Consider the following 72,089-nt stretch of genomic DNA (forward strand, 5'->3'; position numbering starts at 1 on the left):
CTGAGAGGTAAAAAGCATGCACATTATGCTTCGTGAATATGTCTAGTTTGTGTCTTTTAGGCTCTGGACGGTAAATTAATAAGTTCATGTCTCAAACGGTACAATATTATTATTCAAAAACAGTGTCTTCTTTGAAGAAGACTGTTCAGCCTATGTTCCGAAAATTTTTAACAAACAGCTAGAAATCGGTAATTGCAAAGATTCGGGCGATTTTATCACAGTCTCAGAAAATATGTGCAAGTCTTGAGCTTAAAGTTTGCATTTATACAATACAAGGCCTCCTTCCTTTATCTTACTTCAACGACAGGAAAGCTTTTGTCATAAACGATGAACAAAAAATGTCAGAATTCTATGGATGATGTATTAATTGACTTATAGTCCAATCAATTTAGGGTTTAACCTAGGACTAATTGCAACAGAAATTATTTTTTCACCATGGCCTTTAGAAAGGTCTCACTAATGACATTTTAAAGTATAGGAAAATCTAAGGGATGCAGCTTGGGTAAATTTGCATATATTCAAATTAGCTATATATCGCCTTTAAAATTACTGCTATACTCACATTTTGGCATGTAAACTGACTTTCAAGTGACATTTGTCATTGCAACACAATTTAGTAAGGTTCAACAAGTCATTTTCTTAAGGTCTTGAACAATAATATCATGCAAATTAACTGAATGTTTAAGCTCATATATAAACGAATTCTTTCTCTATGAAATTGTTAAGGTTTTGCAAGACTTATCAATTCCATAGCAAAAAAAATATGGGGGTTGACCTAATTTGCATGCAATTTTTTAATATAAATGCCTAATTTGCATAATTAGACACAAACGGTCTTCTGAATACAATGAGACTACAATAGCTTTCATGGACATTTTCTGGTTAGTCAGAAATGCAATGATAAAGAGAAGAGTTTCAGAGCATTACTGTTTAAATAAAGGAATCAGAATACTGTCTTTGGATATTCTTCGTTCTTTAACGACGTTAAGGTTGTTCATGAAAAATCATTGGACGTGTTCAGGTTTTTGACATCCAACGTCAATATTCGGTCATTTTCTGCTACATTCGATTGCAGTAAATTTTTTAAGGATTTTTTTATGCTTTTCGTCACTATTTTCAATGACGATGTAAATATTCAGTTACTTATAAATGGTTCACAACACTTACCAGCTGTGCCTGTGAATCATTTTTATCATCATTGAACTATCATTAGTATAAATACTAACATCTCAAGAATCACCATGATGGTGGTGGTGATGACAATAGTTATGATGATCATTATGATATCATAAATTTCTTCCTATTCCTCCTGTACATATTTTCCTCTAGGTGGTTCATTTGTTTACAGCCAGAATCCTTTCGTTAACAACAGAAAGTATAGATTTTGCTTTCTGTCGGGGTTATTCATGCTGCTGCAGTTCATTGTAGAACCCATAAGAATGGGAAAGTCAATCAATGAAAAGATGTGAAGCGAGGGATGATATAATTGTACCGCGTATCATATCAGATCTTAGATGTGCAAGTATCACTCATGGGGCTGTTTATGTAATGGACTTTCCATTTGCAGATAATTAGACTTTTGTATCACTACCAATAAGATCGATCATTCAAGGAATTAACAGTCTGGCCAATATGAGATGAGACTTCCATAAGGTTCAAAATACAGGATGACCCATTATATGATAATATAATGTCAAAATTTCAAATCTTAATTGATAAACTCGTTAACGGTAGCTTCTGTGATGCAAATCCCTTCACATTTTGGTTTTCGTGTTTCACAGTAATAAAAAATTAGAAAGAGCAGCTAGACCATGTAACATTATGTAAACTATCTAGATTTGCTTTTACCAGTGATGTAGATTATCATGATTCAGTCAACAGATTTTTTTTCAGTTTTTCCTAAATGCTATGGCTGTGTACTGTAAGATTAAACAGGAAATCTCTCTCTTCTGTCCATTATATGACTTAATATTAATTTCCAATCGTTGTCTTCAAGAAATTTCAAAATTTTAAGAAATGCAGTGTCCTTTGATTATCGTAATGTCTTTCAGCTGTTAAGGTACAGCTTTGCTTATCACATATTTTATGATAATTGGCAGTTTAGTATAATAATTGTACCTCTATATCATCATGATCATTATAATTATTATATTCTATACCGTTGTTATCATAAATCTCTGTACGTGACATTAACAGGCAAGTTGCACACAGTCAAAAGTATATCTGATTTACCAGTGACCACATCTGGTCTTTAATTACATTTTACCAACACTTAATCTATATTAGTAATACCGGTAAGGATGAAATTAGAAGAAACCATTAGAGCTGAAACACAAATTTACTTCAGCCTCCCTGAATACAAAGCGTTGGTTATTTGGCCAATCATTTTGGTATGCATTAAGATAATCCAAATCCGCCAGTAAGTACCAAATATTATTGACATTATGTAAATTATCTGGATAATTGAAATTAACCATACGAATCAACCATTGTTTATTTTACAGGGCTTTTCATTCTGTGCGGTCAATTAGTATATAATCATTACAATGAGTCAAAAGACACAGAAAATAAATAATCATGTCAATTACTTTGTACTGTACATCTTTCGATAGGAAGTACTTAAAGTAATAAATAATTAAAACAAGTAGTGTCTCTCAATGTAACTGCTCTTTTTACTGATAATATCATTAATTAAAATAAATTGACGTCAATTTGAAAATTAAAGAAAATTATTAAATGATCATCATATAGGATTTATACACATGAGGAAAATTAGGTAAATTTATTTAGCAATGTTAGTAAAAAATTCCAACCTCTCTTTAAGATATTGTATAACATTTGAAGTTTCAAGTATTCAATTTTATAGCATTTGCTATAAAAGTTTTTACAATTAGCCCTGTTGCACGATGTAGATTGTATTAGACTTTGAATATACCTTTTCTTGGACCTTTTAAGTATTTAAGGTGAAGAAATAATTCATGTTCCAATTAGAAAAAAGGAAGTGACATGGTTGACTTATTGGACTAATGCAAATAAGAACTTTTTTATTGCTGTAAGATATATTTGAAAACATTGCCTAAACTAAAAACAAAAAATGATGTTAAATAGTCAATACAATGTCAGCGTATCTCTTAAATCACTTTCGTAAATAGATTATCAGCACCAGGTTTGTATAGCATCTATGACCCATTTAGCATTTGGGTAAATTAGCTGGCTTATGCACAAATTCATTAAAGGCACTTTTCACGATCCCTGGGATCGCCTTTGTTCTGGTCTATGCAAGGATTATGGAGGTGTGATAGCCTTTTGTTTTCCATTGAAATTGTAATCTGGTGGGTAAATTTTCTGATGAGACAATCTGGTGCCAACAAAGGCCTTTAAACTTGGGTATGTAGTTCCCATGACCCTACTAAAATTTACAATGAAGAAATAGTTCTAATGATCTCTGTTGTTGTTGTTTAACATTATATATAGTCATTTATAGGTCAAAAAAGGGAAAAGTAAAGTGGTAGGAGGGGCACATTGCAGTTATGTAAAATGAGGAATCTTAAATGATTTTATGCATTGCCTACAAACACAAAAAATACATTAAATGATCAAATTGATTGAATAAAATGTCAATTTGCTCAATATATTTTTAAGAAATCTATTAACAGCAACGATTTTTTCCCATTACTAGTTTTTATATTTATTCAAATTATGCACTGTCTCACCTCTTCCTCTTAGAGTTTACTTGTCATATTGTTTGTCATTCTATACATTCAATACAACTACTTGTTGTATAGATAAAATATAATTTTTAAGTGAAATGCAGTGAAAAGTGAAACACAGTGGCAGCCATACTTTATTTACGCACATTAGGAATATTTCTCGGTGATAAAATGTATTCAAAAATGTTGCCTGGACAAAAAATAAGATAAATTCATACATTACTTGAACATAATGTCGCATTTTTCTCAATTCAAACTGCATATTTCTTTTATCAGTGAATGTATTGCCCCATTATCCGTTTTTATCTATACAAATTAGGTAACGGTATACCTCTTAGATTGTATTGGACTTTAAGTATGTCATTCTAGGACCTCTCTAAAATACACAAAGAAAAAATAAGTCTATTGCTGTCAGAAGTAACTTAAAATAGTTATTAATTGGGGATTTACAAAAAAAGCGAAGTGTTGTGGCATATTTCTATGACGACGAAATATTTCCATTGACATTACCTAAACCAAAAACAAGCCAAATAAGCCAAAACCTGCACAACATATCATGTTTCGCCAATTATTTTTAGCAGAAACATTCTATCAGTACTAAGTTTGTAGCCATAATCGTTTTACAATTATGCAAATTAGGCACTGTTTACAATTCTAGATTGTACTAGGCTTAAAGTATGTTATTCTAGGACTTCTCTAAAATAAAATGTGAAAAAAATTATTCTATTGCTGTCAGTAGTAGCTTGAAATAGTTATCAATTAGAGAAAAACAATGAAAAGTGAAGTGTTGTGGCGGCCATATTGAATTTATGCAAATGAGGAATATTTCTTTTACATCAAATATTTCCATCAACATTGCCTAGACCAAAAACGATGGCAAATAAGCCAAAAAACCTGTATCAAAATCATGTTTAGCCACATATTTTGAGCAGAAACCATCTATCAGCCACAATTTTATACCCATGAGCCCCTTTACATTTATGCAAATTAGGCACTGTTGCACCCCTTATATTTTATTTTACTTTTAGTATGTTATTTCTAGGACCTTTCCAAAATGCATGGTGAAGAAATAATTTGTGTTGCAATTAGTCGTAGGTTGACCCCTTTTTTTGCTTAGATTGACTGGACTATTAGTTGATCTTGTTGTGGGTAAATTTCAGAGAACATGGAATGCCATTGAATTTTTTTACTTTTGTATAAACCTTATTTTCTTCAAAAGCAGCTTTCTAAAGATTTCCAAATTTTAAATTTAAGTTCCTTGGGAAAACTGGGTTTGGATGTGTTTAGTGTACTTAATGTAATTTGCGTCAGGTATCTTGTTTTTGGTAGGGACAACATCTTGTAAAATACTTCCATCTAGTAGCTCTAATCTGGTCTCATGTCCTGAAGACGTCCTGATTCAGTTTATACATACGATGAATAAAGTTTAATCTATAATTTTAATTTGCATCAAATAACTATATGAGTTAAGAATTTGACAGATTATCAGCATCTTGAATTCAGTAAATTGTTTTCGAAATAAAGTCTAAACAATTCTATTAAAAAACTCATTCGATAAAACATAAGTCTGTGCAGGTTCTTTAAGATTGTTGCATTTCGGCTCGCTCAGTGTATGACAACAAATAGTATATGTCGTAAACTTAAATACACTGACATAAAACGCATCGATATATGAAATCAATGGTCATACACATCCATGATCGTCTATCAAAGGACAAATAAAACAAACATAGCAACAACACACAGATCAAATTAGCTGTCCACGCAGTAAGTATCAAAAGCAAACGAAGGGATGGAACATCGTAAATCAAGTTCTTACATATGTAAATGATTGTAATGTATTATAGTCCGTGGGCTAGAGGGGGTCTACGTGCACCCCCCACAGGATAACAAACCTGTATTTTTCAGAAGCCTTGTGATCTCTAGAATACGAAATGGAATTTTAACAGAAAAATATAGGGATGCAATAGCTGTTATGGGCATGTTTTGAATGGTACCGCAAAATCACGATTTTGCAATCCAATTGCATTTTCGTCAAATCTGTCTTCTTGTAAGTCATCTGCTGAGCCTATTTTTTCACATAACCTAACTTGTTTGGTATCATTAGAAAGATAATTAATTTATCTTCAAGATGGCATATTGTATTATGCAATATCGTCTACAATTGTGTGAAATATGACCAAAACTTACCCAATACCCCAAAAATTAAACATTGCAAATTAAAGTAAATCTCAAATTCTGCCAATACTTTAGCTAGGCATAATAAAAAATGAAATGCCTTGTATGAAATCTATTTTATTTGGTACAGAAACATGTCAGAAAAAATATTAGGACTGTGAAGCTGTAAGTCATAGTTTGAAGGGTAACGCAATATCACAGCGTTGCAGATTTGCATGCATTTTTGTTAAAACTGTCTTCCTATAAGTTATCTGCTGAGCTTGTTTTTGAATATAACCTGGCTTGTTAGGTATCATTAGAAAGGTATTCACTCTCCGTTAAGATGACATATTGTAACATGCAATATCTTGTATAATTTTCATGAAATATGACCAAAACCTACCCCATACCCAAAGTTTACATTGAAAATTTCAGTCATAGCTAAAACCAAATTCTACAATTTTTTAGCTAGACACAAAAATCTGGCCGTTTTTGCTATTAAATCTGTTTTATTTGGTACAGGACATGTCAGAAATATGAAATAGACTTTTAACAGCAAATATATTGGGACTCTACAGCTGAAACCGTCATATTTTGAAGGGTACCGCAATATTACAGTGTTACAGACTTGCAGGCATTTTTGTTAAACCTGTCTTCCTATAATTCATCTGTTAAGCTTGGTTTTGAAGATAACCTAACTTGTTGAAAAGATAATTTACTAGTCTTTAGAATGACATATTGTAACATGCAATATCTTGTACAGTTTTCATGAAATATGACCAAAACTTACCCCATCCCCCAAAGTTTACACTGAAAATTGTAGTCATAAAAATGCCTAACAAGCCAGGTTGTCTTCAATTACAAGCTCAGCAGATGACTTGTAAGAAGACACATTTAACAAAACCGCATGCGAGTCAGGAATACTGAGATACTGTGGTACACCTCAGATTACCACTATTACAGCTATACAATCCCAATGTTGTTTCTGTAAAAAAGTCCATTTAATATTTCTGATATGGCCCAGTACAAAATGAAACAGATTTAATAAAAAAAAATTGCTCAATGTTTTTATATGTCTACGTAAAAAAATTGGTAGAATTTGACATTGGCTTTAACAGTAGTTTTCGATGTAAACTTTAGGGTATGGCTTAAGTTTGGATCATATTTCATGAAAACTATACAAGATGTTGCATTATACAATATGTCATTTTAAAGACAAGTTAATTATCTTCTTAATGATACCTCACAACTTACATTATATTCAATAAAAAGCTCAGCAGATGACTTATAAGAAGACAGATTCAACAAAAATGCATGCGAGTCAGGAATACTGAGATTTTGGCGTACCCTTCAAAATCTGACTGTTACAACTACAGAATTCCAATATTTTTTCTGTTAAAAGTCCATTTTATATTTGTGACATGACCCGTTACTGAATGATAAAGCTTTCATACAAACATTGCCTGATTTAACATGTCCATGTAAAAAATTGGTAGAATTTGATTTTAGCTATGACTGCAATTTTTAATGTAAACTATGAGGGTTGGGGTAAGTTTTGGTCATACTTCATGAAAATTACACAGGATATTGCCTGTTACAATATGTCATTTTAAATACTAGTAAATTATCTTTCTAATGATACCTAACAAGTTACGAGTTACGTTATATTCAAAAACAAGCTCAGCAGATGACATATAGGAAGAGAGGTTTAACAAAAATGCATGCAAGTTGGCAACACCGTGATTTTGCGGTTCCCTTCAAAATATGACTGTTACAGCTGTAGAGTCCCAATATTTTTGCTGTTGAAAGTCTACTTTATATTTCTGACATGTCCCTGTACGAAATAAAACAAATTTCATACAAAGCATTGCATTTTTTATTATGTCTGTCTAAAAAATAGGTAGGATTTGAGATTTACTGTAATTTGCGATGTTAAACTTTGGGGTATGGGGTAAGTTTTTGTCATATTTCACAAAAACTGTTGATGATATTGCATAATACAATATGTGATCTTCAAAAAGACTAAATTGTCTTTCTAATGATACCAAACAAGTTAGGTTATGTTAAGAAAATAAGCTCAGCAGATGACTTACAAGAAGACAGACTTGACGAAAATGCAGTTGGGTCGCAAAATCATGATTTTGCGGTACCCTTCAAAACATGACCGTAACAGCTATTGCATTCCTATATTTTTTCTGTTAAAATTCCATTTCGCATTCTAGGGATCAAAAGGCTTCTGAAAAATACAGGTTTGTTATCCTGTGAGGCTGCACGTAGACCTCCTCTAGCCCACGGACTATTAGTATTTTTTGTTTGATTCGATCTTAACGATGTTGTTAGATGACAATCACTCATATTTGTATGGGACTCACCCAGTTCTACCATATTTAGCTGCCAAGTGCAGAGGTGTCTGCCCCTCATCATTTCTTTGCTTGATGTTTGCCCCATATTCCAGCAAAGCCTGCAAGGAGACATATGAAAAAATGACAACGAAGTTTATCAGATTCTGTTGGTATTCGATAATAGACAGAACAACACATGTTATTGATTCTACGTTGTGTAACTCTATGAGAAAGATTACCGCCAAGAAATGACTGGTCTGCCAGGCAGTTTATGAATTCTCATAAATTAATTTAATGGCAAGTTAGCCTATGACGTCGCACTATCAAGTACGGCTTCCCTAAGTTGCAGGGAGATGTTTATAGAGGTGCTAGCTGTTCGTTAATTGAGATTAGCTGATAAACAAAGCCTGGTCCCAGATCGATTACGCTCTTTTGTACACTCGCCAGTTCTTTTCCATGGTTGGGAGACTGGGACACTACTCAGAGATTGGATGTAGCGATTTTGTCTGGTAGTAATGCCTGTTTCAACTAACGACCTCGGTACTTGTTTAAATGTTTTGCCTTTTTTAGATTAGCCAGGGTACATAGCTCTCCTACACTGCAAATTCTTCTGGCTTGAAATATAACCGCTTGGTTTGTAGGTGGCTTGCGGGTGAACCAGTGTGTATGTGTTTGTAATATTTCGGTTTGCCCAAAATCCACTAAGGATTTTTTGGTTTGAAGTCACGCCACCACACAGAGTATGAATGGTGTGTATTCATACCAATACATAGGTGGCTTATTATCAAGCCCGTCATGGCATAAATTTAAGCCGAATGGCTTCTTTTTAAGCCCCTCACAATATAATTTATTGGTTTAAATGTGAGCCACTGGCATCGTTGGTTTGTTTATATACCGACAAATTCATTGGCTCATCTTTAAGCCAACCACAAGTGGCAACTTTGTGGTAATGGTTTAAGTTTAAACCATTCAAGCACTTGAAATTTATCGGCCTGTTTTCAAGCCATTGTCATGAGAGTCACTGGTTAATATCTAAACCAGAATTGTACATCACGTCACTACATTAACAGCAAGGACAGTGCGCATCCATGCCTGTGCATTCAGTGCGACAGATTGATTAGCTTTAATTTTGTAGTAGGATACAATTTTTCTTTCATTAACATGCAAAAATAAATGTAGGGCCTATTCGTCGGATTGTCCGCATTTTCCGAGAGAACAACAAAACTAAAAACCACAATAATTTATGGCTCAGACTGAAAGCTGCCACAAGAGTCAGGCATGCATGGCAACAACAAACTTTGGCCGAATTTCAGGCTGCGATGTCGCTCGCATGCAGCTATAACAAACCTGAAATCGCGATCAACGCTATTATAGGCATACCCTGAATTTTTTCCAGGCCACAGCCTTGATCCTGGGACAATTCCGATGTATTTTATTAATGACATTTTTGAAATGGATGTTCCATGCCCCTGAAGTGTGCTGATGATATTGTGAGACAGAGCGTGTGTCAATAAAGGTCATCAACGGTCGTTCAAAACAGCGTAACCTTTGACCCACGGTTCACCCTTTGTAACATTACGCTTTAAAATAGTTCAATTTTACACAATGATTCGCAGAGCCGATGGTAACTTCGTTATAGATATTATATCTCCCTGACAAATGTAAGAATTATAGTACTTGCTGATTGATCGTACTTTTGAAGGGACCGCTGGCTAGTGGAATCCCCACCACCCCTTCGCTTGGGAGTTGCGTAGTAATTCCTATGTGGCACTGAGTGCGCGCCAAAGTTCCGTGATGACATGATACGGGCCTCGCCTCGCAGCGCACCCAAGATGGTACTAGTATTCCGATTCGGCAGTCCGTCAATTTAGCTGTACAATATTTCCCGCACAAGAGTAGACAGTAATGGCTTCCATCACCGATGAAGGATCATGACTTCGGAAGAACTGGTTTTGTATCTCAACGATAACTGTTTGCGTTCATACGTTCAACCGACGTCTGTGGTTTGAAATTGAAGGTAAAGTACAAGCTTACGTATCCGTGTTATATTCCGTGTAAGATGTATATAAAGGAAGATGAGGGCAACTTCAGACTCTACAAAGTTTGTTTAATATTACTATACGGTGAATAAAAGGACCATTGCAGTTATTTTGCGTGGAATACATGGCGAGACACCGGTGAATCTATTGTGCTTTGAGTTGACCCTGGTCATGTGATCTGCCCCCCCCCCCCGGTAAACCGGTTTGTTGATTGAGTGATTCGTTTTAACGGTCTTTCGGAAACAAAATGTTTTGTATCCCCCCTACCAACATTGCAGCTAATGTGCCTTATGTAATTTGTACTGAATTAAACTTACAAATTCTTTTGACAAGAAATACGTCACAACTGTAACAATTTTGTTCAATCTTTATTGTTGTGTGTATAAAACGCAGTTTCGATAGCTACTACTAACAGCATCTTGAATACCAACATTCTGCTTGACAACATACTGTGTTACATGTTTAACAACCACTGATATTGTTGACAAATGAATTCTATTCCAGACTGAAATTCCAATTTTCAACAATAACAATGCTAAATAATATGAACTGGGTTTATGACCTAAATGCTGGATATTCATAATGCCTTAAGAAGTAGAACAAGAAACTGCAATACATACACAAAACAAAACTTATAGGAAACTGCCAATAGTTACAGCTAATGGAGCTTTAAATATGCCGGAACTGTCAGACTCAGTACAATTACTTCTGTATACCTTCTGAGGGCTGGTTCAGGGATGTGCACATAGCTGTACCAGCCCTGAGGAACTACAGAGACTACCAGCTATTACAAAGATCTCCCCAGTACAGCATAGTCAGAAAAATAAATATTACAGCTGCATTTCACATCCATGTACCTAGTGTGTCAACAGTCCAGTACAATAGTTTTGCAAATAGTACATGCAACATGGGTTTGAAAAACTGTGCTTGACCATCTGCAATGTATACAGTTCTGTATTGGGGAAATTCCAACATAGCTGGTACGTGAATGTTTGCATAGCCACAACGGCACTGTGTATTTACAATAAGACTAGTACAGGGAGGTAAGTATCTATGTGACTAGGGTGAAAAAAGGGCTGAAAATTTCAACAGGGCTGGTATGCGGATGCGTTCATCACTGTGCCACAAATGCTAAACACATGTCCTGGTATAGGGAGGTGAAAAGCACTTCTTGTACATGTATATAGTGCTAGGCACATTACATGCCTACAGCACACATCCCCATACTAGAGCTCTGTACAAATTATGGCTGCTACAGTTTTGTCAAGTACATAGCTGGTACAGGGATTTGCTCCTCAAAGCTGTGCTAGGATGTTGGCACAGCCCTGTGCTAAGATGTGAAATGTTCCCTGTGCACCTTCAGGGTGCGTGATAGATAGGTTCATACTCGTATTTTATTTTTTTGAATAGTCATTTCAGGTTATTTGTGCAGCAGAAAAGAATTAAGGCCTTATGACCGTCGCAAAAATACTCTGGCAATTCGACCAGCCGGGTTTCCATAATTTTCTTTTTATTCTTAGGCTATTTTTATTCTTTTTATTCGCGTCGAACTTATGGAGTGAGTACAGTATTGATATTTCCTTAACCCTTTGAGTGCTGCAATTTTTCCCACCAATTCAGTACTAACTGGCTTGCTGGCCAGCTGAAGTGATCTAGGCTTGGCGTGTATATATGCCACATCAAAAATAAACTGGCATGCACAGAAACCAGACTTGGCATGCCAGAAATCCAAATGTAAGCCAAAATTCACAACTCGAACAATCCGTTTACTGAGAAACAAGCCGGTTTATTTTGGCTTGAATTTAGCTGGCCGGCAAACCAGAAAAATTTGCAGTGTACTGATTCTGACAGTTAATATGCGTGTTCTCTCAAATGGGTTTTAGCGTATCAGGCCGATATTGTTTTTATTTTTGCCGTTATCTGATCAATTAACCCGACACACGGCTGTTATAAAGCCCGTATACCGGAATTCTAGTTGGAGTACAGTAATAACAAACGAGAGATCTCGCTGAACTCGATAATAACTTCATGATTTCACGCGCGCGGCAGTCGGGCATGTTTGAAAGCGGTCATACATCATAATAATGAAGCATTTTCCAAAAATAAGATTATATTTGACAATTTCAGCCAGTGTGTTTGACAAAGGAGGGATGTTTGCAATTATCTAGGTAGGATTTTTCATTGAAATATCGATGACGTTTTGCCGACGTCTCACATAGTGCGTATATCGCCGATACCTCTCGATATGTTGGCTTTGCTCAGCCGTTCGGATTTTTATCATGATTTGTATCTTTCACAGACTCCAGTGTAAATAAATCAATTTTTACGTGTACAAAACAAATTTCCTGAGCTTCAGTGATATATATTATGTCTTCTGAAAGTGGTGTGAGGTCTTCGGAATTTTATATCTCTTGTCGGAATTTAGGTATCGGTAGCCCGTCGATCATGCTCTTTGGCAATTGTGCATAGGAACCCATGTTATTGTGCCACCGTACACGCCTAGTTTACCGTTCGTATACAGCGTAGTCCCTGCCCGGCCAGTACTGATGAACACCGTGTACGATGTACATGAATTTAAGCTGATATCATTTTCTGTGAAGGCTTTATCTCTTTGAAATGCTACGAACAGTTGCTTGTTAGTACAGTTACGTGTGAATAGAGAATCCGAAATCGTGAATAGGTTTGTTGTCTACGATTGATCCAGGGTTGCTCGGCTCGGTTTGAATCTGAAATCTAAGGGTTTTAGTCTCTTACACTTTTAGGAGATTGTCTGCAGATACTGAATATAACGTGACACTATCGTTCTTGAATTATTCTTACTGATGTAGGCCAAAGAATACATCAGAATTTGGCAGCAAAACATTTTGGAGGTAGTATTTATCAAGTTTTGTTTTATTTTGCTTTTAATTCAGACAAAAACGGGTTGTGAATTTGTCCAGGTCCCTAATATAAAACAATTTTAATTAATACGTGATCAAATGAGATACTGTTTACTTGAATAGGGTTTTTCAGCGAAGTCAGGTTATTATGGCTCTGTCCTTTATTTCCTATTCAATCTTCAGTTGTTCAAATTATACCATTGTGTGTGTGTGTGTGTGTGTGTGTGCATCTGTGTGAATAAACTTGTCCTTACACCCATGCACATACATACGTACATCCATCCATCAATACATATATGCATACACAATATACACACATACACATATATAGACACACACATATATGTATATATATATATATATATATATATATATATATATATATATATATATATATATATATATATATATATATATATATATATATATATATATATATATATATATATATATATATATATGAATAAACACATTTATATACATATATACATGAATACACATACATACATACATATACTTATGCTTTCACAGAGAACATTTCCTGCAATCTGAACCAGAGTTACTTGAAAAGAACCATGTTTAAAAGCAATGAGACAATGAAAACAAGAAAGGAGATTTAAAACAATTAACTAAACTACAACTCACACAAAATAAGAAAATAATTCACAAATCAATGTGTAAAATCAAGTCTGGAGTATTTGACATTTCTGCTATGCTTTACTATGGGGAGGGCCTTGAAAGGCGCCCTCTAGTGGCAGCAACAGGAAAAGTTTTGAATGTTTGTTGTGTTTGTTTACTCCAACTAGAATTCAGGGCCATAACTGCTGTGGACAACCTATCTGATATCCTATAAAAAAGAAACTCCAATTACTCAAGTTTTTCACGTCCGTCCTTGTTTCTTTGTACGTACATCAGTGTCTTTTTTACTTAAACAATATAATGTCGCATTGAGTGCAGTAAGTGTTCGTTCTTTCGAAGCTTGCTCTATTTGAGCGATTCACACTGTTACAATGTCATTTCCAAAATTCGAATGAGAAACGACTAAGAAAAAGCCACTTTGCAATGTACTGACAACGCTGTACGTTGCGTCAGGCATATGATAAGCTGACCACCAGTAAAGTTGACCGATATGGCTACCTGCCAAATTTGACCGCAGTTTTTTAAGAACTGTTTCACCTTTTGTGAATTGTGATTTCTTCCGAAGTGCAATGTCGCCAGCGACTGGCAGCGTTAACAAGCGACGACGTAACTGAGCAACCACAATCCCTGTCTATCTTTCCCAACGTATGTCTGAGCATAAATAATACCTTGCACCCATAGGTAACCTACAATGGGCATTGCCGAAAAATGCCGAAGATCAACCAAGTGACGTTTCCGGTACGGCTAGGCTGCGTGATCACGGAAAACAAAACCTAGTGTTGGAAAACGTTATTTTCGTGCTGAGTTGTCGTAATATATCAGTTTGGTAGGCAAGTCATACAGTTTTGAGCACAAGAATTTCACGTTATCTCATTCTTTGAGTCATTATTTGAGCTGTTGCAAATTTTCAACAACATACTGTCGTCGCTCACCTAACAATCACGTCGTCACACGTGCCCTCGAACAAGCAGGAATTGGTAAATCGAAAGAAACAAACACGATTGGAACTCATTTGGGATAATTAGAACTTCATATTTTTCAAATTTCTCAAAATGTTAGATGCCCTATAGCTAAATGTTGCGATATTAAAAATTACTCATAACAACAAGTGTGTTACTTAAAAAATGTAGATGAGGATACATTTGTAGATTAAATCGACATTACTTCACCATCCAACTATCCAAAATTAGTTCCAATCGTGTTAAGAGGTTCGAGGTTCCAATCGTGTTTACAGGTTCGCACATGTTCTTACTTATCTCATTGATTTCCCACTCATAACGTCAACCCAAACTTTGATAAATAGTTGAATATCAAATGGGAAGAATTATAATATCCTTAAGTCCACTTCTTCTTTTTACAAAAGACTGAACATACATTTTATAATGCGTTGTGAAGTACGGAATAAAATTGAAAATTTTACAGTTTTGCAAATTTAAAGGAATGAATGGCTTCGGTTAAGTGGTGTATCGTTCTTATCTCGTTTGTTGTGTAATGAATATTTTTTTTTTGTGGACAGAATTAATAAGGAGAGAAATTTTACGTCAGTTTGGGCTGTGTGATTTGGTATTGCGGATCAGTCGACCAGCTGATCCATATTGCATATTACATTGTTTTAGCATTTTAAATCAGATCCGTGGTGTACTCGTCAGACAGTTGCGTGCATGTCGGCACATGTGTGCTAGGGATAATCACAAAATGACAAGTTGCAAATAAAAAGATCAGTCAACCTTCCGCCGATCTAGCTGATGGGGCTGCAGGTGTGAACAACGAACTATAATGCCATATATTGTTTCACTTGACGCTTGTCACTAATATTTGTCTTCTTTTATCATCAAACTAAATAGCCATCCAATTTGCAGCAAAGCTCAACTACATTATCGCAAATCCATAAAAAGACAACAATCAATACGATTTAGCGTCAAGCGTTTATGTCAAATTCAACTGATGTAGGTCTAGTACATGTAATATGATGTATCATGCAGCGCCTGATAGCAGCATACGAAATTACAGACCTTTCAAAGATTAAAATGAAACAATGGCAGCAATATTAGTTGTAGTCACACTTAAATTTGTCGAATATAAAAAAAAAAATCTTCAGGTGGATCGTGCTGTGAGAGATGAATTTTCTTGTGCCAAGAGAGTAAATAAACTTCTGTCACGGCGCCGAGATAGTAGACTGGGATGGCTAGCCAGCTATGGCGGATAAGAGATTAGAAGGATTCTTCTATTAGGGAAGAGGGACCGAGGATTAAAAATATCGCACAGAAGTTTGGCTTTACTTGCAGTTCCGTCACTTGAGCTTCCGCTCTGCATTATCTTGTTCCCTTTCATTACTATTTTTCATCAATAAAGTAATGTTATCACACGTAATGAGTTTGTAAACCTTCCTCAAATTTGCTCACCCCTTTCAAGAAATAATCTCGTCATCATGGCCCTCCATGCTTGCAAATCGTATGCAAGTTACACCACGGGCATTCTATTGTAAATGATGGTGTAGGGTAAGCGTTTAAACATCATAGTTTCTGTTGCCGCTGGAGAACTTACATCGTGATTTAAAAAAATAATAGCCTCGACAGAAATGATGTATCATTAATACAAAGGGAATAGAAACAGTCGCATTCTGCTGGTTCACCCAACCTAACCTGCCCGGAAAGCGCCCGGCTGCTATTTTCACTGTCCGGAAACTGCCCGTTTTGATGTTGACTTAGATTTTTCAGTAAATACATGCGTCCGGTAACTACCCGTTTTCGTCCGGAAAGTGCCCAGTTTTACTGACTTACTTTTTTTCACTACAATTTACTGTCCTGTTTTTGCCCGGTTTACTCATGAAATAGAATTTCTCACACTGGTGAAGCTGACTTAGTATCTTTATAATTTTGGGTGTCCGGAAAGCACCTGTTTTAGATTGGACTTAATTTCTGCTCTAACAAGGGTGTCCGGAAAGTGCCCGTTGAATATAGGACTTTAATCATACCACATTAAAGTGTCCGGAAAGCACCCGGTGAATATGGGACTTTAACTCTGCCGCATTAAAAGTGTCCGGAAAGCGCCCGTTGAATATGGGACTTTAACTCTGCTGCATTAAAAGTGTCCGGAAAGCGCCCGTTGAATATGGGACTTTAACTCTGCTGCATTAAAAGTGTCCAGAAAGGGCCCGGTGAAAAAGGGACTTTAACTCTCCTGCATTCAAAGTGTCCGAAAGCGCCCGGTGTATACAAGAATTAAATCTGACTATATTCAAAGTGTCTGCAAAGCGCCTAGTGAATATGGGACTTTACTCTATTAAGGGTGTCTGGTAAGTGCATCCAGTGAATACTACTTTATCATATGTACCTCCATTAGTATAATGTCATGCACAGTAAGAGACAGTGGAGGAATATGACAGCTAGAACCCCATGGCGAGAGTGCAAGTGCGCCGTACCAGGGGTATTTGCTCGAGTGTTTATGGAATCTGGGGGACCTGTTCAAGAAGTGGCAGTGATTGATTGGACAGCAGGATACAAAGCAAACATGAGTGAAAATACCCCTGGTACAGTGAGCTTGCTCACTCGCAATTAAGTCCCGTTATTATTGCATGTGTTTCGTCCTGTTTATTTTGTCTAGAAAACAAAAGAACTAAAACACAAATAACTTGTGCGACACTCATTGAACGACTCATTTGCATACAGGTATGGAATAATGTTTTTGGTACTTTGCACTACTATGCAAATACCTATGGTACGTGCGCACACTCTGTATATATGTAAAAATCAACTTTATTTTCTGGTCTGTACCAGATAAGTGATAAGTAAAGCATCATGGGAAAATCAATTCAGACAACTTTATTCCAAGTCGTTTTTCTGGGTAAAAATCAGAATTTCTCAAACACTTCACTCTGGCAGAAATCAGTGAAGCATAACAGACTAAGGAAAAATGCGTGAATTGATTTTTACCACAACCAACTGGCATTTCTTTCCTTTGCAGCATGTCTTTTTATAACAGCCATTTCATACCTTGCAATAAAGAGGGAAGGGAGGGGGAGCTAACTTTTGAAAAATAGTAAATTGTTATCCTGTGGATTCCATGTATGAAACTAAAGTACAATGCTACACAAATTATCGCATGAAAAGTCCTTTGACTCAAAACTACGTTAACCATGGCACATGGCACATAATATTTTTTCATGTCATTTCTTTCTACTAAAGGTATTTTCAAATTGTGACATTGTATTTTTTTTTTTTCATTTGGAAGCTATACCTTTCTGTATAATTACATGATGAATTGAGAAACTATCATATTTGCCAATTTAAATAGATGCTTACACAACCTAAATTTACCTTACCGAAGATTATTTCTACTGAAGATTATTTCTACGCAGATTATCATAAGTTTGCTGCAAATATGCAGCAAGCTTATACCTTGCAGGAAGAGTTGCAAAAGTTTGCAGCTAGTTTTGACCCTCCTGCAAACCGTTAAATCAGTTTGCAGCAAATTTGCGGTGAACGACTTGGTTGCTGCAATTTGCTGCAAACAAGGTTATTGCTGCAAACATGCAGCAACACATGATTGACATATTGCCAACTATTTCAGTACCAGGGAGTACACACTGTGTACCACTGCACTTCGTGACGTTCATATATTAGCAACACAAAATTGATCCTTCATGTATATTTAATATTCATTTATTTTTATAACAGACAATCGACTTTTAAAATATAATAACTGGTAGATAATGGACAGCTTCAGTTAAGCTGGTGAAAGTGAAGTAACTCAGCAACATTGCATCTATTGAGTGCATCCATAGTATACCGTAGTGACATTATTATGTAGTAAGAGTACCCTTTCCAATCTGTTTGGGTAAATCACCGTGGGTAAATTATGGTTGGATCGACAGCTGAATTGTTTGGAAAAACAAATTTTTAAAACAAGGACTTCTCTGTCTTGCAAGTTAAACCCTGTATTTTCTACGAATGATACAAAAATGCAAGCAGTTTCGAACGAAATTTGCGTCTGATGGTCTATAAGGACACGTCGTAGACTTTTCTTTACTGCAAATCTGTTCCTTAAAAATATCGACTGATGAGAACTTTTCATTGTAGAAACAGACAAGTAAGTGTCAATGCATTGAATGTTTGGTATAAGCAAGGACCGGCTACTATATACTACCTCAAAACAGAGTAGTGGTACAGGTGCTCCAAGCTATGTATCTCATCATAGTATACGGTACGTACAATGCACTGTAAGCTTACAGTCTGTGTCCCGGCGATATCACTAACATAATCTCGCCTTCTGATGACATAATTTGTGGTAAAGTCTTTTGTCTATGTTTTCAGCGTAAGAGTTATATTGCCGAGCACAAATTTGAGGTTTAGGATTACCTTCCGTCCCGAGCCGCTGTACGAAAATCCAATACGTTACTTCGCCAGCGTCTAATGCATCCTGCATGAGCAGTCGACATGTTTATCCTCTCAGGTCACGGTTCATAAGTTCAGTTCGCGCATTGATATTAATTCTTCGTGCTGAAAGAATTTTAGTCTCTTTTTAGTCTTTCTATGATAACAATAACCATTTTCATAAAACTAATAAATTAAATGCTATATTAAGTATGAAATACAACGGATTGGTGCAGATGAAGTGTCAATTCAAGCGTTTAAAAACGGGACTACATTATCAATCGCGTATGATTTATATAGATGGCACTTCCGTTAATGTCATGAGGCTTGATCGGCGCGAAGTTAGATTTTAGTACCATCGGCTGCGTACTTGTGATCAGATCAGGGAGTTATCTACTGGACAATTTTGTGATCTTTCTTTGGAATCGCCATTCAAATGGTATCACAGTGTTGCAAAAACGTGTATACAGTACCAGGGACAGACGCAGTTCTAAATTGTGAATGCGAAAAGCAGTGAAGATGCTGACTATATTTTCTAAGTTTGTGCACACAGCAGGGAGAGACCTGCAACCGGGAATCGTCAAGCGTCTGCGAGCCGTTCACAAATGTAAGTCAATGTACCGTTCGTCTGTACATCGCTATATGTTCTGTATTCGTTGTATTGCTATTTTTACCTACAGTTAGATTTTCTTTGAGTACTGATTCATTCTGAATTCAGACACTGTATGAAATCGGGCGTTTACGATTTTATAAGCTAACGTAAACGCGCCTTATCCACTTCCTGTCCCGTCGATTAAGCCGGCTTAAATTCCCTAGGGGTGTGACCGGCAGAAACTTACACATCCTAAATCTCACACTTAAGCTGTTACAGGCCGTGTACGTCGAATCTACAAATACGCCCCAATGCACGTTTCAGCAGGAGGATTGTTGCAATTTTCAACTACAGTACTTACATTATGAGCCACGTTGTCTTTAACACACACTTTTGTGGTTTACGGGGCTGAAGACAGAGAATGAACATGCTATATGGGTTTCGAGCGGGGTTGCTCAACTATGTCGAGGTTGCTAGCGAGTGGCGTCATTCGACAGACGGGGCAAATTTGTGACCACTGCCCGTTGTCAATTCATAAGCAACGCGCTCGGGTAACACACAGGAAACATGGATCGCTTCGGCTACGTGCCTTACTATGATCACATTCTTGTATTTCTGGTAGTATGTCCAATCATATATGAAGGAACATTAATAGCGGAGCGGCCTCGGTCACTTTTAGCACAGAATGTCTCCCAGTGAACATATATAGTCTTCCCAGTAACTATAATATAAAAGCTGACGGTGCAGGTGGCCTGCTTCACTTTGACACCCGGCCATTTCGATATGAGTTATTCAAACTATAGTTTTGCCGGCCACTTTGATTCCCCTTTTTCGTCACTTCCAACAATGGAAACTCATTTGACTCCTTTGCTTCGTGTTAACGCACATTTCAAGGCGAATTCTAGAGGCGTTCAAGAACATGTGAGCTCTCACTTCGAGTATTGAGCAGCAGCCGAGGCACGGCAGCGTGGCATAAATTTATCGGTGTCTACCAGCACGCATTATCGCCTAGCGCCTGCATCATTTCAACCCACTCTGATTTGATTTAGCCACGGACTGTGAATTACTGCTGGCGGTCAGAATCTTTTAGGGTCTATGTAGCAATAATTTTGGCTAGACGGTGCGTTGCTCAGTAATTGGACGATGTCGCTGATTACTGTGGTCCTTAGGTGCGCCAATGTTACATGTACTTTTGATTTGAGGAACCGTGGTTTTGGCAATTAATTTTGGGAATGAGCCATGGCGAGACGAAGCCGGATCGGTTCTGTCTGAGACATGATGACCTTTCCGAACAATGAGATGTTCCTTGATCAGTCACTTGAATGTGTATGTGTTTTGTTTGGTTCATGTGTGATTGTCTTACTCTTCTGTGTTACTTTGACATGCCTGTGTTGAAGACGCTGTAACCGCGTCTCGGTGTTCGTTCGTTTGTTTGTGAAGTCTTTCCTTCACTAATGTATCTAATTATTATTGTTGTTTATTCGCATTGATTGAGATTTGTATTCTTATAACTTGTTTCTTTTTGTCAAGATATATGACCATCAGTCGCTTGAGTTAATGTGGTTTTGGTGGATGTAAAGATTGCTGTGCTCTTGTAAAGGCGTTAGAATGTTTAAATATGTTGAAGACGCTGTTACTGCGTCGTTCGTGTTTTCTCCCTGTATAAACCTCAGCCTTGAGTCTAAGACGCTGTTAAAGCATCATTACCGTTTGGTTGTTTGTCAAGTCTTGCCTTCACTAATGTGTTTTGTTTCTTTTGTGTGCGATTATGCTTTGTTTTTGAATGTCGCATTTTGATCGGTTGTGAGTGAAGTCTTTTGAACTAGTCTAGGGGTCGATTTTCTCTGTTCGGGGTTGACTTTGACACTTTTTAGTACTTTGACTTTTAATGGCGGGAGAATCCGAGGACATTTTTTCGACCACGGGTTATGGAGCTTGTGTGGTTGTCTGTGCAGGTGTGTATGTGTGTGTGCCCGTGTGTGTACATGATTTAGCCACGGAGGTAAAAAGCGATAACGCTGACCACATATGTTTTAGGGCTATATTAGAATCAGCTAACTAAAATAAAATTCATATTTCCTATTATAGATGTTTACTATATTGTTGTACTGTGTTTTATTCTGTGTCTATTCAAAGACTTGAGAAAACTCTTGGGTCTGTGGTCAACCTCGGACTTTAGTTTGACAGTATTAATTAAACTGTGCCCCTATATACAGTCATACAGTCTGCACTGTGTGTAGAGTCTATCCATCACAGATCTGTGCCGTGTAGACACAGGGGCTACTGTCTACGGTGTGACACAGACAACGAGAAAACAATTATTCATGTCTGTGGTGGGAACAACCATCTTGCAACCTGCCTATTATAATAATAATTGACTAATCTGTTGACACTAGTAAGTGTTTGACAAGCCTGCAGCTACTGTTCACAGGCTCCGGGACGACTAACCGACCAGCTCAACACAAACAAATTAAAAAACCCATGGTAAAAGTTGTAAAATAAGCAAAATTCTGTCACCGATCATGAGTTTGGTTCTATTACACCGTCCTCTGTAAAGATTGACACACAACTTCCCTCTGAAGGGAAAAATCTTTACAAAAACAAATGAGGAAGTTACTCAAAAGAAACCAAAAAGTGTTTCAAAGTAAGAATAAGAAAAAGAAATAAATTCATACAAAAACCAAAACAATAACATGATTAATATATCAGGATAGCGAGAAAATCAAACGATGATTACATTCCAGATAGTCGTTCCATTCTCAATTTCATACATGTAGATATGTACTATGCTGGTATTTTTTCATTATGAATTCAAATTTAGCTATAGACAGTAGATGATGAAAAATCGCGGTTTTGATGTTGTTAGCATATATATCATGTGATAGGTGGTTATGAAGGATTTCAGGGCCATCGAAGTCATAGCCATTCCATGCCAGTTTCGTTTGCCGGGATCACGCGGATGTTCACTTTCCTGTCTCAAGGCTGAAATTTGTGCATGTGCGTCGCTGGACAAATTTATTCTCTTAGTGCCAAAGTGGGGGTTAAAAATCCAGCGTACTAAATGTGTACGGGGCGTAATATTACTGTTGAACCCTATATCATTCTATCACAAAAAATTATTACGATTTGAAGTCGGTGAAGTGAATATAATAGGAGAATAACAACGCCGATATAAAATAGCGAGGACGCGATTACGTAATTTTACAAGAGACATCTTTCATATGTGCATGCATGGAGGTAAAAAGAGACTGCTTCAAAGAATGGGCACCTATTAGACGATTATTTTTACATGTAGGTCCCCAGTGTTCGCGCTAGGATTTTTTTCAAGTTAGCCACGGTCTGCTTGTGTGGCTAATTCATGCAGCCGCCATGGTTCACTCCGGACATTCTTGATCTCATTCATGTCCGGGATTATCATCTTGTTAAGGCTACCCGATCAAGTCTCCCAATGATTGGCTACTTTATAGATCTTTAAGAAATAGAGTTGTACACACTATTTCCTATGCAAAACGACAGCACTATCGTGACATTTTCAGGAACAATTCTAGAAATCCGTCTATTATTTGGCGTTGTATAAGTGATATTCTCTCTCATGATAATTCTCGTTCACAGAGTCCTTGTATTTTGTATAAGGGTGAAAAGCTAACAAATCATAAGAATATTGCTAAGGTTTTCAATGCGTATTTTACAGGTATTGTTAATAAGTATCATTCCAGTCTCAATGCTTCACCTGACATGGGTCTTATTGATAACTGGGTTAGTTCGAAAATTGGTGCTACCATGGCCAATTTTAAGATTCCTCCGATTTCTGTTAATTTTGTCACAGAGCAGCTTTCTATACTAAGTGAATGTAAATCAGCTGGTTACGACAATGTCTCTCCCAAACTCTTGAAAATTGGTGTTTCTTGTATTGCAGAAACTGTTACAGAAATGTTTAATTTGTCAATTACCAGTGGTACTTTTCCCGACTGTTTTCAAATGTGCTAAAGTAGTTCCGATTCATAAGGAGGCTCTAAGAGTGATGTAAACAACTATAGCCTATCTCACTTCTGCCTGTTCTCTCTAAAATACTAGAAAAACATGTTTATATTAGTCTGTACAATTTTATGCATTCAAACGATCTTTTTGTCAGCTCGCAATCTGGTTTTAGACAATATCACTCTTGTCACAACTGCTTTAGTCAAGTTAACTGACCAGCTTTTACACAATATGGATCAAGGATTGTATAGTGGTGTATTGTTTTTAGATTTATGTAAAGCTTTTGATCTTGTTGATCATAACATTTTACTGAGAAAACTTTCTGTTTACAGGCTTTCTGATTTGTCCCTAAAGTGGTTTCAATCATACCTTACAGGAAGAAGCCAATTTGTTAGCTATTTAGGTGTACACTCCGATATTTTGTCGATTACGTGTGGTGTACCTCAGGGGTCCATTTTGGGTCCACTTCTGTTTTTGATCTTCATTAATGATCTTCCCCTTTGCCTCAACATGGGAAGCTTAGATATGTTTGCCGATGACCAAACTTTGTGTGTTTCTGGAATTGACATTGAACAAGTCGAGGGGAGACTGAATGGAGATCTTGTGCCAATCTCAAACTGGGTTCATAACAATAGCATGGCAATTAACACCACTAAAACAAAATATATGATTGTGGCGTCTCGCCCCAAAATTTATCACTTAGCCGACTCTGATATTTCATTTCAGATTCAGATCAATGATACTCTCATTGACAGTGTTGCTGTTCACAAACTACTTGGTGTTCATTAGACAACATTTTATGCTGGGATGACCACATAGATAATTTGTGCAAGACTTTGTCTGCAAGAATTGGTGTTATAAGACGACTACGCCCCTATTCTCAAAGGAGTGTTCTTTTGCTAGTTTATAACGCTTTGTTCTTTGTCTGTTATTGACTATTGTTGTATTGTTTGGGCTAGTACGTCTAAGACCAATCTCCAAAGATTGTACAAACTCCAGAAAAGGGCTGGTAAGGTAATTCTCGGAGTTGACACGACTTTTCCTTCTCGAACAGTTTTTGTTAGTTTGCACTGGTTGCCCATAGATTTACGTATTGAATACTTTACAGCTGTTATGACTTTCAAAGCTTTAAATGGTCTCGCACCAAGCTATATTAGTGATCTATTCCAACCTCTCTCAGAAATGGATCGTTTAAATACTCGTAGTTCTAGTAATGGTAACCTTTACCCACCAATGTTTAGGACAAGCATGGGTCAAAGATCATTTGTATATCGAGCTACTAAAATCTGGAATTCTATTCCCCCAACTATCCGTGACTGTGAAGCCTTGTCGACGTTTAAATCAAAACTGCATTGTTATCTTTTCATGAAATATTGTAATGAAGGCTCTGACTTAGACTAGCCTATTTTCCTTTGTCTACGACATCTTCTATTCGTCTATTCCATACGTTTTTGTTTAATCGATGATTTGTTTGTGTATTTTGCTTTCTTTTCATGAGGGCTCTGATGGAAATTACAATTACTTTACTGTAATCAGATTACCCTCTTTAAATAAGTGTAATAATAATAATAATAAAAAAAACATTAACCACAGCAAACATTGATTAGCCACACAAATATTTTACTCAAAACACAAAGATGTACAACTGATATGACTATGTTATTCAAAGTAAACAATGTTGGACATCACTGGAACATTTCTAAACACACTTCATGGGCAAATCATTTTTGAGTCACAAGTACTTGAAGACAAAAAAATTGCAAGCCCAGCCTGTTTCAACTGGCCTGCCTACGACTTGTGGTTACACTGCCTGCTCTCCAGCTGCAAAATGCGGGGGAAAACTTGCGTCTGACATAAAGACTTTTCCCTAAATTTACAAAACTTGTGTACCAAAAACTATAGCAAAATACCACGGCTTTTTTCTCCTTGTCTTTGAAGATATTAGCGTAGAGCATGACCGTTTACACATGATATAACATTGCAGTATCTGATCTGATACTAAACTATACTTTTGTGCTTTCCTACAACCACGGGAGCTCCATGTGAATTTCTCTGTGAACACAATAACCCTATGCATTGGAAGTATTCTGCTCCTTGATCCCCGTGTAATAATTGCGGAAATAAATGAAATTACAACTACAGCAACAACAACAAAACCCGCACAAAATAGCATGTTATGCGATCGCAGTAGTGGTTGACTCCTATAGCTATAAGCATGTGTTGTATTAAAAAGCATGGACGGTCATGATGAGCGGACTATTTGTTGAAAGGGGTGAACAAATATTGCGAACGTTTACAAACTCATTACATTTGATAAGATTACCTTACTGATGAAAGAAAGCAATAGACAATAATAAAATAATGGAGAATGAAAGTTGAAGTTACGGAACTGCCAGTAAAACCAAACTTATTTGGGGTATTTTTAATCCTCGGTCCCTCTTCCCTAATAGAAGAGTCCTTTTAAATTTGATGTCATATCCGCCATAGCTGCTATGCCGGTTATCTCAACGTCGCGATGGACGATTATTTTCTTTCTTGAAAAGAGAGATTTCATCTGTCACAGCATGATCCAAATGAATAATCTTTTTATTTGAGGAATTTCGTTCATGACTACAACAAATTTCATTGCTATATTGTTTATTTTCATCTTTGATAGGTCTGTGTTTTTGCGTGCTGCACAGTTCATACTAGACACACATCAGTCGAATTTTTACGTATGAGCTTGACATCAAATCGTATTGATTGTTTGTCTTTTTCCAAGATTTAGAAATTCGTCTTCTTCATCCAAAAATTGCACATTTTTTGAAATCGAACTTGACTGAGGAATTTTATGTCAGTTACATGGGCTCGGAAACGCCCGTCTTCGTGTTTGTTTTGCTGCAGGTAATGCGTTTCTACAGGTCGTTTGCTCCCGATTGACTTTGCTACTCTCCTCAGCTCCCTCGTACATTAAGCTAGTCCATCGGTAAAAACTGCTAGCCCATGAGTTCGGGGTCATGGATTTGCTCACGCCTATATTCCTATTCTGGTGAACGGAGTCGCTTCCAGCACCCGGAAGTAATACTGCAGAGGCGATCATAGTTGAGTGATTGATCCGAAGATATCCAAACAATTTTTAAGGGCGAGAAATTCAATCGCAATCGTGGCTAATGACTTTCAAAAAAATTTCGCCAAATGAGAGTTTTATTCGCATTTTGCGAGTGAGGCGAGCGCTAGCGCGAACACTGCCGTCCCGACATCGACAAATTCGTCATCGAGTATTTCTATGCCGTACATCATAAATTAAAACAAAGTGAATATTGGAATCATGTAAAAAATCAACGAGGTCGCAGTTACAAGCTACCTGTGAAAGGTCGTGATCGGCTAATTGATGTACGACGCGTGTCGCCCTTGAAAAGAAATATTACTTTTGTGAAAGGCATGTAAAAATTAAAACCTGCAGTGCATCTACGTCCATAAAATCATGAAAAATTGAATCACCGAACATAAGAAAAGCGGTATTGGAAAACATATTTTGACAGAAGCTATGGCGACCATTTTCCTGTAAGTATTCTTAGTCAGCATACCCACGTAACCAACATCAGAAGAGTAACTTTAACACTGGCTTAGTTTTACGCATTTTGTAATCTCTCTCTCTCTCTCTCTCTCTCTCTCTCTCTCTCTCTCTCTCTCTCTCTCTCTCTCTCTCTGTGTCTCTAGCCGTTTCGTTTGCCAACATTAATTTACGAGTTCTCATCACTCAATATTTGGTGTCCCTTTCGTACCGAGTATGTCTTCACTTCAATATTTAATTCTTCTTGTGTTCAGCAGACACAACAAGAACAACGCTGGTAATTTATATTGCGTCGTTAGTCCTCAACGCCAGTAAAACTGATGACGTCGCGGCCTGGAGCAAGTTATTACCATTGAAAGTCTGTAAACGTTTTGCTTCCGAATGGACGTATCTAAATTGAAGGAGCAATGATACCGATTTCATAGGTTCAGCGTATTTTTTCATCATGACAGGCTGACAGCCGGCGAGAGTGAGTTTCAGAAATGTTACAACCTTGTAGGCTTTGTTGGTACTCAGTTGAAACTAACAGTAAGAAAAGTTGAGTGTTCTGTTGGGAAACAAGAATCACCTGGCATATTTTCTTGTGGTTATTTTACCAGAGTTCGGCACATCTTGCTCTCACGACTTTGACTGACATGAGTACCGGTGCTTTTGATTCATAGAAGAACATAATTACTAAGACCGGTTGCTCTAACGTCAGTTCCAATGACAGGCCTGGCACGAATCCTTCTACAATATTTGGTCTCTCAAACATATACCGTACCGTACCTTACAGCCAACACAGGAACACGGAAGGTTCAGTTCTATGTCTTTTGCATACCCTCTCACAACACCTTCACATTTCCAATGCATCTGTTCCGATTTTATTTTTCGACTTCTCAAGTGCGTTTACTACATATCTAAACTTGTTGATCAGAAAATTGAAAAATATATCAGTCGACAGGCAAGGAATATGTTGGGTTGCAAATTTTAGGTTACGAGACCACAGTTTGTTTAGGTACATATGATACGATCGTATGAGCGATTGATAAATGCCGGCTCGCCTCAAGGTTCGGTATATCACCGTCATTATTTACCATATTTACATCTGATTGTAACCCATACATACGGACAGCAATGGTAAGCTTTACAAATTTACTGACGACAAGACTAGTACTTAAGCTGGCCTCATACAGCAGATCAGGACAAAGTCTGCAAGCAAGAAGTGAACATATTGTTTACATGGCGTGATGATATCAACTTGTTTCTGAATGTAAAGAAAACATAAAAATGAAAATTGATAATACGAAAAACTACTATCAAGCCACCTCCGTTAAAAATCAGGGGTAGGGAGGTTGAAAGGGTAAGTAGTTATAATATCTTGGGATCCTTCTTAGGGCGACATTTTTTATTTTTGTGTTTCTCATCTCCCGACCGACCGTAAATTTCAGCTCCGACATGAAAAAAAAATTAATTGCGCCGCCTCTGAGACGATCATCCTAGCAACAGCACCACCATCATCAAATTGTGAGACTGCAGCGACTCAGACTGAAAGGACAGAGAGCGCAGAACACTGAACTGAAAGACAAGACATTGCAGGGACAGTGAATGGACAGAACATTAAACTGAAACAAATACATTTTTTTCATTGTATTTCCTGCTTGGGTGGTATATTACCTAGCCTGCTCTAATGAAAATAAGATAAATCGTGTCATCAAAGCTGATGGAATATTCTAGGCGTATCATTGCCTAGTTTTGATGACATGAAAAATAAATCTAAGACTATAAAATCTGACAAAGTTGATCCACTGCATAGAAATTTTATTAAAATGAGGTCTGGTACCAGATATCACTCAATTAGGTGCCGCACACAGGTTTAAGGTAGAACGCGCCTCCGGGACACAAATTTGGACTCTCACACTTTTACAATTCTTTTCTGATATACCGTGACTTTTGGGGGTTTAATTTTAAAGCTCTTGGTGTAAGAAAACTTTTCACTGGCTCAGTTTTTCGAAATTCGAAAATTTAATTTTTTCTCCATAGAGTTAACACAGCGATGGCGGCCATTTTGAATTTTAAATATCGGTAAATCTTGTGTTATTTGTTTCCCTAGTACCAAAATTTGCACGGTGACCCCCCGATTTTCATTCTTGATTTTGAAAGAGAATGGTTTAATGAAAAGTTTAAGTCTTTCACTTTCGAGGCGCGAACTACCTTAAAACTAATTTCGTGCCCTTAGCAGTTAGGAACCCTGACCACATTTTTGTGAAGTGAAAATTGCATCGCGGAGACGGCTAATGTCACAATTATTTCAAATTTTACTGTTGTTGAAGGCCAAGTGCTGATGGCTGAGGCTGTTATCTCCAACTCTGGTTTTCGGTCTCTGTGTGATCTCCTTGTACAGGAAGATGTTATCACAAATAGCGACTCTTTTTAAAATCCAACATCGACATCAGTGCGTCCTGAGCGAGGCTAAAATACACTGTGAACGCACTGAGCGAAGCACCAAGACGTCACTCGTAATTTCTATTTGCACACTTACAAACAGTTTGTGATGTAGCTGAATGCCAGTTACTTACAACAAAATAATCAATCAAAGAAAATAGCTCCGTGATTCTGCGTGCACGGGAAATGGGCCAAAAGTCTTCGACTATTGCAATATCTTTTCTAATTCATTGATATTTCATTTCCAGTATGAGGATGTTACATGATCTAATTGTTTTGATCACTACAAAGAATAGGTAAATGAAGTCTTGTTGAAGATTAATTTATAGACAGAAGCTTTAATGTAACTTTATTGTTATATTTGCACTAGCATGTTGGAATGTCTGGCAGTCAGCTTGCCAACACATGTACAGCCTGATATGTGTGGTCAGCATCGTTATTTTGACGAGTGAGATGTAGATGTAGATTAGCAAGATTGAAGGATATGATTTCTGTCATAATGACACACAAGCATAAATGTCATTTAAAAGAGCATTAATAATTTATTTCTAAAGAAGAGCTAGTGAGCCCATCATACAGTATTAAATATAAATGAAAAATACATCACATTGTAACTAAGAGCTGGTAAGTCCATCATACAGTATTCAATATGAATAAAAAATACATACTATTCTATTTGTCCACGCACAAAGGCACCGTAAAATGTTAACATGGATGTTACTGCCATTTTTGTCTAATGGTAAACCTTCCTATTCAATGGGCTGGCCACAAGAATAGTATTATTCTTGCTCTTTTCCCTGACTGCAACAAATTTACTGCATATTCTTTGTACAGGTATATATGTTGCTGGGCCTGGCTTTTCTACTTCAACTCCATTCCAAACAGAAAGAGGATGGGAATATTCAAAATTATTTTCCATTGGTTTAAACCATTCAACTACAGCTATGACATGTTCCAATAATTCCCTGCCAACTTGAACACAGTGAGTCATGTAGTACTTTACTTTGCCAGGTCTGACAAATTTCTTATCAAGTAGTATAGTGCAGTTTTCACCAGCCCATGTAGCCATTACATAACTATACCGCAATGTGCGCTTATTCAGAGCCGAGCCATATAACTCTTGACCCAAGTGTATAGTGCTATACTTTTTGTATGTTTGGCTCACACAAGAATAAGAAAGATTGGCACTACTATAGACTGTCTGATACATATGATGAAGCATACTCCTTTCACTTTGGTCTAACCATGACAAGTGATATTGTTTCTTAGTTTTGATACAAGAATTATCTGACCAGACTTTGTGATTCAAAACACTTGTGAGTGATTCAACTGAGAAAGTAACCAAATGTTGAATTAGTGATGGTGATGGAAGTGTTTCATCTAAAGATGTTGTGCATGGTTTATCCATGCAAAGAGGCAGCAATTCATCTCTATACAATAAGGGTAACTTAAATTGCAATTCATGAGCAAATACCTGAGTCATAATGGTTCTCATGAACTGAGTTTCAATAGACACTTTGTTAGTTTTTATATCACCTATTGCTCCATTGCATCTTTCAAAAGAAAAGCACCAAAATCCATACACAGGGCCATAATCTTTGACACACTCTAATAAATGTCCATGAATATGCATGTTTGGTGTAACACTCAATTCCCCATACAATTTTTCAAAATTATGGCAAAACTTGATCATTAAGAAGTCAGCCCTTTTAATGTCAGCTTCACTTATACACGTTCTGCATAGATACCTACATGCCAAGACAAAAGTTTGCCAACACTGTAAATGAACTTCTGGGAGGACGCCTTTCAGTACAAACATACTATATACAAGAGTCCAATTCTTCCACTCATCGGCAGTAAATTTTCCATAATTGGAAGCTATTTTAGTGGGCAATCTGCCTAAATCACTAGTTGCATTAATCATTTCTATTCTTTCTTCCATTTTGTTCAGTTCTTTAGATGTGAGCAAGTTCTTGTCAACCCATGTAGTGAAAACTTTCTTGGCTGTCCCAGTAAAAAGATTATGCATTGGGTCAATGACACAAAATTGAACAGAATTAAAGTATTCTAATTTCAGAAGAGGTGTGTCTTTCACTCCATACTTTCTTTCCAGTTGTTTTCTCTTTGCTTTTGACTTGGCTTGATTGATAAGAGCAGCATGTCGCCTGTGAAGATGGCCTGACCTAGGCACCCAAGCATTTCTGGCAAAACCACTATAATCAAGTTTACGTTTGGGTCTACCCCTTTTGTCTTTTGAACCTGTCAAAACTGATGGAAACTCTTTAAAACACTTGGAACAACCATGGGTAGCACTATGCCCAACAAACCCACAAAGCTTTCTGTTTGCTGGCAAATCAGAAGTGCAACACAATAAAGCTCCCTTACACAACTCTCCAATATCTGGTTGCCTGTAGGTTTTTAGCTTGACCCCTTTCCACAGAAGCTGGAGTTCTTTGACGAGAGGTTCAAGAAAAGGTTTCAAAGTGTCTGGTTCCTTGTCTAGTGCTGGTATGATACCTACTACAACAATATTTTCTTTTTTGAAACGGATTTCTCGTGGCAAGTTCATTACAACCATATACAAAATTCCTACTGAAAAATTACACCGACGTTCATAAGGCTGGAACCAGTCACAGTTTAACATTAAACCAAAATTACAAGGACTTTCCCAAAAGCTGCTCCCTTCTTTACTCTTAAACTCTTTCCATACTTTGCCATCATATATGTCAGACATATGACCATCAGGTACACACCTCTCCTTCCACTTACTACAATCACTTTGAAAGTTTGGCCGTAACAAAAACTTTTCTAGTGTGTCAATAATACTATTGTAGCAATATACCTTATAGGGCTTGTACTTCCTTACACCGTTTGACAATACAACGTCTTTGGCTAACTTTGTGCCACATATTTTTGTCTGCCTTCTTGTCTTGTGGATCACTGTATCACATTTCTTTACCACTGTTGAATTCTGATTTCTAATCACACAGTCATCAAAGCTGTATAATTTAAGGCACTTTGGACATACAGCAAATTTGACAAATTCATCTCTGTTCATACCAAGATACTGTCTCATCAAAAACAGAGATGCTGGGAATCCAGAATAGATTGGTAACATTGCTGGGTATTCTTCTGTGATACACTTTATCCACATGCCAAGAAAATTCAATAGTTTTTCCATAGCATTGTTACTTACATAATTTGTCACCTGCCATGTCAACAAAAAATACAATAACCAAACTAAAATTTGTGCACACCTAGACTTTCTGGATTCTGGTTTAGATTTGTGGTGGTCACTGGAATATTTTGAGAAGTCAATAAAATCTCTAGGATCAAAGTTCTCAAAGTTATCATCACAATCAGCGCTGCATTCATCATCCTCACTGGAACTGTCAACATCACTTGAACTCCATGTTGAGGACTCATCACTACTTGAATACAAGGTATCTTCAGAGCATGTTGAATTATCATCTGTAGATAATTCACTATCACCAGTGCAGGCACTTGTTTCTGTGTAGTCCTAAGGAGAAAGACATAAACAAAAGTCAGTTGTTTACTAACATGCATATATTCCCATCATACATACATGGCATGTGACTATCCAAATATCTCATCTCTCCATGTGGTCCAAGATTTTGTACTTTTATAGCACAGGCATGCTCATTGGAACACGAAAAAGTATGACACATGATCTTGGAGATCATCAATTCCACAATTTAACCATTGTTGCTCATATTTTAGAAATAACGGACAATGCGCTGACCATTAACGTTTATTTATGGGCAAGGGCGAGAGGAAAGCCAAAAATTAATGGGCCAGGCTTGTCGAGCCCATTAATTTGGCTTTCCTCTCGCCCATGCCCATAAATAAAAGTTAATGGTCAGCGCAGAGTCTGTTATTTCAATTATATTATCAACGAACCCTGTAAAACCCTCAAAATTTACAAAATTTCCCATGCCAAAGACAATTGGGGCCCCAGAACCTGTCAGTGAGTAGTGCATGCGCTGAAAAAAATTTTCAAATCAGGAGATTTTTTTGAAAAGAGCGTCTAAACTTGGCCCACAAATGCTCGATTTCATTTTGTGGTTGATCATGATCTTTGTACAAATCACAATTTTATGTTTTAGCCATAAAGTTATTATGTTTATGATATTATTCATATTCACGGGCATGGAAACAAACCAATACTGTGTATTTGTGGGCAGTCACGTGGTTCAACTCGACCAATTAAAATGCAATAGACAGGGCATGGTAATAATATGTTTATTTATGGGAAACAGAAGCAGGAAAGCTGAAAATTAGCAGGTGAGGCTTGCCGAGCCTGTTAAATTTGACTTTCCTCTCACCCACGCACATAAATCAATGTTAATGGTCAGCGTAGAGTCTGTTATTTCCATTATCCCTTTTCCACCCGGAGAGTATCACTTCTATATCAGTGGCAAGTCAGTAAAAAGCGGTATTGAGCCAAAACATGACGTATTTTCACACACTTGGCTTGGTCTGTTACAGCATCTTTAGTCCAAAAAAAGCAAATTTACAGTATTTATGTTTTCAACAGCCTTCAAATGTACAGTATTATGTTAAAATACACCATATGGAATATGTTGTGTTGCATTAATTTTAACTATCTTGACCTGATGGTGAAATATGGACTTGGCAGGAAAAGGGTTAAATTAGCAAAGAACCTCAAAAAATGACAAAATTTACGAAAATTTCCCATGCAAACGACAATGGGGCCCCAGTGTGTGCGCTGTAAACAGTTTGAAAATCCAGATATTTCTTTCACAAAAATGTCTTAACTTGGCCCACGTTTTCCATTTTATTTTGTGATTGATTATAATCTTTGTACAAACTACAATTTACGTTTTAACTGAAAATTTATGATGTTTACAATATTATTCATATTCATGGGCACATAAACAAACCATTATCATGTATTTGTGGTCGGTCACATGGTTCATCAACTCGACCAATTAAAATGCGGCAGACAGGGCATGGTAATATAATTTTAAAGTATGAAGCCTATTTCAGCAAATCTTGCTGTACCACAAAGATGTCCATAGGTCATGACAAAAAGCAAACTTAGTAGGAACACTTGCAACCACTGACAATGTTTTGAAGGGATCACTTGAGACCCTTCAATTTGCATTTTATGGTCATATTTAAGCAAACTTAAAACTGTGGTATCTCAGCAAATTCTTGATGCCCAATCATAATTTTTTTAATCATCTGCAAACTGAAAAAAGGGAGAGTAGCTGTTACTTTTAATGATTTCAACTGTTTTTGTCTTTTGTATCAAATGAAATTTCTTGTTCTACTTTCTGGTGTATGTTGAAATGCATAGTATTCAACTTATCAATGCAGCCTGTACATCATGTGTATTTAGTATAATGTTATTGTTGACACTTGAATTGTAGTCTGTACCAAAAATTAAATTGACAACAATAAAGTTGCTTACTATACATATACATACTCTGCTGACTGAATATTGGGCATTTCAACATGCTATACGGAAGTGGAACAAGAAATACAGATGTTGTACAGAACAAAAACATTTGAAAAATCATCAAAAGTTACAGCTGCTGTACCTTTAAATCTTAAAAGATGTTCCGTTTTCAGTTTAAATTTTAACTGTCACCCTATGTTATTCAGCCGCATTATCTGCTAGAAAAATTGCGGTGTAGTGCATTGCCATTTCATAACATGTAGTAGCTGTTGTGCATTTCCTTGTTTCCAACAGATGTGTAATTCACAGAAAATTACCTTCCCTGCTGTGAACCTTGGCTCTGCATGGCAGGGCTGTGTGTTACTGGTGTTATACGGCCTCCAACCACATAACGCTGGTAACACACAGCCCTGCCATGCAGTGTTCCCGTGAACCTATACATACATGGACTAAAACACCTGTTTACCGTAACAAAATTTCATGAGTAAAAATATGATTGTTCTGGTTTGTTCTTACCTGACTATTCACAGTATGTGTAGATGCAGTTGGTTTGTTCCTGATGACCTCATCATCAGAGTCATCTAAGCTGCTGTCGTCTGATGAGTCTGTAAACAATGTAAATAACTAAAATTTACTCCCAGAGATAATATAAGAGTACAGTAGACATCCTTTGATATAAGATACACTACCAGTATTTGATTTTTCTGGCACAATCTCTTATAAAGTCCTGAGCTATAAAATGAAAATCACACTATGTATATGCAACTTCCTCCATGATAAATAAAGCAGTACATCGTCACTGTCAATAACATGCCTTCCTGTAAGAATTTTGTCACCAGATAAAGAAACAATTTGATGCACCTTTTGAATGGAATTTAGCTTTGGTCATTCATCACAGGATAATGTTTCATTTTGACCGTAAGATCCGAAGTACATTATTGAAGATATAAAATGCCTTACTTTCACAAGTTTTATTTTTGTTTACATTAATGGTTTTTAATTCAGTAAAGATGTTTACCACATAAGTAATTGGGGTGGGGGTAAACACATGATTTAATTTGTTGCTGTGGCCCTGAGGTTAAAGGTTAAAAAAATGTTCAACTCAAATTGCATTCAAATGTTAGCATAAACCCCTGTAATGCTAACTTTTAACCCTTTTTATGCTGTCAAAATTACACATTATTCCTGTGCATTCATTATAAAAGTTGTTCAGTGAAGAAATCAGCTAGACTTGTGCTGGTGAAGAGCCATAGCTTACACTGTCAAACTCCGTGTGACAAGAAGCCATGACACGACCTCTGCTAGGATAATGTCCTATCATTTTGAACATATGATCTTAGACAGAACTAAGACTGTACACTTGTTTCGCACTTGCCATTGGTGGATGGAAATGACGAGAGTGATATCAGAACACATTTCAAGCATTTTAGCACCCAAATGTCTTGTCACAGGGAGAAGCATAGAAAAGTTGTGCAATACATTATCTCCCTTTGATGTCCGTTAGTGTGAAAAAAAACGGACGACATTCTGGTGGGGTCCTGGGACCGTCGTCCAAGGACGAAAATTTTCCGCATTGTTCGCGAAAAAAAAACGGCCCTTCTCAGGACCAAATGCCAAACGGTCCTTTTCAGGACCACTACATGCTCACAAAAGAGAAAACCGTGTATCGTTGACTCCTTCCCTGGATGTATGTATGCGTGTTAGTATTTATTGTTTGTAATCTTTATCTAATTGCATTGCTCTGATAAGTCGGTGCGTTATATTTGTCTCGGCCAGTGGGGTAAACATCGCTCTGACCACGTGATAAATTTGAATACTCATGATTGACAGTGTCGTGACATTTGCACTTTGGGGTCAAATGCTCGTTCTGGAACACGCTGTTGAAAATATATGCCGGCGCTGACAAAAATTACAACATTTTCGACCTGACTGCATTTGCTGTATATTCATAGACAATATATGCGACATTTGGTGACATCAAACAGCTTGAACACGGTAAAATGACACGATTCTTGGACCAAACACGGCACGTCCGATCAGTAGCGTGGCTTTTTGACATTTGCATAGAATTACTGTAATCCGGCATTTATAGGGGAAGTTCCTGTTTAATTTACTTTTCTGTTCAAATATATGTATATATATGTATTTCATTGGATAGAGAACTTTGTGGCAGCACAGGCTAACGTTATGCTAGTTTTCTGGAGCAATCTGTGCGTGTGTCAAATAATGATCAAAAAATGTAGTTGGCCATTGCCGGTGAATCAAGTTGGGTGGTAGTGTGGTGTGACACCGTGTCTCAATGCAAGATAACATATAAGGGGCAGCCTAGACTTTCCCCAAGTCTGTCTAGGTAAGTAATATCAAAATAGAGTTAATTGAAGAAAAAATTTGAGCAGACTGTCATGTTAGCAACTGAAGCACATTACTTACACAGCTAATGAATGTCATGTCCTTGTCCAGACTTTTTTTTTCCCAACCAACAAGAACGTGCAAAAAAAACATGATTACATTATTACAACATAGCAATTCACGCAACTTTTTTTCCAACCAACAAGAACGTGCAAAAAAATGTGATTTTAACATAGCAATTCATGCAAAGATAAGTGCATAGCATTGTTGCTTTTAGTATTTCTGTATAGCTACAGTTCTGTGGTTTGACTTTTAGTGCAGCAATACACAGTTTTGACAGCTGAATATAAGTGACATATGTGTACACTTTGGAATGGAATGTTAGTGTCAGTTATTTTGTTTACAGTTGTGTTTTATTCAGCACTGTGTTATGCACTATTTTCACGAATTGTTGCATTTTTTCCCCTTTTAATTCCTCATGAGCAGAAAAAACGAGGAGGAAGACAAACACTCATGAGCGGAAAAAACGAGGAGGAAGACAAACAAACTTTTAATTTTTCTTGGCCAACACTTTGAGCTGAAGATTTATCTCAGAACTAAAAACATCCTTTGGGACATAAATACCACATTACAAAGCTATCGGACGATTAGTTTTTGAGAACAACTTTCTTTGATCGAAAATGGTCTTGAAAATACAAATTTGCATATCAAGACAATTTCTACATATCCAATTGTCATCCCTGGGCACCTGTACACCAAATATAATCCTTGTACCAAGTTTGAATGAAATCGCTTCAGGCATCTCTGAGATATCTGCATGAATGGACACATGCACGCACGGACATGACCAAACCTATAGTTTCCCCGGACGGTGTCTGTGGGGACTTCAAAATTAGCGAATCTACAATATTCCAAGATATCTTCAAGATATACGTAAAGCTGTAAAAGGTCCATCTAAGGTACTTGCGCACTAATTTTCAAAGCAGTCTAACCAACAGTTCTTGAGTTATTAACTTTAGACCATTTTCACATTTTTAAGCTCATTTGCATAATCTGGGCAATGCAAACTTCATTTGAACAAAATCCCATCTATAGCCCAGGATGCATCAACACACCAAATACCAATCTAAACAGAGCAGCGGTTCATGAGTTTTTGATGTACATGTATACATACATACACATGTGCACCCATACAGACACCGCCAACTTCAGCTTATACGATAACCTCGCATTGGTATGCCAAATGTAAGCTAAAAGATGGTTAAAAGTTATCATTACTACAGCTCAGCTCAGCTCAGAAAATTTCCATTGCTAGGTCAACTGCAACATCAAACTCTTTGCTGATGACACCACAGTTATTCTAACCTGCAGGGACTACAACAAAATCAACAGTTTATTACCTTCAGAACATGCAGTATTACTTGTGGCCAAATCTTCCTGTTCTTGTCTTTTATGGATAAACTTATGTTCCATATTAACAATGCTATCATTGTCACTGTCTGTGTCATCTGTGAAGAAACGACAATCAAATTGTAAGTAATCAGTTGAGGTGGACAGTTCTCTACAGGATTTTCTGGTAGAGTGGTAGCTATTTTGCAGAACAATACATGTCAGTGTTATGGTTATGAGTTTTTATTGTTAACCAAATATTAAAGTACGGCAGCCACCACTCCATAATTGCGCTGGGTCCAACACTGTGGACCAGGAAAAATGAACGAATGTTTGGTTTGGTTTCCTGGAACTATGTTATATTTCCAACACTGACCTTGTACCATCCTTCATCATATGAAAAACAGATGCATGAAATTGTTCAATGTTAAATATTACAAGTTGCACAGATGAACTTTGACACACAACTTATTGCATTTTTTTTCTTTGAAGAAATACACTGTATCTTGCTTTGCCCTCAGCTGAACAGACAAATATGTACTAGCAAACTTTAAAGAAAAAAATACTGTCATGAGTAGTGGAAAACAAACAAGCATATTTAACAAATCAACACCCCATTGCTGCCACCCCCCTCAAAATCAGATGCCCCGCCCACAGTACAAAGAGGCACACATGACATATGCTGCCTCTGCTTGTGTCATATTTGCATTTGCACCCGTCTAAGAATGCACAAAAGAAACCACCACTTCGACTTAATTTCATGTTAAATTTATGATCAAGCTAAAACTTCATGAATCTGCGCAGGGCAAAGGCACAAACGAAGTCAGTTTGTTTCACACTTATGCTGAATTAAAAATTGGATTAGTTACACTACTGTAAACATGCATTCCAAATCTTGGGTATGTACCACGCGTGGGTATGTACATGCAGGGTTGCAGACTGGAGGGGGTTCACAGACAAGAAAGATGCACTCATTCACAGGTGCCACAAATTTACTAAAAACTGAGCCCAGTGCTTCCCCATTCAAAATCAAATGACTAGCTGTGTTTATGTAAATGAGAAGAGAGCCATGGGGGAAAACACACTGGTATCCCACTGAAACTACAACTAATACGAAACTAACCATAGACCCTCCAGAAAAACGTTTTCTCGAGGGTCAATGAACTAGCTAAGGACGTAAAGTCCCCGATAAAGCTTTGCCGGAGCTGTTGCCTTGAAAAGTGCTGAATGATGCTTATTTGGAAAGCCCGCTGAAAACAAGCCCAGTGTTTACTCATGCAAAAAACCTACAAAGGAGAGCTGATTGGATAGAAAGCAAGTACATGCAAATGTATCCTTTGGGAGTATTTGCAGAAAACAGATGAGGCCGCATTTACATATAAAATGTAACCTTTGAGGCGTGGTAACCCTCAAGGCCTGAACACCTCCCCGCCCCATTTGAAATTTTGTCATACTATAGGCGAATCTCAGTATATTACTTAACAACCTTGTGAATGTGATGATACGTGATTAAAGCACAAGCGATTCAGAATCAGGTGTTGAACTAGCGAGACAACCACGAGTACCGAGAACAAAAGTAGTGTATTAAAAACCATAATAAACAGCTACACGACGTTTACATTAACAAAAGTTCGATGCTGCGTGTTCTGGGCGTTATACGGCGGCGGCCTCCCATCAGAGGCCGCATAACGCCGGAAACGCAGCGTCATACGGAGGGATAAAAAGCCATGCATACTGTACTAACTGTAGCATATAAACTAGCCCTGCATGCGTACATGTCTGTGTGTTCCCGGCGTTATATACGGCCTCCGTATAACGCCGGGGACACACAGACCTGTACGCAGGGCTGTAGCATAACAAGCAACAACATCCAATTAACACAATTTACTGAGTGATAGTTAGCTGCAATTATTGTAGCTCACGGGCCGTGCGCCGGCGTTTTCTGACATGTTGGATCACAGGCGACCCAATAGGTTCTGAGTTTTTCACACTGTTTTCTCTATCATTTTCTCTCCTTTCTTCATGCTCTGAATGATCGGAATAAATAAAATAAATGGTTTATATTACCTAACCTAGCCTCTGTGACTCTTTATTTATTTTACACTCCATTACAAGGACGTATATCTCTCATACACACATGCTGTAATTAATTAGTCAACACAACTAATTATGCTAATCCGTGGACTTATCAGAGGTTGGTCAACATCGGAAAGATAGTGATGTTAATGAAAAAGGGGAAGGTATGAAGATCTTGGGAAACATGTCCCGAGGACGTCCGTAAACCTAGTGGACGCTTATATATTCATGATATGCGCAAACAAACACTGCTCATTATTCAAAAATAAACGGGAAGTTAGATTGAAAGGAACGCTGGAACGAGCATGCTTTTCGTTGCCAAGCGCCAAATTCTAACATAACTAATTATGGTCCTGCTCCATGTAACAAATGCCACCCAGAAAGTATCGACCGACCAAGCAGAAAAAGATCGCCGGAGTGGCCGTTTCATGAGTTTTTCAACAAAATTATATAGATGTATGTTTCACGTCGTCGTTTTCTGGGAGTGTATATACCAAGTATAATTTACAAACCGCGTCGTGATTCAAGGCACAATGGTGACACATTAGCAACATTAGCAACTGGAGAATTTTTGCCAGCACTGTGAATTTTTTAAACCAGTCACCTTCATTTCTCTGCACTCGCTATTAAGTCCATGTCTACCGGTAACATCGTTATTTTCTGTCTCAAAGTACGTACCAGCAATAGGCCTTTGACGTCAAGGTCGGTTCTTGTATACGGTAGCAACCAAGCTCATGACTAGAATGACTGTACGGCGTCAAAGAGTTAATCTCGCCGATTACTTATTTCGCATAATAAAAGAGAGTTGGTCGCTACATGGAGCTAGTTTCTAGCTCCATGGTCGCTACTAGTCTGAGGAATTCATCGATTTTCAATCGTGCCTTATGCTGTTAGTGCACAAATTCCCGAAAGAAGCGGCGCACGGGCTATAAAACTTCGTTTGTACTGTTAGGCTAGCTTTGGGTCCATAGCTGTGGTGTTTTCGGAAGGGATTTACGGCTGGTTTTGACTTTAACGTCACCACCACAGCCATGGGAACGTCCATGTTCTGCCCGACAGCACGCTTGTCGCAACTTTGTTTGTCGATATTTCGAAAATTTTCCACCCAAATTAAATATTGCCAACACTCATCGACAACATGGTTATTAGGGGCCTACCACTACCAGAAATCCGCTCAAAAATCACCAAACTATCGCCGTTTCCAGCTTTTTCCGACATGACTACTCGCAGACCGTTCTTTTTCTGGCGTACAAGCGATTGACGAGGCTCAGTGCAGCCCGTCACTAAAGTCACGTCAGCGGTGACCTCGCAACATCGAAACACAAACTGACATCACCGATGATGTCGGCCACTACGTTAAGAAGCCTGTGAGAATTTTTAGCAGCACTGTGAATTTTTTAAACCAGTCACCGTCATTTCTATTCACTCGCTATTATCTCCATGTCTGCCGGTAACATATCGTTATGGAGAAGTTTAGTTACACGTAATTACGTTCCATCATCAGCTGATCAGTGATAAACATACGTCGCGTACGCGTACGTGTAGAACATACGTTCGGAACGGCAAACAACACCTCTACACATACAAAATGTGGTCACAATTACGTGTAGTATTTTTTAGATATTCTTGATTATTTCCGCGAATTTAGACAAGAAACCTTGTAAACTATCATGGAAAACATCTTTGATATCATAATATTTCGTAGAGTTTGCACCAGCGTAAGAAGTACTTGCTATATGATTTCCTTACATGGACGAAATGTTGTTGTCTCATTCCACTTGTTATCTGACGCCGCCCCAAAGAGTTCTCCAAACCATATAAAAAATTGTATCAAAGAAATCGGCTGATTTAATTCGAGGATACGAGCTAGAATATTCCTCATATAAAAATTAATGTTTCTTAAAACCATGTTAAAACTTAAACGAATTTCCAATGTTTGTGAGAAAAATACAGCAAAATTATTATTACGGGCAGACCACCGTCCCTCCACCCACGGACGGTGGGCAGACAAAACCTTAGCAACACCACCCGATTGAGAGAACCACGTACACGAACTTTGACCCTATTCAAAATCAGACTTGTCCCTGGGAAATATGTTTACAAGTTTGCCCACATATAAACAACGTAAAGGTCAAAGGTTTCAACTTCCGACTTCCTGCTTTACGGACGTCCTCATGCCATGAACTGCAGGCAAGGCACTGGCAGGGTTTGCACTGTTCGCGACCATTTAAACGTTTGAAATTAGAGTAGCTGACTCTCCTCGGCCATCGAAATACATTGGCTGCAGTAGATTGTGGATAAATGGTCATGACTGGCCGCAATTTGGTAATTTCTGGACACATTTCAGGAGAGCTTCTTACCTTCCCGTTTTAGTAACATTCCTATCTTTCGCGATGTTGACCAATCCGTAAAATCCCTGATAAGTCCACGGATTAGCATAATTTGTTGTGTTGACTAGTTAATTACAGCATGTGTGTATGAGAGATATATATCCTTGTAATGGAGTGTAAAATAAATAAAGAGTCACAGAGGCTAGGTTACGTTATATAAACCATTTATTTTATTTATTCCGATCATTCAGAGCATGAAGAAAGAAGAGAAAATGATAGAGAAAACAGTGTGAAAAACTCAGAACCTATTGGGTCGCCTGTGGTTGGATGTGTAGCGCCGGCCCTACACAGTCAACACGTCAGAAAAAGCTGGCGCACGAAGAGTATTGCCCGTACCTATGATAGTGTAATCTGTGTACTCACCATTTCGGTAGGTTTCTGTGGCTCTGCAGAACCAACTGCTACCTCTGAGGAACTTTCGTTTGTGGTCGTAGAAAGTTCTAACGGCCATATTTTTCTTGCAGTTCGGACAGATCTTACGGTTGGAAGTACAGCCATAACGTACAGCTTTTGGCATATTGCAAAATTGTACAAACTTAAAGTATGTAACAGCCAAGTCAGAGAGACAGTCGCTGGCTCACTGCTGCTCGATGCTTTCGGCGCGGCGCTGAAACGAACGATTCGACTACACCGGAAATGGACGACCTCCTAGCACGGCAAAAAATTGATCTCTCAACAGCCCCCCCCCCCCCGCCCATGGGATTTTATTCCATGATTATATCCCGTCAAAAATACCGCAAATAAAATGATGCAGGCTTTGTGATGATAAAAGAGTTAATGCAATATTCATTATAATTTACTCTGGGAAATTTTTGCATAGCATCGAAGAAACATATCGTGTACGCCATACTACTTCAAAATACAGCGTGTTAGGGGGCTATAAACAATAAACACCCTCGTCTGCTATGTGCATGTAAACCCAGGGTTCAGATACTCGGACAGTCACATCAACGCTCGACTCTCCAGCCGTAGCATCATGTCAACACCGAGAAGAAATTTAAAATCCAGACAGGTACTGGAGAGAATTCTAGTGTCCAATGACGAAGATGATAATAGCAGTAGTCCATCCAGTTCCATTATCAATTCAACTCCGAGTTCAACTCCGTCTCCACCGGTTGCAAACGTCGACCAAGAGCAGCAGCGTGAACGGGATGATGGAGAAGTAGACATGATTTCAGAAAGTGATCCATCTAGTTTATCACCTATTGATGGAATCGGACACCTTGATTCCTCCTCCGAAGACGATGTCGCGGAGGTAAGATATTTTGGTTTTATTTCAAGGGCAGCTTGAATTAACTTGTGTGATTTGCATGATTAAGTGAGGCCGATAAACATGTAGTCACAGTATCCTTGCAGTGGCAAAAAAATCATTGTAATGTGTTTAATTAGAAGGTACAATCTACCTACTTCTCTTGCATGTTTATGTGTCAACCTGTTTTGTTTTTTTTCAAACAAGTTTTTTTTTTCAACGTAGCCAAAAAGGAGGCCAAATCAGAGGTTAAAATGGCAATCTATTGTCTAAATGAGTACAGAAACTGTACTTCCGGTTTCCGTCTATGTTGATAGTTTTATGGAACTCTGCAGCTGCGAAAATTACTACGAATCTTTTTCCTTCTTGAATTTCGGTGTGCCCTAAATTGGATTTGTTATGCGTTAGGTGTATTTCGATGCACCTTTCAAACTTGGGAAAGAACACCTCATTTGAATATGGATTTGGTACATTTCCTGTTTCAGTGACGGACAAAGGCTAGTTATTGTTTTGTCTTTCTAAACAAACTATTTAACTCATACATTTTGTAATTTTCTGCTTTGATAAAGATAGGGGACTCGACCCCAAGAATCATGTTTGTTAAATGTGAAGGAAGATTATGAAGGTGTCATAGCATTTTGTTTTACATTTGAAATTGTAATGTAAAGTAAATTTCCTGGCAAGACAATCTGATGCCTGACACAGGCCTTTCGTAGACAACCATTTCACATTAAATGCACCATCTTTTAAAAGTAGAATCCGTCAGTCCATGGATGTAAAAAATAGACATCCATGGTCAGTCTTACTATTTCCCTGTCATACTGTGGGAGCACCATACCAGCTGTTTTCTCACAGGGCAAGGAAAACAGTGCCCCGGGGTAGGGAGGGAGGTTTTTTGTGCAATGGTTTACCTTATTTGATTTTATTAATTTTGACTGTGATATTTCAAATAAAGAGTTCAACTCTAAACCGTCTGACTGCTTTATATATTACCCACAGGTCCTCATCTCCTCTCCAACTTGTGCATACACCACTGTAATTGCTCCGAAAACATTGCCAACTTGCTAATCCGCTGTCAGTATCAGCGGATTAAGTGATTGAGTCAACACCACAGTTGTCCTACACGCGTTTTAAGGATTTTTTACCAGGTGTGTGACAGGCTGTGGTGTTGACTTAATCAGTTAATCTGCTGATGGGACAGCAGATTAGCAAGTTGGCAATGTTTTCGGAGCAATTATAGTGGTGTATACATAAGTTGGAGAGGAGATAAGGACTTGTGGGTAATATGTAAAACAGTCAGACAGTCTGGAGTCGAAATCTTAATTTGAAATACCAAAGTCAAAATTAATAAAATTACTCGTAGTAATAAAAAAAGCAGTCAGACGGTTTAGAGTTGAACTCTTTATTTGAAATATCACAGTCAAAATTACTAAAATCAAATAAGGTAAACCGTTGCAAAAAAACCCCTTCCTTCCCACCCCAGGGGACTGTTTTCTTTGCGCTGTGGCTTTCTGCATGTAATGCATTTCTTTCCAAACATGCACCAACTTCTGAAACACAATAAAATCCCTTTTGCACACATCTTTACAGAGCATTGATACTGGTGAAGCTGATAGTGGTCTGACTACCCCACAAAAAGATGACATCATAGAAAAGTTGATCTTAGAACTGAGGAGGGCAAGACAGCATAATAATCGACTTGAAAAACTGTATCTGAACACTGACCAACATGGGAAAAACAGCAAAAAGACAGAGAGAACATTGTCTGTGCCAATTGAATGTGCAGTAAGTATTGATATTTTAGTAGTACATGCAATCTTCATTGTATAGCATTAGAAATGTGTTTATGCCATCTTTTGAACTACACATCACCTTGGGACAGAACTTGGAAAAGGAATGGTACAAGTCTTCATAGTATGCTTAAATGCAGCTATGAAGATTGGTCAGCCAGTATGCATCAGTTGTGCATCAGTATAATAGTAATGAGGTTATCACAACAATGAAATGGGGATGGAAAGAGTGCATGTGCTTTACGAGAATTATTTAATTTTTCCTTTTCAGACTGCAGTACACAGCTGTTATAATAAATTGGCAGAAAACGAAGAGTTTCAAGGTTTTGACACTAGTGATGGGTGAGTGTTAAGTACAAAACTACTTCAAGATCATGTAAAAGACAATTGAATGTCAATGGAGCCACTTCATTGTTCACTATGCATATGTTATGAGCTGGACAATCACAATTGAGGCCTAAGTTTAAATTTGAATTTGAGTGGGGACGCTCCTACCATGGACATCCATGCTCCTACTAATATAGTAATAATCATGTGTAGATACATTATTTTGATGACTTTAAGATATACTCACTGAATATAGGAATACAAGGATACAGTGCATGTAACATTTTATAATTGTATTCTGTAACTATATGCATTATGCTGCTGCCATTGAAATTGTTTGTGTACCTGTTGTTCAATTGATGTTAGTGCTTTCTTACGAGATATTTTGCAGCAATGAAAGATTGGATAACTCATAGAATTATGTCTTAAATTTACAACAGGTCCTCCAAAAATTCAAATCAAAACAGAGATCTGCAGAAGCAGCTGCTCTTTGAGGTGAGAGCACAGAATGGGAAAAACAAATGGCCAAAAGCAGTGATAGAAAGTAAGTTGCTGCATAGTCAGCTTGGTTATTTATATTTTGGAGTTACAAGTTGTTTTTTATTTCTTAAAGTTGCCAGTCAGTGTATCAGATTTTGGAATGCCACCTTAATTAAAGATGATATTATTTTATTGCTACTTTCCAAAGAATCAGTGACATTATTCACCCAACCATTTTTCCAACCTGAAATCAGGGAATGAAAGTCGAAATATGGGCAAATTTCATGATTTCTTCTGTTCACTTGACCGTTTACATTAAAATTGGACCAAATTTCGATATTAAATTTGTTCTGTTAGCATCATATTTCTGAATTAAGAACGACAAGTTCAGCGCAGTATCTTTGCAGCCAACCTAATTTGCAATACAAATCATGGGAATTACGAATTGGGTGAAATACTAACTTGTAATTGGTTTTCCTGCTAGTTGTGCAATGTTAACTGCAAATTGAAATTCGAAATTGGCACCACGTGACCAATTTAGGGAGCCTCCGTATTTTACACAGATGTCGGCGGAAATCAGGGGGCTTAGTTTTACGACACGGCTGGAGTCAGACATTACAAAACACTGTTTTGGGGTTATTCTACATAAGCTGTTTGTAGAACTATGGCAATAACAACAAAATTGAGCGAAATGTCAAACCAACCATGTAGTTTAAAAACTTAAGATAGGAAATGAGTACATGGATGTAAATGCAGCAGTTGTCTGTAAAACTGTGGCAGTTTACGAACTTTACGAACTTTCTGTAATTCAAACTACAGTTTTGAAGCTAACACAAACAGTAAAACGGTACATTCACTTCTTGATATGACACTCTAGCCTACAATTAATTGTTTGATTCTGAAGCCAATGATTACTTGTAGGCAAACTGTCAATTGTGTATAATCCGCGCAAAAGTGATCATTTCATTATGAGGGGACTAACTTAGTGTCAAGTTCACTACCCCCTGTAAAGGGAGTTGACATCCGTGAATTTGACACCCAATGTAATTTGTCAGAATTAAAAGATTGAATTGTAGACAAAGAGTGTCACAATTACAGATGTATATACCAGTTTACCGTTCTCGTTCGTTTTAAAACTGTTGTTCCATTCATCGAATGTTCATAAACTGCTACAGTTGTATTGATGTAGACACCCGCTGCAGTTATTATCGCATGGACATCCATGACAGTTGTGTCAATACAGAGATTGTAAACTATTATGGTTATATTCATATCGAATGTACATTAATTCATGGTTGTGTATTACATAAAATTCAAAGTTGTTGGTGTAACCATAGTTAAACAAACAGCTTTATTTGTAAAACTATCTTTTTAATGTCTGACGCCCGAACAGTGTTGAAAAACTAAATCCCGTCCTATCTACCAACACCCCCTTCAAAAATGAAAGTTCCCAAAGTTGGAATCATGTGGTGCAAATTTCTAATTTCGATTTGCTGTTAACATTGCACAACTAGAGGTTTCGTCTGTAAAGTCGCTATTCCTAATTTGGAAAACTAACTACAATTTACTCTATTCTCAATTTCTATTTGCATTTACTTATTAAAAATAAGGTTTGCCAACAAAGATACAGTGCTGAATGTGTTATTCTTAATTGAGGAATACAGCGCTAGGGAAACACATCTAAGATCAAAATTTGGTCGAATTTTAATGTAAATGGTTAAGTGCACCGATGAAATCATAAAATTTGCCCATATTTCGATTTTCATCCTCTGATTTCAGGGTGAAAAAATGGTTGGCCGAATAATGTCACCAATTCCCAAGGTTAAATGCAGTATGCATTTTGTGTTTGTCATCACAGTGCAGTGCAAATTCCTTACTTGTACATTGATTTTCCATCTCATAGAGGCATGTTTGCGCTATTTCAAAAGCAAAAGGGATGATGATACAAGAAGACGAAAAGGAAAATTAGAGAGCCACAGGAGACGAACAAAGAGGAGAGCCCGAATGGAAAGAGTAAGTGTTACATTTGCAAATGTGTGTAATCATTGACAAGTAATCATTTATTTAGTGTTACATAATCAACAGCATATGATTCATTGTACGTCTGTTCTCATATTCAAAAAAGTTGATGATATACTGGGTACAGTAAACACACACTGTATTAGAGTTAATTCCATGCAATCCAATATGACAAAAGGACACCTTTAATGGTATGGTGGTTTGTATATTACTGATTTGATGTACCAGGCTGTATGGAAGTTTGTATTTGTCTGTGTCCATTGCAACAATAGTCAATTATAACATACTTCACCTTGGTATTGAAATTGAATTGAGGGCAGTAAATGTTTCAAATGCAATTAACATTATGAATATTGCAAACTAAGACCCACAAAATCTATAAGTATCTTACAAAGACTCATTCTGGAGTGCCACATCTAACCAAGTGTGCACCTGGTATCATTGACGCTATCTTTCAAATTATGATGAAATTTGAAATTTGTGCATTTAAGAATATTTTTGTCATTTTTAGTTAAATAATCTAAATTCCTTTAAAACTGCATGTGCAATAGCTGTGAAATATTTCTGTTGCAATCAGTGATTGTTACTGTAACTCATTTTGTTGGCTAAATTGACTTTGCCGTAATTGATGACACTTTCTAAGAAGCAAATCATAGTTTTTCTGTATTTTTTATCATTCAAACATGCACTTTATCATATGGGAGCACTGTCATTCACATGATGGACACCGTTTTTTATTAATTTTTGTGTTGTTTGGCTTATTAAAATTATTGTAAATAAGGAAGAAGAGGACTTATAGTCGTTTGGGTGTTTTTAGGGGTGTATGTATTTCAAAAATTGCTGAAAATTTTTGAATGTTTTTCAATGCAGCAGTGGCATTTCAGCATGCTTTAGAAAGCAGAATAAGAATTTTGAAAGTGATACAAGAAAAATTGTATTATTGAGAAAAATAATCCGACTGTAGTTACTGTGCCTTAAAAGGAAATAGGAATTTGTTGCTATGTACACTCAGTCTCCTTTCCTTATGTATTTATTTTAGAAAAGATGGAGGAGAAGTGCAGCCCTTGAAAAATGCCCATGGACACCCAGAACAAAAGATAAAGTGAAGCAAGTGATTAACAAGATTGAATTCCACAGCTCAGAAGAAAGTGCTGATGAAAATGGTGAAACAAGAAGATATAGAAGAAAATTACAGTGGGAGCGAACCCAGTTGCGAAAGTACAAAAAAGAACTTGATGACAAATATAAACAAATGTGTAGTGTGAATTCTCGACGACAGCTAATTACCATTTTTAACAGTACATTTACTTCGGACAGATCACCACCTCAGGAATCTCCTAAATGGGCTGTGAAGTCTACATATATGTAATCAGATCTACTACAGTGGACATTTGAATTTGTTCAAGTGCACAAAAAGTAAAAGCTTCATGCAATAACTTTTACATTTGCATATCTGTTCCTAGGTATCATCTTGTTCACATTTTGTTTTTCAAATTAACATGAAATCTGTAATATTTTATTGTCAAGAATATTTTTGCCATTGATGGTCATTTAATCTATTTCTTCAATGCAGCATGTCAAGTACATTTCGTATTTTGTATACAAGTCTGTAGGGATGAGGTAATTTGTTGAAATTGTTACAAAATCTTCAAAATATGGAAATTAATACTCTTCAATTACAATGACACAATGGGGAATTCTTGCATTCACATATAATGTGAACATTAACTTATTAACTACAAATGAATGTAACTCTGGAATAATTTAATTTTGTTTTGCTTATCTAATTTGTTTGATTGCACTTCCCAAGCTTACAGTAGAAATTATTACCGTATGTCAAAAAATACACAATTGTTTCTGGTAATGGTTTCCTAAGCTAAATTTGGATATATTTTTTTAATGTGTTCGTATGGTGTTTTTATTAGTAGCTGATTGACGCCAAGAGCAAAAGACAAAGTGAAGTAGATGATCATCAAGTTTGAATTCTATTCACAAAGTCACTCTGTATTCCAAACATTATTTGCTGGTGAAAGGAATACTTTGTATAAAAAAACCATCTTGCAATATAAATAACTGTATTTTATCTGTCGTTGATTTATGTTTATCTCTATTCCTCAAAAAAGAGAAAAAAAAACAATGCAAAGGATTTTATTTCAAATTCAAGTGAGACATCCCCTTAATAGACACATCTCTTTTTATATATTTTTGGGCCATAGTACTATTTTTCTTTTTGTGTTTGTTTTTCAATAAACGCTATTTATTTACCTTAAATTGGTTTTATTTTGTTGAGCTATTTGTGACTTGCGTATAGGTGCATTGTATGTGAACCAAGTACCCCCGCCCCAGGTACTGCCTCCATGTCCTCACTGCCACAAAGCCACTTCACTCCAACTGCCAATGCCGTGAAAAATAATTAAAACACACACACGCCCCTTTGTCCAAACCATGACCTTTTTACTGTTTGGCGAATGCAGAGAGATTTTAGGAAAAATTCGAAATCACACGTGACTTTCATGAAGGCATGTGTATCACTTGCATGAAGTATCTATTTTTCTTGATTTTAAACTGAAATAAAGAGCGTGCCAGGCTACACACATCAACTACATGCATGTACTTCGTAGCAGAGTGTTTTTGCACGGATTTTCAGCCAGCAAATATAGTTCAAATGACCTATGGAGCTTCTTTCCGATGAACTGGGGTTTTGCACCCCTTTCCCCAACCACACACACACACTAAATGAGGATATCACACTTCTCCGTGTTGTGCCACAGTCAGTTTTGTTCCATGTTCTTCGCGACTATGTTTTAGTTTCAACTGCTTGTCAAAATATGTGATTTGTCGAGAAAACAACATGACATGAGAATAAAAACACAAACGAAAACCTTAGGGAGTGTTAACTTGCCTGGAATGATCACAACTATTGAAAGCAAGAAATGTTAGGCTGATGGAAGAAAATTGTGTGGTTCCGGTAACTTTACCTACCCTATTTAAAACCACCCTACCTAAAACTTTTGTTGGTCCGTCAACACGGAAGTAACACACATTTTAGTTTGAGCGATAATTTTGAGAAAATTCCTTTGAAAATACTAGTAGTCAAACCTCATGAGAGTTGGAGCGTTATGACGCCATCGTTCGTCAAGCAGAGATTTCATTAATAACCGACAGCCGGCGAAATTTACCCGTAACTCTCACGATTTCGCTGGTGACTTTTTGGGAGCATTGATACTCTTTATATTGCAAATTAAGCTTATTTCTTATTTTCTGAAACGGATAGGGCATGTATCACAAACTGTGTAATCAAATACATTTTCAGCGGGTTTAATGTGAAACAAGGTTCAGTAGATGATTGACTACGATCAAATTGAAGTATGTCTTGCCAAAACAAAACAAGTAATGAATTGCAACGGACGATTCTATTGGCTTCTGCAATTGCCGTTTCTCGTAATGGTGACCTTTCTATACGCCAATGAAAACGTGCGTAATACTCCTGCCCACCCTCATAAGATCAATTCAAAATGTGCGATAAAAAGTAAGAATCGGTCGCAAGGAAGATATAGCTTCACTCTGCGATTGCGGGGTTTTGAAGAGTGCCTAGCAACAACAGAAAGGTTTTTATGTGGATTTAAACTGTTTTCGAAAGCAATGGATAATTTGAGTTCACGGAAAAACTTTCCGATTTATCAAAGTTCGAATTTCAGTAGGTAGACGTGCGTTGCTCTGCTCTGTGCTATAATTTGCATGATACGACACTCAAGGGCGCCACGTGACTTCAAACCCAAAATTTATATTTCAAACGCTTTAGTAATCAGAGATTTTTTGTCTTTCGATCAATCGTGACGTACACGTTTCAGACAAATTATGATAAGTTAGGGTGATTTCCATGACATTTGGGGAATACTAAAGGCAATTTTCCAAAAGTATTGTTGTGAAAATGCTTTTTCCCAGGAATATCAACTGTACTTGCACAACACGTTATTTTGTTTTTCTAAGGAGACTACATTTGTTGCTAAAATAACTTAATCAGATCAATTTGTCCAGGAGTTTCCATGAGTAAATTGTAATTTTCGAGGACTTCCCAGACGTAATAAGAGTGTATTACATTAGCTGTAAAAAGTATTTTTAGCTAATTTGCCAGGGTTTCTGGCCTTCGGACCCATCCCCTATTCTATCCAGCAAGGGGGAACCCCTCTTCCGGACCCCCCACCGCTACGCTCGTTGCTGCATGCCACAGACTATTTATTCTGGCACGTTTTTCAAAACTTAGTGAAACCCCTTTGAAGGATAGTCGAGCCTGTGGCAGCCTGTTCTCGTCAGCGACATTGCGAACCAAACTCACCCCATGTGTTTTCAATATTATTTTCATATGGGGAAAATTGAACAGAATCAGTAAGGTTGTGTTCGGCAAAGCAATGCCTTTTATTTTATTTGCCATTGGTATCAGTCACTCTGGGCTCTAGAACAGTCGTCGGCAGTGACGTAAGTAATTACGCGTTCAGTTCAAGACTTTGATAATAGGTAATGAACCCAACATGAACTTTGGTGGGTTATTGGTTAGCTTTACAGGTTGTCGATGGAATCTCGGGCAAGGTGGGATTATTTTAGCATAGTCATTTGGGCGAAGTGATGACGAAATTTGTTTGGTGTTTGTCTGATTGTTTGTTTTTATTCTTTTTGAAGCGAAGTGGTTAACCGTTTTTAGGAAGAAAAGAAGACTTGGCAACATGGGGACAGAGCTCCAGAAAATCGAGTCTAGGCCCTATTTTTCGCTTTTGGCCTTCGTCCACAGCGGAGAATAGGGTCTAGCATTTTGTGGAGGGACCGTGGACCGTAGGCTAAAGGAAATCTAGCTTTTAGAGTATTTTTCGATAAAAAGGCTACACAAACCAATGTCATCGTCATCGTAAATACATAAACGCTTGATTACATAGTTTTAAAATGTGGTCGGACCTGCTTTTCATCGATAGACGAGAAACGTTCGCTGGTGCACGGTCCCACCACAAAAGGGGGTTGCTGGTGCATTGAAAACCGCTGTAAATCAAATAGATGTGTAAACCATATCGTGAATCTTCGGTCGTGTTGGTTCTGTAAACAGGTCCTAACAATGCTTTAACCCCTTTCCGCTTATGCTCAGCAGTCGACTACAGTATAGTAGTGGATAGACAGTAGAAACGACTGTAGGTGATAGTAGCGTTACGTCCATGCTATGTCCGGGCGATACAGTGTCGCAGAAAATAATTGTATAAAAATGATACTAGTGTTGCTTATGTCGCGTGAAATTGCTATGTACATGTATTTCACTTAGACCCATTACCATGACAACAGTCATGGGAATCATAACCTTGTAATAGTGCAAATCAACATTTTCTAGGTGCTGTAGTGCTGCAGATAATGGAAACATGAGAAAAATGCCGCCAGGAAGTTAGCCTAGGAAGTTTCCCGGTGTTGCTTGGATGAGAAATTATGAGGTGCTAACTTTTCCTCGTAAATTGGGATTACCTGATTAACAAAGCCTGTTTCATAATCGATTACTCTTTTGGCTACTCTACAGTCTCGCGTAGGAAAAACGTGCAGAAGAGCGCGTGAATAATCAACGTTCGATGTGCAGGGGTTAGCACATCATTTTTGAGACATTAGTACACGGGCTAGTCGCCAAAAACAAATCACTAGCTCAGCCTGAGTTTCCACTAGTCTGCCGGCGACTTGTTAAATTTTGTGAAAATCATGGTTTCGTTGCCTGCTCTGCAACTGGGAAAAATGCGTTTGGTATGGAGATTTTGCCAAGATCATAGAGAGTAGAAGTCCTGTTTCTCCACTATCTAGGCCTACATTGACGAAACTTGTTAACCAAAACAATATAGCAAAATGCCATACCAATCTTGCGTGTTTGCCCAATGTGATGATTTTGCATTTACCCTGCTACTTCAATGTTATGAATATCTATCGTTGACCTCATTAACCCTACCCATTAAAAACATTTTATTCCTTTATTCCCATGTAAAGGTTGCGGAAATAAACAAAATTGCAACAAATAACACACAAAATATTAACTTTCAAATTTGAGTCGATTACGATGTCCGATGGTAGTTGACTCCAGTACAGTATGCGTGATATGAAAATCATGGAAGGCTATGATGGGGCACAGGTTGGGGGACTGATACGTCAATGTCCGGAAGATTTTTTTTGATGAAAGAATGTGTAAAGGATGACAAAATAATGTACAATTAAAGTTCAAGTGACGGAACTGCAAATAAAACCAAACATTTTGCAGTACATTCAATCTGCGGCTCCTATTCGATAATAGAATAATCATTACGATGTCGTACCCACCCATGGCTAACTCGACGCCGTAACGACGACGTTCGTTTTCTCACTCGACACGGGCGTTTTAATAATTCATGGTTCAAATGACGATGGATTTCACTGATGACTGCTACGAATTTCACAGCCATATCGCTTCTATTTTGACCTTTGAAAGGTCTTTTGTATTATCATGCTGCAATGGTTGGAATCGGCAGTTCCAATCGCAAATACGTTTGCATTGTCGACTTCCGATGTTTTCTTGGAAGAAACCAAGTATCAAAACCATCAAAATATGACCAAACGGCTCATTTCTGGGCCACCAACTCCCCCAAAAAGAGAACCGTAAACTCGCGTGTACAATCGTTACCACATTGATTAAAAACCGGCAAGATTTCTAAATATCCCAATGTCCACGTTTTCACAAAACATTGAACAAAAATTTTACAAGTGTTGTGAAATACGGAAAAAAATCGAAAATTTTACAACCGGGCGAAATGTGCCTGCGTTACGAAACTACCGGATTAATTTGGTTTAGAGGTGTGTTGTGCTTATCCTTGTTTGTTGTGTAATCAATGTGTTTTTTGTTGACAGAATTAGTAATTTTGTGTCAGTCCCTGCAGTTTGGTTCATGAGATTTTGTGCTGCGTATCAGTCTATATACCTAACTCATGCACATTTGTTGCGTACCTGGCATTTTTCCAGCATTTTAAATAGGATCTGTGGTGTGATCATTTGAAAGTTTTGTGTTTTGTGCGTGCCAGCACTTGTTAGCCAAGGCTAATCAGACACACATGTAATCACCTTCCACCGATCAAGTTGATAAGGCTGCACGTGTGGACGACGGACCATGTGGCCATACTGTGTATTACGCTTGTCACTGATACTCGTCTTCTTTTGTCATGCATCGAAGCATAGACCCTCTAAAACACGTCTATGATCGAAGTAAATAATCACTCACATGATCCATGAGTGACAGCTTTTTATTTGCCCCTTTGCATCAAAGCTGAACCGCGTCACGGCATTCCTTGCATAAATGCATATGAAATTAGCTGGTTACCGGTTGCCTCCTGGTAGCGTTGCTTGCTTTTTTTACTTTTTCACATTGTTCCTGTCGCCGCTGGATCATTATTGATATCTTACTTTAAACGTTACATTTGATGATACAGACTGTTAGTCTGAAGTGATAAGTCGACTGCATTTGTGGTCATAAAGCTTTCCCCAGATTGAGCGCTCTATATAAGACTGCGCTCGATTCCCGATAGTTTCGAAACCGGCGTTTGGTATGCAGTGTAAGATTTCTTTTACAGACTGCCTGACTGACAAATGTTACTCAACATTAAATTTTGTAATTTATGAAACGTGCGTGTTTCACGGCATATAGCCGTTCCGTTGGCTGAAGGATACTCAAAACGTAGGCCTACACACGGTCCCTCCACAAGGGAGCTAGGCTACATAAGCTCACTGTACCGGTATATAAGCGAAAATAGGCTATAGTAGAAGTAAAGTCAGGTCTCGCTGTAGCCCTGCGTACGATGCTGTGTGTTCCGCTACAGCTAATCGCCCCGCTCACCACAGCCCTGCAAAGACCCGTACGTAGGGTCGGTGACTTCAAATCCATTTTGGGACTTGACGTAAAAAGCCAAATTACTGCCGAAATTCAGCAATAACCGTCGATGTCGGCAACTCTCTCGCTCGCCCTGCGTACGATGCTGTGTGTTGGCCGCTACAGCTAACACACAGCATCGTACGCAGGGCTAGCGAGAGAGTTGCCGACATCGACGGTTATTTACGAGAAGTGAATAAAAGACTGGCATTTTTAAAAGCGATCGAGTAGCTGAGGTAGGCAGGGATACGACTTGGGCCCAAGAACGCTGAATTTCGGCAGTAATTTGGCTTTTTACGTCAAGTCTCAAAATGGATTTGAAGTCACCGACCCTACGTACGGGTCTTTGCAGGGCTGTGGTGAGCGGGGCGATTAGCTGTAGCGGAACACACAGCATCGTACGGGGCGATTAGCTGTAGCGGAACACACAGCATCACGTACGCAGGGCTAGTCTCGCTGCCACTGTCTATGATAATGCAATCATGAACTATGTCCTGTAAATCGCAGAAAAATCACAGATAGTAGATACGGATACCTAGCTTATACAGAAGTGGTAAATGACGTTATGCTAGCAAGTACTTCGGTTTTACAAATACAAAGTTTCGACAGAATTTTTAGGTTGTGAACGGGTACGAGTATTTGATTCAATCACCGTGGGGCGAGGGACGGTGATTCAACGTTACCGTCGTGGCCCTAACCGATGTATAAGTTGGGCTTAACCATGCCGGTTAAAGGACATTTAAGCCATGTCGTATACGTCGGCCTACAAAGCGGATAAGCTGACGGTTAAGTAACGTATCGGTAAGTAAACAACCGACGGTTCTCTTCCGGTCCAGTCGGATCAGCCATTGAACCGGTGACGAACCGCTGACAAACCGTTGCTAAACCGGAAGTGTAAACGGCTATTTTCATACAGTGCAGTTTCGTTTCACAATAGTAAATGCTGAGATTTTTGCATATTGTCGCCGTCGTGTATGTGAAAATCATACGGCGAGTTCCAGTTGTCCGCTGTCGGACATTTTAATTATTATTAATTCGATCATAAATATTTATGCATTTGTCTGCTTCAATTTTTAATTCTAAAGACCATCTCTGGAACTGTAAGTTTTTTCTTTCTTTCTTTCTTTTTTTCTTTCTTTTTCTTTCTTTTCTTTCTTTCTTTCTTTCTTTCTCTCGTATTACTACCATAGAATATGCTATATACAAATTTCACCTTCATTACCAGAATGCATTGCGACACGCTTATGACGTCATCGCTCAGCTCGGACGGGTTTTACGGGCATTTCTTGTTTGTTTATTTATTTATTTTTTATTTGCAGTGCACAAATATCAATTGCGTTCAACTATTAATAATTCTAGCTTTCTTTCGCTTTTTTTTTTGTTGCATTTTGATTTTATTTTTCCCAAAATACTCGCCATATGTGGCGCTATACTGTTACGTTATACGCCTTCCTATGGTTTTGACTCACGCTGGTTTTCGCCCGAGTGCTCATGGGTTGAATGAGATTAACAATGGTGGCGGATATGAACGCTTCCCTCGCATAATGAGAGAAAAGTAGGCTTTGCGTAAGTTTACAAGCGCGGCTGGGCACATCGTGTACCTAGGCGAGGTTGGTGTGCTCGAAAAACAAAGATAAATTTAAAATTGGGATTCAACATCAGCAGTTTCGGCGGAGAAACTGCCCGCCGTATTTCTGAGGTGCCACCAGCGGTTTTTTTCTCAGTCTGCAGGGCTGTGGTGGGAGGCCGTTTAAACGCCGGTAACACACAGCCCTGCCATGCAGAGCTAGGCATAGCATAGTGAACTGTCTGTCACCGCAATGCATGTGGCCTCTGTTTTTCAAGTTCAACGGCCTAGATCTGATGTCTCCTATCGTCTGATATACATTTTCGTGCGTTGTCGCCCCCGTATGTATCTGTTGCGTTTTTACCGTACATGTAGGCATTTGTTGTACTGTAATTCCCTGGACTGCAGACTGCCTTAATTTTAGTTGTATTCTGTTGTTGTATCAGCCCTAACTATAGGTACGTGCTTGCATATTAAAATCCCAAGGACTCTTTCAATCTGCACCAATCTTCGTCACACATCTCTTTTCTTCCGCTGCTCTGGTCTCTGGAACTTCGCTTTTGCTTGCAAATGCTCTAGTTCAACTTAATTTTGTCTCGTTTTTAAATAATTATTGATTTTCTTTCATGAAATTTACAATATTGATCAAATTGTAAAGACTTACACTCTTCCCTGAACGATTTGTATTTTTCAGAATGCATTGCTGGTACTCTAAAGGGACAAGAAATTCAGAGACCAGAAAGCCAAATCGCAGCCTTTGACAGTAATGTAAATGTTACATGAAACTTCTCGAGCCAAAAAAACATCTCTGGAAGACACTTATTTGGCGAACATGGCATATAAAATAATTGTACCACAATTTGAATTTAACCTTTTTTTCTCTGTTGTCTTTTTATTAAATAATAACTCTATTTGCGCTGACCATTGTTTCTTGTGAAACTGGTATTTCAGAGCTTAGTTGGATAAAACACATCTTGTGCTGTCCACAGTCTGCCTTAGGATTTGTCAGGTTTTCATTCTCAACCATGTCACTGACATTGGCCATGTCTACACAAGTGATTTTACAACTTCTGTGTACATATCTGAACTGAACTTATTATATTTTTGGAGAAGATAAAAATTTTGAAACTTGTGGTACAATACAAGAAATTTCGCTGTCACTTAATTGTGTTGCTTCTTTGATTTCAGTATCTCTTGTCTATTGTAATGTATGTAGTTTTCTTACTGTTACTGAAATTGGTAAAAGTTTATTCCAGAGCTGACTGTTGTGAAATTATACCAACTTTTGAAGGAAATTCTGCATGTGTATTTTGCAGCAAATGTGCAGTAACATGCAAATAATTTGCTGCATGGAGTTGCAGCAAATTTTCAGTAACATTCAAATTAATTTGCCGCAAGTTTGCTGCAAGGAGTGTGCTGCAAACGTGCTGCAAAGAGTTTGCAGCAAGGTTGCAAAGTTTATGTGCTAAAGACATGAGAGTTTAAAAATTACGCCAAAAACGGCAGGAGACTGGCACTGGTCAGTTTGTGCCATAAACGTACACTTTCTGGAGAGCACTTCTGTAAACCGGACACTCGTTTTTTGCCTGGTTTGTGCACCATCAATGGGCACTTTCCGACACTTCTAGAAACCGGGCACAAACCGGGCGCCCGGTTTGTGCCATAAACGGGCACTTTCCGGACACTTCTGCAAAGCGGGCAGAAACCGGGCGCCCCGGATTTTGCCCGGTTTGTGTTATAAAACGGGTGCTTTTCGGACACTTCTAGAAACCGGGCAGAAACCGGGCGCCTGGTTTGTGCCATAAACAAGAGCTTTCCGGACTATTGAGTTACATATCATGAGAGATTACACTGGGCGCTCTCCGGACACTAAACCGGGCGCTTTCTGGGCATTTACTTGGCACTTACCGGGCGCTTTTCCGGGCATTTTCTGGACACAAAATTTGGTAAGGGGAAGACTTGCCACGTTTGCATGTAATTTCCAAGTTACACACTGAGTTACACAAATGTTTAACTTTCAAGTTTCTCGACTTTCGTTCAATATTGCCTTGGGATGGAGGGGCAGAGGCACGAATATACAAAGAGGGTAAGAGGTCAATACGTAGTCCAGTTTGCTTTACACTGTTTGATAACTTTTACCCCTGAAATCATCATGAGAAAATGTTCTATTTTACGATAATGAGTGTTAACGTTCAGGTGTCAATAAGATAAAGAAAAAATATGATAATAATGATACTTTATACTTTTGATCGGCCTCATAACCTTTGACCCTGCATCCGCTCTCATAACATGACCAAGAGTAGTAGGTATATATTCCCTTTTGTGATGCAAATTAGTATTTTCTAGACCCCCATTTTAGCTACAGAGGGAAAAATCCCCTCCCCGTAGCTGAAGTGTGACCCTGACCTATACACGAACTCACGTACGCGCGACAGCTGGCACATAAATGGAGTCATACACAGCAGATAGTGCATTGTCCTGAACTCATTGGGAAATTATTCCCTTACATGTTTATACAGGCAGCCGCATCACACACAGCTGTCTGACCTATTTATAAACACAACATGTATAGACACGTGAGGGAAATTCCGTGTGAGTCATCGCCATCAAACTAGTCTATATAAAGGGGCTTTTACCTCATGTTGTCAGTCAGTCGACGGAGTCCAGCTGATGTAAGTATGCGGATTTTTTCCTACTGCATACTGATCCATATTATACGAAAAATTTTATGTCGTACGGATGCCGTAAATGAAATACTAATTTACTGAATGGTGTACTTTTCAATGGTCTGATTAGGTCCACGGCTTCTCATTCTGACACCTCCATTCCATATTCTTTTATAATAGTCTTGTTGTCTGTCTTGCTTGATGTGTAAAATAGTACTAACATCTGTATGTTTTCCCTGAATGGTTTGCTAATACTAGTATATTGTTGAGTCAGAACCCAGACAGAAAATCCGTCGTGTCTTGCGCTGAAACCAAGTTTGACTAAAACATCACTTCGCTTCTTCATATCTTTGGATGATGCGCAGTCATCGAGTATTATTAGAGTGTTCGTGCCAGCCCATTCCTTATGCACAAAGGCTAGTGTATCATCCACAGCATCGAGTCCGACCGGAAACACAAACACGTTGTCATCGGTGAAAATGAATCTTTTATTATACGTTTTATTGTTCATGAATGTTGGACAAATGAAAACTATATATTCAAATTTCCTTAAGTATGGACCGGTGAGGAGATCCATCACATATTCTGTTTTGCCAGAATTTGTCGGTCCAGTTACAATCATGTTGAATGGCACGGTTGCATACATCTGATCTATATACTGTACATAAATGTAATGAATATGGCTAAAGATAACAAACCAATTTTGCTATATTCGTGAATAAGATCCGCGCTGGCGACTGTCGCGGATGCTGCCTTCGGAATCCGACTCATGTCAGCAGCGTCTGTCGTATTAGGTGACCCTCCGGAGGGCTCATCCTGCCATTTCACAGCATCCTCTTCCCCTTCCATCTCATGTTTAGCACTTTCTCGAACTTCCGTGTTTATATCACCATTCACCCCGAAGACCATAGATTCTGTTGCGTATTGCAATTCATTATTATAACCCGAGATTGCCGGGCCAGAAAGAATAACCATTTCAGACGGCAAGAGAAGTAAATTGGGCGAAACTGCCATATCAAGTTTGACACCAGTATTCATTATTGTGTCTTGATATCGCCTATAACTAATTACTTTGTCGGTATTACGAATTTCATCTTCGAGGAGAACACCGAATTCTTTTCTTACTTGCTCTGCACTGCCAGTATCACCCACTTTGGTACTAGGAATATTTGCTTGTGCGCCAAGTATGCAATATACTTAGGCTTCAAGGCTTTCATTGAGGCGGGCGAGACCGGCCTTTGTTAGACCCGAATCTCCCTTCAGAGGAATGAAACTATTATATTGTCCCTCCGTTCCATCATTTCGGAAGAAGAAATAATGCGGTCTGTCTTTGTCGGACAGTACATGTTTTTTCTTTCCAAAAATTGTATGTGTGTAATAAACACCTCCGTCGGCAGAGAGGAAAAAGTCGTGGCCATTGTATACAGCGGCAGGCTGTCGAACAGGCCCACGATTAGTGTAATATTCATAACCATAGCCAAGACCTTTATTTTGGCCTTTGCGATAACGAAAGTCAGAATTCGTTGGACTTATATTTCCAAATTCTGTACATAGAAGTTCATATTGGACGAGATTGTACGGATTGTCGTTGGCTTTGAAGGGTGGGGTATCGTCTGGAAGTGCAACGCCCATTTCATGAAGGATCCTACGTATTGTAAAATATACATGGAAACGACAGAATGATCGTATTTGTGGCGGATATTTCTTATCAAAGAGATGGGCGAATGATATACCACAACCAGTCGTGCTGCACCATACAGCAAAATTTAATTGCTGGTCCCAATATTTCATGTGCGGGCTGCCCAGCCAGACATTACTTTCTTTTGCTGTTCGATGAGTGATTACATTATCTTTGAACACATCCCGTGGGTGGAAAGTAAATTTATCTGTCGGCGTTACATATATTTCTAAGTCCATGAGAATAGGTTTTACTCCCCCGTTCGGTTTGGAAGGAATATCAGCATGCTGTACTGTCGGTACGCTCGTCTTATTCAATTGAAAAGCAACTGGGAATAAGTCTGTACTCATGATTCATGTAGTAGTATATACAGATAGATTTTAATGGAGGAGAATTTTCCATACTTCGGAATCGTACTAACATTCCAGACCATGTTAATACTTTATTTTGGATTCAGGTTTAAACGAATTTTTTATTTTTTACTAAGAATAGATAACATACTGCAAACAATGGAGAATTTAATAAAGACATCGGCAGCGGCAAATACGACAGCGCTCGATCCATAATAGAGACAAAACCGGAAAAATACTCTGTGTCATCGCAAGTGGTCAAAGTAAGTTATTTTTGGCAAGGAATTTTCAGTCGCTGACGGGGAAAAATGGGGAGATGAAACGGTGAATAAAGCATTTAAAATGTACGAAGCGAAATACAGTTCTCTAATAAGTGATAATATCACTCAAAATTTCATAGATCTAGGAGCCCGTGCAATAAGTCAGGTAGTTCCGATCGATGACCGAGATAACTATGCCACTGATCTTAAAAAGGATTTTATTCTAAACAGTGAAATAAAACGATTATCAGGATGGATAGCCTACACGTGGGGGCCCATACTTGCGCTAGTTTCCACCGGTTTAATTACGGGTAAACATTTAGATTTTACAAAAATCGGGTTAAATATAATACCCGAAATAAATGGATTCAACTTCGCAAGCACTGCAAACAGTTCCGACTCAGCAAACGGCCCGCCGACTCCGACACCTCCAACGACTACCCTCCGGAACCCTACTGGAACGGAGCGCAATATAGAGAAAATTACATTGCTGACGAAGCATCCAGGGAGAGTTGCTGCGGGCAGGTGACTAGCGGAATGGAACAGGCAAAACAAACTGACGAAGAAGCGTCAAGCAATGATTAATTATAGCGATGTGGTAGCAGCAAACTGTAGGCCTACCACCACCTACGACGAAAGAACAGTGTGATAGCTGGTATAATAACTGTTATCTTGTTTTAGGAATTGTGGGAGTTTCATTGACTGCAAGAGGACTTTATTGGAGGCGTGCTCAATGTCCATTTGTCCTGTTAAGCAACCCGAAGGGAACCATGTCGATAGGATGCTTACGCGTGAGCCGCTTCAGAAAGCGACGAAAACAGAGCCCGGAACGGTAGCGGCCTCCTCCGGAACCCCTACCATTCCAGATCCTAATTTGGAAGATGATTGTAAATGGTCACAAAACTGGGATCAATCAAAATGGGAACGAGAATCAATTCAATGGTCTGGAAATCCTGGTACCTCTGCATTGCATGAGATGGATTAATTCTGTAATTATTTTTATTTTTTATCTTATATACTTGTCAGCAATCATGGATACTAAAACAGTTGTAAACACAATGTACGATGGTATTGTAATCGCAGGACTAGCGATGGGATATCTAATGATCTCCAGCAAATTTCTAAAAATAGAAGTGGGCGATCCAAGTCGTCCAAATTTGACTCGCTTGGCAAAATTAGGCGGTGCGACTCCTGCCGCGGTTGCAACAAAAGATCTTCTTGAACAGAAAAATATTATTCCTGCAGAACCTTATACTTTGTAATGTATATACAGTAAGTATGATCATTTGGATTGACAGCAAAACAGGCGAACCGGTTACTGTTAATTTTAACCCTTGCATTGACATATCACAGTTTACGAAGATAAGACTGCTAGAGTGTGGACTGTACAATTCATGGCATAACATAACATCGACGAATAATGTACTAAAATACCAAGAAGGTGACCAACCGAAGAAGACCAAATCAATACGTCCAGGTAACTACAATATCGATACGTTAAACAAAGCAATCGGGTTGAAGCAAAAAATTAATTTTGAAAAACATCTGCCGACAAACCGCGTTCTTCTAACTTTGGCTAAAGATATTAAAGTATTTTTTAATGCTACAGGTAGCTTCGCCAACGTCGTCGGCTTTTCAGATAAACCTGAGGACAACCCCGTGATAAAAAGTACTATGAGTCCAGGTCGAGCGGATTTCTTAACAGTCACTAAATACGTGGTTCATTCAGATGTCGTCGACGTTACTGGAAATTATGTTTCATTTGGCTCTGGCGTTGGAGGATACATACAGGGGAAAGTATTGGACTGTTTACAAATACTTCCCGTTCAGGATACAAAAGAAATAAGTGAAAAGGTCACCTATGATTTTAAAAACGGGGGCGCAATTTCCATGCCATTGAGAAAGGATTCAGACTATATGAATTCAATGCGTATTTGGATAACAGATCAGGATGGAAACATAGTTAATTTCAATAACTGGCCAACTAGCTTTTGTATTGAATTATTGTAGCTAACGTAAACCCCCTACCGGTGTAACATAAACCATCCCACGACCAATCCTCCAGCAATATAAATCATTTCATATTTCTTTTGCTCAGGACTGGGCTGATAATAATCTGAGAATTGAACTGCTTCGCCTGACGTAGAGTTGGCTTGTGCCACCGCTTCTGCTTCTTCAAGGATTTCTGCATCTGTATCTCTTAATTCAGCCGCAGCATGCGCGTCCTTTGCTTGATTTTCTCTTTCCCAATCAGCCTGGAGTAATCTTTTTTCTGACCAGACGTTGCGATCATGTTCAAATTTTTCTAATGCTTTATCATGTCGGACCCTCTCTTCAATAAGAGCGTCACCATTCCCGGAAAGCTTTTGTCCGATAATATTTCCTCCTGTGAATGCCGTTGCATTTAATACAGCACCAAGAACTGTCATTCCTATAGCTGAAGCCATGATTGTGTATTGTATATTACAAGGTATTATTTTAATTTTCACTGTATATAGGTTAATTATGTCTGGTCCAAGTAACTTCGGTCTAGGTGCAATTCATGTACAAAATCTCGAGCTCGAAGATCTGAGTGATGTTAAAGTTAACAATAATACTAAGATAGCAGGTAATCATAATAAGGATTACGTCCTTCGTTATAAGGACCGTGAGAAACTTTTTGTCTTAGCCTCTGCCGCGGTGCAAACCCACGAGCATGCTGTAGAATTTTCCGAACTGAAGACATTGATGAGTCCATAATAGACGCTACAAAGGCTTCAAATGATCCTACTCCTTTTGCTCTGACATGGGATGGGGATAGTCAGAAATTCATGCCTTATAATGTACCGCGTAACATCTTAGATATATTGGATAGTGAAATTGCAGGAGGTGTTGCTGAACTGCCAGGAACTCCAAATGTTATTTATTTCGATAGCAATGTTAACAAGTACAAGTTGCTAGATTTTCGTCGTTGGCTTACTCCTAAGAATCCATACATTGCACTTCTTGGTATACCGATTCACCTCAAGATCAAACCTCTTTCAACAATAATGTCTTCAGATAATACACTGCGAAGGTGGATAAATGATGGCGAGAATTATTGTTCATATACAGCTAGCGGAGTTCCAGTAAGATTATTTTGGGACACAACTTTAAAGAAACTGGGCTTGAAAAGTGATGGGGAGGGGACAGCTGAATTAAATTTACAGACAGTAAATTAACAGATGATCGATAACACAAAATACTTCATCATGGTACAGTTCTCATTAGATGTATAAAGTTAGCTACAGGAAACGAGTTTGACGATTTGGTTGGATATTACACTATGAAACAGACAACAGAACAACTTGTGATATTATTATAAGTATCGATAAAGACCGGGGAGGGGAAATGAGTATTGAATGTTTTGTTGGAGGGAATAGAGTAGAATCCCTCCCCGACTCCAGAACTACATTTGTGCGTAAAGATAAAAGTGTGAACACTTTGGATATCAGTGTTATTCATCTGAAACGTCTAATATTGTTTGAAGTAATGGTCTTCCGACATATTTTAAGTTCAGAGGAAATTTCTAAAATTTTATCTATCGGGTGAGAAATATAGCTAATCATGGCTTCGCCCGAAGGTTTCACCGATAGGAATCCCGAAGGTACTCTTAGAGAATTATATTACAACCCGAAAACTGGTTTTGGAGGTGTACAAAAATTATATGACGCAGCGCGCGCCAGCGGACTAAACGTTACTAAGAAAGAGGTGCAGGAGTGGTTAAAAACTCAGCTAACTTATAATCTACATAAACCGGTACCTCGCACTCGTGGCGGCCGGCGCGTTTTCGTAACATCGATAGATGCACAGTGGGGAGCGGATCTCGTGGAATTCCCTTCACCATTCGCAAAAGAGAATAACAACATTCGATACATGCTAACAGTAATCGATGTGCTCAGCAAATATGCATGGGCCAGGCCAATACAGTCAAAAACGGCTGAACACACGTTGCAGGCGCTACAAGACGTGATTAAGAAATCCGGGAGGCAGCCCGACAAACTTCAGACAGATGAGGGACGGGAATTTACTAACCGAAAAATGCAGAAATGGTTGGAGGAGGCGGGAATTCACTGGTTTCACACCTACAGTGACAAAAAAGCTAGCGTCGTTGAACGTTTTAATCGTACGTTAAAGACGATGATGTGGAAATACTTTACATATAAACAGACACGAGAATGGCTCCCCATTCTACCAGAACTTCTCGAGAATTACAACAACACTGTACACGGAAGTATCAAAATGAAACCTGTCGACGTAACAGAGGAGAACGATTGGCAGGCATTTTATACACTTTACCCTGAGTTGGCAGCCATGGGAGCTAACCCTGAATTCAAGCCGGGAGAACGGGTCCAAATTACAAAATACAAGACCGTTTTCAAGAAAGGATATTTACCAAATTGGACAGAGGAGATTTTCATAGTTTCAAAAGTGGTGTACGCAGCTGGATTGGGTACTCCACCAGTTTACAAAATAAAAGATCTGAATGGAGAGGAAATACTCGGCACTTTCTATTCCGATGAACTGCAGAGTGTGCATGCTGGTGCCGACGAGCTGTACAGAGTAGAACGAATTTTGAAGACGAAAAAAATTAGAGGAAAGAAATATTATCTGATAAAATGGAAAGGTTATCCAGAAAGTTTCAATAGTTGGGAGCCAGAGGAAAATGTTATTAGAACTTCGTAACGTTCCGAAGGAGTACTCGACCAAGTTCCTGTGCTGGTACTTGTCAAGTACTAACGTAAGTACTAACGTAAGTATTTACGAAAGTTATTCAATAAGTACCATGGAAAAAGCCTTAATTTCTTGAAAGCCGAAAGTGTCAGTTTACCACCCCGCTTCCAACCACCTGGCCAAGTATTTATCATGTACTGTCGTAAGTAATGTTCACTTATTGCATCTTTTTTGGCCGTATGTGGATGAGGTAGTACCTCGGTTCCTGAACATATTAAGTTTGCAAGATCTTCAAAGCGGCTTTTCATGTTGCCACAAGCTGTTCTTTCCAGTCCTCCTTGTTCACTTTATCGATAAGTTCTGGCTGAAGTATAATGTACACAACTGACATGAGCCATAGACAAGTAACTTCAAAGTCTTGCCTTTTCATCATATCAAGTGCCCGTAAGTCAAACGAAGCAACGTAAGCACACACTGTTTCACAAGCATTAAGAAGTTTGTGTAGGTTCTTGAGTGAGACTCGAGGTTGTTCTAGTTGTTCTTGATTAGGTGGGTAGTACGCTTTTTCAAGTTCCTCCTTGCCGAAACCGTCTATTAAAAATCCCTGGCTGCCGCCGCCCCATGCAATTCCAAAGTCAAAAGCTCGTGGAGATTCTACTGGCCCGACTGTCTCGGTATCAATTGTTGGATTAAGTATATTCTTGAGAAGGGCAGGCGTAAGAGGTAGACTAATTACCAAACATGGAAGTCTGTAGTCATTACAAATTTCTAAGAAAGTCTGTTTGAACTTGTTATGAATCTCTTCTAGTTCTTCTAAGGCGGCTATTTCATATTGTCTGGCTCGAGTCAAATATTCCGCCTGCAATAATCCCAAGGCATATCTTTGAATATGATAATGAAACTATGTAAATGGTTAAATGCTCTAGAAACAATCTTTTTTTCTTCCGCTGCCACGGAAACGTGGGAACGGATTCTAGAAAAAGTTAGATGTTGAATTATACTTGAGTCACAAATAATGTAGTTTGGGTTGGCTTTCCCAGCCCGACATTGTAAACTAAGAGTATGTTCTATAAACTGATTCTGAAAATCGGCGATCGAAACTTTTCCATTATAAAAGTCGGCAATGTTGCTAGAAAAAGTAGTGTCAAATTCTGGTACGTGAGTCACCTCCGGCCCCTCCGCCAAATTTACTGCATCGTAACTCTTACCACTTCCAGTTGGTCCATTTATGAATATGTATGACATTTTAGGATACTATATCATAGAAAAAAAATTTTTAAAATTATTTTTTATTAAGATATATACGATAAGACAATGGCAATCCTTTCTATTTCAGATGCAATAAAAATACTTGAAACCGGAGAAAACAATATTCAAATCAGTGACGGCAAACTCATATTTGGTGAATATGTAGATCCTTTCACATATGTAGACAGTGAGCTAGAAGTGGTTTTCAACATTGGACCTAAATATGGATCCAAAGATCCTGCTACATGCGATGAAATGTGTGTCCGTTGGCAACAAAGTCTTCAAAAGTTTACCGATTTAATAGTATTCCGTACCTTAGGTGAAAGTTTCGATGCAAGCACTGCTAAAAGTTATGCTGCAAGCCTGGCTGCTCACTCCAAGAATGTTCCGATAACATTTTACAATCCATCTAAAGTGTATCAGAAGCGAGGGAGCGGGGCACAGATAAAGTATTTTAAATTTCGGTTTAAAAGAGGGGGACTTCACGATTTTGCTACATGTATTGATATGGTCCAAGAAATTGACTGTGCTTTTAAAGCAGTGAGCCCATTACCAGCCAGAGAAAATCCTGCTATTGTACCTCGTAATATCCGGAAAGGTAGTAAGATAGAATTCTTAGCATTTAAACCGCGCTTATTTAAAAGTACTACCCTTTCTTTCACTGTTGAGAGGTTATTTTGTGCCGCACCTAATAAACCAGAAATTCAAGATGCGGAAGAACTAGTCGACTTAGAAAGATTAGGCGAGATATATAAACAAATAAATGCTGCCAAAAATATTATAGTGGATTTTGATGACCTATCATAGAATAATTATTTTTTTCTTTTTAAAAATTTTAGGATAGTATATATTATAAAGATTATTATGGCCCGTCGATTACGTACAGCATTCAAGGGAGCAGTTTTACGAAAAGAATTTCCTGAAGTCAAGCGAGTTGTGGATATTGAAACGCTGGTGGATATCGAAAGTATGACCAAAGAAAGAAAGATGTACTTTGTTTATGCAGAAATGGAAGTCAAATTATTGGATCCGTTAAACGGTAATACACAAAATCGTACATTCCCTGTTAAATTAAAAGATACATACACAAAAGATATAAGAGGGGCGGCGGAATCGATGTGAAACAACAATTAATAGATCGCTACGACCATATGCTTGATACAATTAGCAATGTTGAGGGTTCTGGTTTCGTTCTCGAGGAGATACTTAATTTTGAAGTAATTCTAGTAGAAATTTTACTCGGGGCCGGTCCGGAACGGATTCAACTTCCCGGATGGTTAAAAAATAAACATTGTGTGAGCGATCTTGTTCTACCGTTGGGCAGCGAGAATTGTTTTCAGTATGCTGTCGTTTCAAGTTTAAAGTTGGGCGACCCCCACTTTCGTGAAAAGAAATGTGGTCAGGTAAGGAGAAACTGGAAGACGTATGACAAATTTGTCGCCGACTACTGTTGGGATGGAATACCATTTCCTACGCCCGCCGATGAGACTGTATTCAAGCGCTTCGAGCAGCAAAATCCAGGCATCAAACTCCAAGTATTTCAGATCTACGAAAATGATCCCGCCCCGTCCGACATAACTGTGTTATACAGTAGCTGTATCGCCCGTTCTGAAGGCGGAGCGGATCAAATAGCAAATATCTTATTGATAGTCGGCAAAGCCCGAAGGTGCCACTATGTACCAATTACTGCGTTAAATCGCCTTCTTAATTCTCATACTAATCGTAAGAATAAGCACAGGCAGAAGTGTATTTGTATGGTTTGTAAGCGAGGTTTTAAGTCAACAGAAGAATTAGAAATACATCAGGTGTATTGTGGGACAGACACTGCTCAGCCAGTTTTTCCTAAGGAAGTGTGTCAATTCGAAGGCCATCGGAAAAAAGGTTCCTTGTCCCTACGTCGTGTATGCAGATACTGAGGCAATTATTGAGAAGGACACCGGCCGACACATTCCAATTTGTATTTCGTATGTTATGATTGAACGATGGCCAGGCCGTTCTGAAGGTAAGCCGAAAGTTTTTAGTAAAAGAACATTCACGGGCCTCTCCTGTGTTACAGAATTTCTAAAGGATATGAAGAAAAGGGCTGAGAATTATTCGAAATCGTATTATTGGAAAATAAAACCGATGAAAGATACTTCTAATTACAACGATCCAGTCTGTATTGCATGTGGAGCCCAGCAAGCCGGATACCGAATAGTGAATGATCCTACGACTTTTTATTGTGAAAAGTGCCGCCCGTCGAGAACCATTCCAATCTACTTTCACAACCTCAAGGGATACGATGGTTCTTTTATTTTACAAAAAATACATGAAATCAGGGATGTTGACGCCGGAGGAGGTCCTTCAGAACCAGAGCCAAATATCATAGCTAAGACGGGCAATGGTGGAATTATGTGTCTCACGAAAACATTTATTTTTCACGCCTCAATTGTTGTCGATCACGGGAGGGAGACAGTGAAACGTTTCTTTTCTATAAAGTTTATGGACAGTGCTCAGTTGATGTCTGGGTCGCTCGCGAAGTTGGC

The 72,089-nt window shown here is 38.2% G+C and overlaps 2 protein-coding genes across 2 annotated transcripts; one reads left to right on the forward strand and one right to left on the reverse strand.

Moving 5' to 3' along the window:
- Positions 1–30,256: 30,256 nt before the first annotated feature.
- On the reverse strand, positions 30,257–43,955 carry LOC139142377 (uncharacterized). The gene is made up of 4 exons (XM_070712292.1): positions 43,699–43,955; positions 38,881–38,988; positions 35,648–35,736; positions 30,257–33,205 (listed from the first exon to the last, which is right to left on the reverse strand). Exons 1-4 carry the CDS (start codon positions 43,850–43,852, stop codon positions 30,419–30,421), a joined length of 3,138 nt encoding a protein of 1,045 aa, XP_070568393.1. The 5' UTR covers positions 43,853–43,955; the 3' UTR covers positions 30,257–30,418.
- A 94-nt stretch (positions 43,956–44,049) lies between these two features.
- On the forward strand, positions 44,050–51,216 carry LOC139142378 (uncharacterized). Its single transcript, XM_070712293.1, has 6 exons — positions 44,050–44,590; positions 46,175–46,369; positions 46,646–46,716; positions 47,142–47,245; positions 49,085–49,194; positions 50,240–51,216. Exons 1-6 carry the CDS (start codon positions 44,312–44,314, stop codon positions 50,567–50,569), a joined length of 1,089 nt encoding a protein of 362 aa, XP_070568394.1. The 5' UTR covers positions 44,050–44,311; the 3' UTR covers positions 50,570–51,216.
- Positions 51,217–72,089: the final 20,873 nt, after the last annotated feature.

This window comes from Ptychodera flava, chromosome 10 (assembly GCF_041260155.1).
Source record: "Ptychodera flava strain L36383 chromosome 10, AS_Pfla_20210202, whole genome shotgun sequence".
In the NCBI taxonomy this organism is placed as follows: domain Eukaryota; kingdom Metazoa; phylum Hemichordata; class Enteropneusta; family Ptychoderidae; genus Ptychodera; species Ptychodera flava.

Coding starts and splice junctions, on each gene's coding strand:
- LOC139142377 (XM_070712292.1), bottom strand. CDS start 43,852: ATGCCAAAAGCTGTACGTTATGGCTGTACTTCCAACCGTAAGATCTGT. Junction 38,989..43,698: donor CACAGAAACCTACCGAAATG/GTGAGTACACAG, acceptor GTTTCTTCACAG/ATGACACAGACAGTGACAAT. Junction 33,206..35,647: donor CACATACTGTGAATAGTCAG/GTAAGAACAAAC, acceptor CTTTCTCCTTAG/GACTACACAGAAACAAGTGC.
- LOC139142378 (XM_070712293.1), top strand. CDS start 44,312: ATGTCAACACCGAGAAGAAATTTAAAATCCAGACAGGTACTGGAGAGA. Junction 46,370..46,645: donor CTGTGCCAATTGAATGTGCA/GTAAGTATTGAT, acceptor TTTCCTTTTCAG/ACTGCAGTACACAGCTGTTA. Junction 46,717..47,141: donor GGTTTTGACACTAGTGATGG/GTGAGTGTTAAG, acceptor AATTTACAACAG/GTCCTCCAAAAATTCAAATC.